A 72089-nucleotide genomic window follows, 5' to 3' on the forward strand; every position below is an offset into this window, starting at 1 on the left:
CTGTAAAATGGGAATAATAACACCTGTAGTACATACCTCACAAGGATTTTATGAAGCTAAAATGTAGTAATATGTAGATAATTGGTCATTTTTTCACAGTAGAATTAGAAATCACAAGATCAAGTCAGGGTGAAGAGAGCCTATTAACCTATCCCAAATTCTGTCTTCAAGTTTTGGGTACCTCTTTGTCTATCCTACCTTTCCCCCAAACCAGATAAACACAAAAGCCAATCTAGAACTTTAAGACTTCAACTCTTCCCATTCACCAAGTGTAGGTTACCTAGGATTTTCTAGGTAAACCATCATGTTGTCTGAATAATAGGGACCATTTTATCTACTCTTTCTTAATGTTTATGCTTTTAACTCAATTCTATTGTCTTTCTGTTATCATTAGCCTTTACAAAACTATGTAAAATAATAGTGGGGAGAATTCTAACCAACTGCCTTAGTCCATCCCATCCCAAACATCAGTCAAAAACATACTAACTTCTGAAGTCTTTATACTGTTCTATCCAATCTTACCTTACTTCAACTGTAAATTCCTTCAGGTAGACCAAGGGTCTTTTCTCAGGCATCTTCTATAGTGCTCAGTGCTCACCACCTTGAACAGCCTGTGTGCTCAATAATATCAATTAATGCTAATAGTGATTAATGCCACCCTCTCTTAATTTGTATTTTGATACCTGACCTAAAAGGTAAAAATTACATCTATGTCTATACATCAGACAGTAAGGCTGGGACAAACTCTATTCAGGTTTCCAAAAGGATTAAGAGGGAACAGACACAGTACCACTATACAAAGGCAGTCTGTTCTTTAAAGGGTTGGTCTAGCAGAATGCAACACATGGGAATCCTTTGTGCTTACTTGTGACTCTCTCCACTTTGAATCTTGGTCCTTAAAAGGTCCCATGGCAACTCCATAGTGATTTTACTCACCTGGCCAAATGGTTGATAAATGAAGGGAGAGGAAAAATGTTGAGACTTCCTTATATTACTACTATAGATAAATTTGTTTTGACATTTCTACAAAGGAAAGTGCTTTTGGAGTTAGAGGATGAGAATTCAAATTCCACTTCTGGTTCTCACCACTTGTATGATCTTGTGAAAATCATTTAAATGTCCTGGGCCTCAGTTTCCTCATTTAACAAAATCAGTGGGCTGGGCTATGATCCTATGAATCAAATGAACAGAATTTTTTAGGCTTGTTTTATAAAGGGAGAAGAGCAAGAGATAGATAAGCCATACAATTCTTTTCTAAGATATATTATGATAATTTTAAGTAAGGTACCTGCCAATCATGAGAGGTCAGGTACATAGGCAAGAGCAGATAAAAGAATTATGATAAAGAAAATTAAGACTGGCATTCTGGGAAGATGGTGGAGGAGGTTAGAAATTTTCAGGCTCTCCAAATTTCCTCCACAAACAGACAGAAAACAGACACAAAATGAATGTAGAGCAGCAAAAATAAAGGGTAAAGCAGTTGCCTTCCTGACATATCTTGAGAGGTCCTCAGAGAAAACTACAGGGGCTGAGGTTTGGCCTGAGTGAAGTGTAGACACCTCCTGGCCACTCCACTGATTTAATAAACAATAGTCCTTCAGAGAAGCAGACTAGGACTCATGATATTTCACCTAAGGAATTTGTACCTCAGGAACTTTTAGCTCATGAACTTTCATCTAGAGAACAGCAGATGGGTGGGAGAGGATTGAGGTATCTCCTGTTGCTTCTGGAAGTTGGGCCTGGCAGAACTGTGCAGATGATCTCAGGCTGTGGCTGTGGTTATGGGTGGGAGAGAAGCAGGCATGTCCCTGGTAGGTGTGGTGCTGCAGGAAGCAAGACCATTTTCTGGACAGATAGATGGAGCACTGGTTTAAGGGAGGAGGAGAGGAGTCTCTGAGGTTGAGCCCTGGGACAGAATTCAGAAAAATACAGTAAATAGGATCTGAAGCCTAGGGCAACATTATCCACAATTAGAGATTAAAACATGATTATAGTAGTAATAATAATTAGCTGCTAATAATAATAAAAAAAAACAAAATCAAAACCAAAATGAAGAAGCAAAGGAAAAGGAACCCAATCTTGGATAGCTACTTTGGTGTTAAAGCAGATCTTGGTTCATATTCAAAGGAAGATAGTGAGGTTTAAAATGCCACTTCTACCCCAAAGAGTAACATCAGTGGTTACAAGCCCAAAAAGAACTATTAGAAGAACTTCTAAAAAATTAAAAATTCAAATAAAATAAATCTAATCACATTATGGCAGGAAAGCTAACCAATCGGAAAAAGAGATACAAAATATTCTACCTTAAAAAGTAGAATTAGGCAAGTGAAATCAAATGATGTTATAAGACACCATGAAATAATAAAACTAGAAAAAAGAGAAAAGAACCTGAAACATCTCATTAGGAAAACAACTAATATGGAAAACAGATCAAGGAGAGACAATGAAAGAATTGTTGAACCACCTGAAAGTTATGCTAAAAAAAGAATCATGATGCAATATTACAAGGAAATATTAAGGAAAATTGCCCTGAAGTTCTAGAACAAGAGCATAAAGTAGTAATAGAAAAAAATCTGCTGTTCACCACCTGAAAGGGAGCCAAGGAAGAAACCCCAAAGGAATATCATAGCCAAATTTCAAAATTCCCAGTTAAAGAGAAAATATTACAAGCAACAAGGAAAAAAAACACAGCAATTTAAATACTGCAGGAAAACAGTATTTCACAAGACCTAGCAGCTTCTACACAAAAAATACAGTAGGTCTTGGAACATCATACTTTGAAAAGCAAAGGAGCTGGAGTTGCATCCAAGAATATTTCACAGAAAAGTTGAATATAATCCTGAATGGAAAAAATAAAAAGGACATTAGGTGAACTGAAGGATTTTCAAGTATTTGTAACTAAAAGATCAGAGCTCAATGGAAAATTTAATATAAGACATCCAGAAGAAATATAAAGAAATCATTAAAGACTAATTATAAGGTACTGATAAAGATCAAACTGTTTACTTATGGCATGTGAAAATGTTATCAGTATTTTTTAAACTTATGATTACTAAGGTAGTTTGAAAGAAAGGGTGGTGTTGAGTTATGTATGATAGTGATTCTAAAAGAGATAATTGGGTAGGAAAAGGTTAAAAGGAACAATTATCTCAAAAAATGGGACATGAAAGGAAGAACTAATACAGAAGATGCAGGTGGGAGTGGAGGGCTAGTAATGTTAGACCCTTACTCTCATCTAGGTTGAAAAGGAAACAAAATGTACATCTAGGGAGGTTTAGAAGTCTTCTGAACTTAGAGGTGAGAAAACTGGTGTGGGAGAGGGACTTTTAGGAGTGTGTGTAAATTGAAATTAGGAGGATTGGGGAGAAGATAAAGAAGGGACTTTTAGAAGTGTGGGTAAAATAAGGAATAAGAGGAGAAGAAGATAAGGTAACAGGGATAGGGTAAAAAGAGAGGCTGGGTAGGAAAATAGTGAGTAAAAATAAGATGGTGGGAAATTCACTTTAAATGTGAATGGAATTAATTTACCCATAAAATGGAAACAACAGAATGGATTAAAAGTTAGAATCCTACAATACATTATTTAAAAGAAATATGTTTAAGAATGAGAGGTACATGCTGAGTTAAATCACATGGTTGGAGGAGAATTTGTTATGTAACAACTGATGCAAAAAAAAGGCAAAGGTAGCAATTATGATCTCAGACCAAGTTATGGCTAAAATAGGTTTAATTAAAAGAAATAAATAGGGTAAGTTCATCTTGATAAAAGGCACCATAGACAATGAAACAATATCAATACTGAACCCATATGCACTAAATACTACAGCATCTAAATTTTTAAAAGAAAAGTTACAGGAATTACAGGTGGAGATAGATAGTATTATTATAATAGTGGGAGAATTTAATCTTCCCCTCTCAGAATTAGACAAATTTAACAAAAAAAAAATAAAAGGAAATAAGAAATAAGTTAAAGAAGTGAATAGAATTTTAGTTAAACTTGATGTGATAGAAATTTGGAGAGAACTGAATGGAAATAGAAAGGAATACACCTTTTCCCCAGTGGTTCATGATATCTTTACAAAGATTGAACATGTGTTAGTTCAAAAAAATTTATAGTTAGAAGTAGAAAAGCAGAAATACTAAAAATATCCTTTTTAGATAATAATGCAATAAAAATCATATTTAACAAGGGACCAAGGAAACATAGATTGAAAGTGAATTGGAGATTAAACAACCTAATCTTAAAGAATGAGTAGGTTAAAGAACAAATCACAGAAAAAAAATTAATAATTTCATTGAAGAGAATGACAATAATGAAACAGCACATCAAAACCTATTGGATACAGCAAAAGCAGTGATTAGAGGAAAATTTATATCTCTAAATGCTTACATCAATAAAATAGGGAAAGAGCAGACTAATGAATTGGGCATACAATTAAAAAAACTAAGAAAAAATAAATTTAAAATCCCCAATTAAACACTAAATTGGAAATCCTAAAAATTAAAGATGAGATTAAAAAAATTGAGAGTAAAAATAACCATTGAATTAATAAATAAATTGAGAGTAAAAATAACCATTGAATTAATAAATAAGACTTTTTTAAAATGATTAATTTGATTTCAAAGAGAGAGAAGAAAAAACCAAATCACTAGTATACAAACTGAAAAGGGTGACTATATCACCAATAAAGATGAAATTAAAGCAATTATAAGAAGTTATTGGCTCAGATTCTTAAAATCCATCCATGGGCTCAGATTCTTAAAATCTTGCCCACTTGCATCAGCGATATGAATGCTTAGATTCCTTAAGAGTTTTCCCAATATGACAATATTCTAATAAACCTTGTCTTTGACTGAAAAAAAAAAGAAGTTATTTTACTTGTGTGTGCCAACAAATTTAACAATTTAAGTGAAATGGAAGAATATTTTAAAAATTATAAGTAGCTTAGATTAGCAGAAAAAGAAATCGTGTATCTAAGCAGATTTTAGAAAAAGAAATTAAACAGGCCACAAAGGAGCTTCTGAAAAGAAAAGCACACTTACAAGAAGGCTTCACAAGTGAATTCTCTCAAATATTTAAAGATCAGCTAATTCTGACATTAAATAAAATATTTGGAATGAAAGGTGAAGAAAGGATTCTACCAAATTCCTTCTGTGAAAAAATATGATGCTAATACCTAAGCCAGGAAGAGTAAAAACAGGAAATGAACATTATAGACCAATTTCATTAATGAATACAGATGCAAAGTTCATAAATCAAATACTAGCTAAAAGATTACAACAATAGTTGTAACAAAGTTACAGATTATCTTCAAGTCAGATTTATGCCAATAATGAAGGGATGGTTTAACATAAAAAAAACTTCACATAATTGATCACATCAACAATAAAAGCTTTAAAAATCATATGATTATATCAGTAGATGCAGAAAAATCTTTTGAGAAAGTTCAACATTCATTTTAGTTTAAAACACTTGGAAGTATGTGTATAAATGAATTTTCCTTTAAATTGATAAAAAACATTTATCTAAAACTATCAGCAAGCATTATTTTTTTTTGTAGATGCTCTGAAACTTTTTATTTTATTTTTTTAAAAAGACAACAATAATTTATAGCATTAAATCAGATAGCTGAACAACCTTCTTCCCAAACCCCAATGCTGAGCATAAGTACTGGCCACAGAAGATGGTCCATGGCTCCACACTGCTCCTCTTGCCTGGATCTGTGGGATGCTACAGACCCCGAGATCCCGTCCTTCGGTGAGGCTGCCCCCAAGCCTCTGTCTGAGGAGTGAATTCCAGTCATCTCTTTGGAAAGGAGATAAAAAAGGCCCTTCTGGTCTAGTTTTCTCCTAAGCCTGGGAGCAACTCTGCTGTTTCCACTGTGTAAAGATCCATCTGGATCCCGGAACCCGACACCCCAGCAGCATCACTGCTTGCACAAGGGCCTGGGAGTCTCTTATTGGCAAAAGGTAAACAGACACAAGGAAAACCTTAAAAATATAGAAATAATCTAATGAACGTGGCCACCTCAAAAATCACATGAGCACGAGTGGAAAAATTCCTCTTAATTCCAGTTTGGGTTCTGGCTTCCCCAGGCTCCGTATCACCCCCCTATGCTGATCCTATAACTAGGTTTGTTTTTGATTTTTTAAAATATAATTTTTTTAAATGTTCCATAAAAATACTATTGTTCCTAGTCAAACACAGATATTGCAATATGAAGAAGAGTAACTGCTTTTTTCTCGCTCTATAAAATGTGAAAAGGTTATCACACTGGTTAATATAGAAAAATGCCAGAATCTCTAAGTATCACAAAAGCTGGTACTAAATGAGCAAGGTGGAAACTTTACTGAATGCCAGATGTTAGATCGGGCTCTCGTTCAGGTCTTCAGCTAAGTTTCTCTTCCAGTCTCTCCCACCTCTCCACTCCCCTCAGGTCTAACCTGTCTGGATCAGCAGTAACAGTATTCTTAAGCATAAAAGCCAAACCATTGCTTAGAAAATAAAAGACAACTCAGTGCTCCAATGTAGCAGAGCCAGACATCCCTCCCTCTAGGGACCATCTGGGTCTCCAAACACCAAACAAACCAGCTTTACTTTACCCAGAAGAGAGGTGAAAGTCCTCACTTAGACCAAACCTTTGAACTGCTAAAAGGTGCAATCTTTTCCTACCCTCGGGAGGGCACGGAGGATTGGCCCCTGGGGTTGGCCTGCTCTCCTTGTGCAAGGAATAAAGATTCCACCTTATTAAAAAAGGTGCAATTCAAATAAAGGTGACGGGGAGGCCTAACTGCTAGGGAATGCTGAAGAATGTGCAAGCCTCCTGTCCCTCCATGTGGAAAAGGTGACTTCTGACCCCAGATTTGGGTTCAGGCCCAGCCAGGGCTGCCTTCAGTTCTCAGAGAGGGACAGTGCCAGGGCGGCCTGAAATGCAGCTTCTTCGTCAATGTTGTAGTCCACAAAGGTGTCATAGGAGAATTTGTGTCCATGGAGGAGGTGCTGCAGGAAGTTGGCGCTTTTGTAGCTGGAGTCACCCCAGGGCATGGCTGAACAGATGGGGCAGACCACGCGGTTGGGGTCGTTGCAGTGATTCTCCATACTGTGCTTCACCAGCTCCTGCTGGTCCAGGTTGCGGGCTCCACAGTATAGACACACAAAGGTGGATCTGTTTGGGACATTGCTGGGAATGGGCTGGGATGTTGGCACTACTGGGACAAACGGGACAGTTGGCCATCTGTTCTTGGACCTTCATGCAGGAAGAAATATGTGACCTCATCTTTGCAAGAGTCACCTTCTTGCTGCAGCCCCGGCAAGGAGCCTTGTAGGATGACAGCTGCTTTTCCACATTGGAGGCTTTGTCCACTTTCTTTGGGTCAAAGGGCATTCGGCAGAGTGGGCAGAGTGGAGATGGCATCTGGAGACATGGCTGCAAACACTCCCCACAGAATGTGTGTCCGCAGCTGCCGATGGCCACGGGCCGGTGGTAGACCTCCAGGCAGATGGGGCAGCTGTACTGGGCCTCCAAGCCGCTCTCGCCGCCGGCGCCGGGCCGGCCGGGGGCTGCGGGGCGCTGGCGGGGGCTCCGGCCGGGGGATGCTGCCGCTGCTGCGCCGACGCCACCAGGCTGCGGAACATGGGCATAGCGGGGCCCGGCCCGCCCCTGCCCGCCGCTGCCCGCTGGCCCCGGCATGCTGGCCCCGCTCGCTCCCCGTCCGCCGCTCGGGCTCGGGCTCCAGCAAGCATTATTTTTAATCAGGATAAACCAGAAGTATTCCCAGTAAGAAAAGGTGTGAAATAAGGAAGCCCACTGTCAGCAATATCATTCAGTATTGTATTGAAAATCCTAGATAGTAATGCAAGAAGAAAAAGAAATAGAAGTAATCAGAATAGGGAATGAGATAATAAAACTATCTCTTTTTGCAGATGTCATGATGGTATGCTTTAAAAATCCCATAAAATCAACTAAAAAGATAGTTGAAATAATTAATAATTTTAGCAGAGTAGCAGGATATAAAGTAAATCCACATAAATCATCAGCATTCCTATATGTCACAAACAAAACTCTTCTAGAAAAGATAGAAAGAGATACCCTATTTAAATAACTCTAGGCAGTATAAAATGCCTGGGAGTACAGCTGCCAAAACAACCCAGGAACTATATAAACTAAATTATTAAAATATATATATATATATACATATATATATATATATATATACAAATAAAATCAGATTTAAATAATTCAAGAAATATTAATTGTTCACGGGTAGACAGGGCTAATAGAATAAAAATGACAATTTTACCTAAACTAATTTATATATTCAATAACATCCCAATTTCCATTATTTTTTACTGAATTAGAAAAATAGTAATAAATTTCATTTTGAAAAACAAAAAATCCAGAAAATCAAAGAAAATAATGGGAAAAAATGTAAAGGAAAGAGGTTTAGCAGATCTCAAACTGTATTATAAGGCAAAATTATTAAAACTATCTGGTACTGGCTAAGAAACAGAAAGACAGATCAATGGAATAGAAGGAACATATAATTTACAACAGCAAATAAACATAAAAGCCTTGTATTTGACAAGTGTAAAGACATGAGATTTTGGGATAGGAATTCATTATCTGGTTAAAAAAAATTGGGAAAGGAACAGTTAGGTGGTGCAGTGGATAGAGCACCAGCCCGGAAGTCAGGAAGGCCTGAGTTCAAACCCGGCCTCAGACACAACACTTGACACGTACTAGCTGTGTGACCTTGGGCAAGTCACTTAAGCCCAATCGCCTAAAAAAAAAAAATGGGAAAACTGGAAAGCAATATGGCAAAATCTAGACCAATATCATATACTATGCATCAAGATAAGGTCAAAATGGATACATGACCTACATTTAAAGAGAGATTTTACAAGAAAATTAGAAGAATATGGAATATATTACTTATCAGACATGAATAAACTAAGAATTTATGAATAAACAGAGAGAAAGAGAGAGAGCAAAGTTTGGTGCAAAATGGATAATTATGATTACTTTAAATTAAAAAGGTTTTGTACAAATAAAGCAAATGTAGCTAAAATCAGAAGGAAAACAGAAAGTTAGGCAAAGATTATAGACAGTTTCTCAGATAAAGGTCTCCTATCTCAAATATATAAAGAAATTTGTCAAATCTATAAGAATATGAGTCATTCCCCAAATGATAAGTGGCCAAAGGATATGAACAGGCAGTTTTCCAGTGAAAAAATCAAAACAATTTATAAACATATAAAATGCTCTAAATCATTATTGATTAGGGAAATGCAAATTAAAACAACCTTGAGTTATCATTTTACACCTATCAGACTGGCTAACATGATAGGTGGAGAAAGTGACAAGTGTTAGAGGGGATATGAAAAAAATTGGCGCACTAATTAGTCATTGGTGAAATTGTGAACTGATCCAATCATTCTAAAGAAAATCTGGAATTATGCTCGGAGTTATTAAGCTACCCTTTGACCTACTTCTTAGTCTATTTTCAAAGATGATTAGGGGAAAAGGAAAAGAACCTAAATTGTTTATAGCAGCTCTCTTTGTGGTGGCAATAAACAGGAAATTGCAGAAATGTTCATCAATTGGGAAATGACTGAACAAGTTGTGGCATATGATAGTGATAGAATATCACTGTGCTATAAGAAATGATGATCCCAGTGATGAGCTCAGAAAAACATAGAAAGACTTGCATAAAACAATGAAGAGCAAAATGAGCAGAACCAAAGGAACATTGTATACAGAAATAGTAACATTGTTTTAAGAACCACTTTGAAAGAATAAAGGACATATGATAGAGATGCTATCTGCAGCCAGAGGAAAACTGATAAACAGAGGTATGTAAAGAATAATTTTACATGCAGAAATACTTATATATTTGTACATATATACCTATACACCTAGTTGTTTCTAATGGTAGTCATCTTTAGGTTGGGGTTGGGAAAGGTAGAAAAAAGAAGAAAAAAATATAAATGACAATTTTGTTATATATTTGGAAAGAATAGCAAATTGCTCTTAGTAGATTTGCAGTTTCATGTGCAACATCTTTTTTATTGTACTGTGCTATGGAAATGATTGTTTTATTCCATGAATATGTATTAGTGTAAAAAAAAACTAGTCCTAAATTTAGTATTTTACTCCAGTTTTCATTCTCCACTGGCCCTGATTTCAAAACCATGCCTTCTCTACTGCTGGCTTATCCTAAACTTCCCAAGGAGCTTAATGCCTTCTTACCCTGGAAGAATCTACCCCCTCTGCAGCCCATACACAGCAGTATATTCCTCCACTAGCCTCATTTCCCCTTCTCCCATAAGTGAATTCTTTCTAGAGCCTCAATTTTTGTGAATGATCCCAGACCAGGCTGCCTTTATTCACTCAGGCTTTTCCTTGCCCCTATACTGGGTACATTCCTTCTCCCTCACTTCCACTTTTCAGCTCTCTTGGTGTGTTGGCTTCGCCTAATAGAATGTAATCTCACTGAAAGCAAGACTGTCTTTCTTTTTGCTTATATTTGTCTACCCAGTGCTTAGCAAGGGCCTTGTACATGGTAAATTCTTAGCCAATGCTTGCTGCTGTTGTTGGAAAGATCTGAATTCAAATTTGCCCTTAGACACTTACTAGCTATGTGACCCTGAAGAAGTATAACCTTGCTTGCCTCAGTTTCCTCATGTGTAAAATGAGCTGGAGAAGGAAATGGCAAACTAATTAAGTGTCTTTGCCAAGAAAATCTCAGATGAGGTCACAAAGAGTCAGACACAACGGAAAAACAATTAAACAGCACTAAACATATCTATCTAATTATTCATCAACAAAACACAAACTAGTATTTCCCCATCTGCTGTTCCACCCTGCATGATGTGCCAAGAACTGTGCTAAATGCTTGACAAATACTATCTCATTTAATCCTCACAACAACCCTAGTAAACAGTTGTCATTATTATGTCCATTTTACAGTTGAGGAAACTGAAGGAAACAGATTGACATGCCTAGGATCACACAGCTAGCTTCTGAGGAAGGATTTGAACTTGGGTCCCCTTGACTCCAGGTCTGGTGTTCCATCCACTGACCCACCTAGCTACCTCAACTGTATGATCCTATATACTTGAAGCCATAAGTGTAAGTGAGGCCATTATAAGTATGTATTGAGAAGACAAGAGGGCAAAACTTTTGGGGATACTCAAAAAGATGAGAAACCACTGGAGACAGGAAACTCATTTAGAAATGTAGGAAATTATTTTGTATTTCCTTGCATATTGATTGTTTCTGTCCAGGAAAATGTAAGTTTCTTGAGGGCAGGGAAATTTGCTTATTATAATGGGTCTTTTTCTCTCCCAGTTCCTAGCAGAGTGCCTGGTACAAGTGCTTGGTATTTTTTTTTTAGTTGGATTGAGAAAGAAAAGATGTGGATAGTGTAATGAAAGTGTAATGATGAAAGCCAAGGCATCTGAGTTTCAAGGAAGGGGTGGCCAATAGTGTCAAATGCTGCTGAAAGATCAAAAGGAATAAGGGATTTTAAAAAAAGACCATTTAGTCAGCGAGGTCAACCTTGGTCTTGGAGAGAGGAGTTTGAGTTAAGGCAGCTTACGTAATGAGAAAAAAAGCACAAATCAGAGAATCAGATAACAGGGATTCTCATTCTGCTTTTGACATCATTGAGTTTGGATTTGACGGATAGGTTTGTTGGCATGGGCAGGATATCAGGAAGAGAGTAAATAAGCAGATTGGCAATAAGAGAGGGGTGAGAGAGAGTGTGGTGGTTCAGAGGGTCAGCAGCAGTAAAAGGAATTTGTTTTAGGCTATCACGGACTTGAGCATATTTAGATAATGTACGTAAAGTGCTTTGCAGGCTTTAAAAGGGCAATATAAATGTCTAGTTTTATTGACAGTAGTAGGATTATGAAGCTAGTGGAGACAGAGGGATTGAAGATGCAAGAAACAGAGGGAGTAACTAATGCAGGGGTCCTCAACCTTTTTTATGTGTTATGGTTCCTTTTGGCAAAATGGTGAATATTTCTCAAAATGTTGCTTTTAAATGCATAATTAAAATACATAGGCTCCTAAGGTAAAACAGTTATATGGAAATATTGTTATCAAAACATCTTACCGAATCAAGTTCACAGATTAAGAACTCCTAAACTAGTGGAATGTGGTTCTTAAGGAGACCTGAAACCATAGGTTTATAGATCCAAAGCTAGGAGGGACCTCCTAGGTCATCTAATCTAACCCCTTATCCCTACCTTAGGTCAGAGGACTGGAGATCAATCTTTCTTCCAATATTTTCTACCTGCGTGATCCTAGTCAAATCACTTAACCTTCCTATGCCTCAGTTTCCTCACTGCTAAAATGAAGGGGTTGGTCTAGATGGCCTCTGAGGTGTTTTCCAACTCTAGTCCTTTCATCCTAGGATCACTCATTTACACTTGAGGAAACTAGAGTGCAGGGAATTTAAGTGATTTGTCATGGTCATACAAGTAGTAAGTATCAAAAATAAGATTTGAACCCAGATCCTTTGGCTCCAGAGCCAGAGAAGTTTCCACTGGAACATGCTGTCTACTTAATGAGATCAAGACCTTTGATTTTGTTTTGGTTTTATTTTTGGTGATGGTGGTGGAGAACTCAGTACCGGCGAGAAGGTGGAAAGGAAGCTAAGTGGCTCAGCGGATTGAGCACCAGGACTGGAGTCAGGAAGACCAGAGTTCAAATCCGACCTTAGTCACTTACTAGCTATGTAACTCTGGGCAAGTTACTTGAACCCTGTTTGCCTATTTGCCTCATCTGTAAAATGTGCTGGAGAAGTAAATGGCAATCTACCCCCACGTGTTTGCCAAGAAAACCCTAAAAGGGTTCATGGAAAGTCAGACACAACTGAAAAAATGACTGAACAACAGTAAGAACAATGGAGCTCAAGACATCTTAATCTGAGAAATGGAAGAAGAAAAAAAGATGAGTGAAGGAAACGTTAAAATTAATCATCTGAAATAAAAAGAAAATGGAGCACAAAGTTACCAAGCCACCTGTGATTTAATCTGCAAGGCTGTCATTTGCACATCAAACCAGGTCACCTAGCTGATTTTTGCAACAAAAAAGAGTAATAAGAAATACAGAAACAAAATTCAATTGGACAGGGCAGATCACCTGACTGGTTAGCTTCTCCCAGGCTTCCTAAATTCTACCCCAAAGTCATTTCCTCACAGGTGGTGCTTTTTGTAACAACAAAGCATATTGGGAAAGAGGAACTTGTGCTCCATAGTTAGGAGTCACCCTCCATCTTCCTTGGAAAACTCTATTACTCAAATTAGACTCTAGCTCAAGAAAAAATGGGATCTGATCTACTAAGACAGGGAAGAGGAACTGAACCTCTGACTGACCTTTCTTCAGCTTCCAGAGAGAGGAACTTAGCCTTTGGTCAACCTCGTTTTCTGCTAGGAAGAGAAACTTGGCCTTTCAAAAAGCATTATAATCTTATGATTACTTTCTTCTTCCAAATTGTCTGCTACTAAATGATAACATCTTTTCAATCTATTCACTAAATCTCTAGGTAACCTAGACTGAAGAGACTATCTATTTTAGTCTGGCTTAGTGGTTAGGGCTGTCTTTTACTAAAGAAGTGTGTGGGACAGAGACCACCTACCCAAATTAAAAACCAGAGTCTTGACAAAAAGTTTGCAAAAAGGAGAAATCTCTTAGCTGCCTAAGCTGCCCCAAGAGTGAGGGTGCTCTTTGTTTAAGGCAAGATTATTTAGACCCTAACACAACAGCCCACCCTAACCCCCTTCCCATCAGCTCATTGGCTGAGCCTCACGTGTACAATCTATTAATGTAAAAACTATCCCAGTAACAGAGAGAATGAAGAGGTATAGAAATTACGTTAGCATGTTCCCCTTTTCAGGGCCTCACAGTTTCAGCAGCCTTTTACCCCAGGTCATATAACTAGCTAGAGGATGAGATAGACAGGATGCTCTTATTGCTCAGGAATTTCTGCTGACACTATCTAAGAGTAGGGGAAGGAGAAGGCTTGGGGAGGGGGTCTTGTATTCTGAGGGGTCTTCACTTAGTGTTGGTACACATGTACCACTCAAAAGCAACAATACCAGAACCATTAACAGGAACTAATGACTTTTTGAGGAGGCTTCACTTCTGAGAGATCATCTCTCACAGAAGAGAGCTTCATCATATAATCAAACTAAAAATAAATCAAAGCAATCAACAATAGTTGATTTCCTTGTCAATTTCCTCCTTTGCTCTAAAGGAAATAATTTCTTTATGGGTCACTTGAGTAGAGAATTGAACTCCTTCAGGTAGTCCAGGTTTTTAGCAATCAGTCTCCTTCAAAGGTCAAAATGTGACTGCCAAATCAGGGCTATTAGCCTTATTTCTGCTAATGAAGCTTTACAAGTCTCCACAACAGTGGTAACAGGGAGCAGTAGCTTTTACCTCCAGTGAAAGGGATTCTTTAATCAATGGATCAATTGGTGGTCCTTTTCTGATCCTTTTGCTACATCCATTCCTGCTATGAGACATTTGTTTTCCATAGGCTACATGAGGAGCAATTTCTCCCGTTATCTTTGACTATAACACATTTATCATTATTATTTTTTAATTAATATTGAAATTTAATTAACAAAACTTGACTTTTCTCTCTTTTTGGAGCATTGGTTGTATTTATTTAGTATTTTGTTTCTCCCCCAGTTACATAAAAACAATTTTTAACATTAGTTTTGAAAACTTTGAGTTCCAAATTCTCTCCCTTCCTCCCTTGCCACCCCCACCCCAACTGAGAAGGCAAGCAATTCAATATAGGTTATACATGTGTAGTCATGCAAAACATTTCCATAATCGGTCATGATGTGAAAGAAAACAGAGACAAAAAACTCAAGAAAAATAAAGTTAAAAAAAAGTGTGCTTCAATCTGTATTCAGATACCATCAGTTCTTTCTCTGAGGATGGACAACATTATTCATCATAAGTCCTTCAGAGTTGTCTTAGGTCTTTATATTACTGAGAATAGCTATGTGATTCACAGCTGATCATCTTACAATATTGTTATGAATTTGTACACAGTACATTTCACTTTGCATCAGCTCATGTGAGTCTGTCCAGGTTTTTCTGAGAGCATCCTGATCATCCTTTCATACAGTGCAATAGCATTCCATCATAATCACACAGCACAATTTATTCAACCATTCCCCAATTGATGGGTAATCCCTTAATTTCTAATTCTTGCCACAAAAAATGAGCTGCTATAAATTTTTTGTACGTATTGGTAGTTGCCCTTTTTTTTTCTCTCTCTCTTTTTGGATACAGACCTAGTAGTAGCACTGCAAGGTCAAAGAGTATGCATGGTTTTATAGCCCTTTGGGCATAGCTCCAAATTGCTCTACAGAATGATTGAATCATTTCACAACTGCAACAGCGCATTCATGTCTCATTTTTCCCACAACCCCTCCAAAACTTGCCATTTTCCTTTTCTGTCCTATAAACAAATCTAATAAGTATGAGGTAGTACCTAAGAATTGTTTTAATTTGCATTTCTCCAATCAATAGTGAGTTAGAGTATCTTCATATGGGTATAGATAGCTTTGATTACTTCATCTGAAGTCTGTTCATATCTTTTGATCATTTATCAATTGGGAAATGGCTCTTATTTTTATAAATTTGACTCAGTTCTCTATATTTGTGAAAAACAAGGCCTTCATCTGAGAAATTTGCTTCATTTTTTTCACAGTTGCTATTGCTAACTGTATTTCCCTTCATCCTATCCCCTCCCTCTACTCTGTTCTCTCTCTCCTTTCACCTTTTCCCTCCTCAAAATGTTTTGCTTCTGACTACACCCTTTCCCAAACTGTCCTTCCTTCTATCATCCCTCCCTTCTCTTATTCCTTTCCTCTTCTACTTTCCTGTAGGGTAAGGTTGATTTCTATACCAAATTGAGTGTTTATGTTATTCCCTCTTTGAGACAATTCTAATGAAAGTAAGGTTCACTGACTCCCCCTGACTTCCTTTCCCCTCCATAGTAAAAGCTTTTCTCGCCTCTTTTATGTGAGGTAATGTATACCATTCTATCTCTCCCTTTCTTGTTCTCCCAGTACATTGCTTTTTCACCCCTTGATTTTATTTATTAGACATCATCCCTTCATATTCAACTCATACCTTTGCCTTCTGTCCATATATACTCCTTCTAATGAGAAACATCTTAAAAAGTTACAAATATCATCTTCCCACACAGGAAGGTAAACAGTTTAACCTTAATAAGTCCCTTATGATTTCCCTTTCCTTTTTATGCTTCTCTTGAGTCCTGTGTTTGGAAGTAAATTTTCTATTCAGCTCTGGTCTTTCCATCAAGAATGCTTGAAAGTCCTCTATCTCATTAATATTCATTTTTTTTCCCCTGAAAGATTATACTCAGTTTTGCTGGGTACCTGATTCTTGGTTGTAATCCTAGCTCCTTTGCCCTCTGGAATATCATATTCTAAGCCTTGTGATCCTTTAAGATAGAAGCTGCTAAATCTTGTGTTATCCTTACTGTGGTTCCACCAAGCTTGATTTTTTTTCTTTCTTGCTCCTTGCAATATTTACTCTATGACCTGTGGACCTCTGGAATTTGGCCAATATTCCTGGCAGTTTTAATTTTGGGATCTAGTTTGCAGCCAGACCTGTACTCAGGGATTTTTCTAGCTTAGTAGGCAATTTGACAGCACTTGAATATTGCTAGTACAGTCTTCAAGAGCCTAGGGTGACCTCCACATAATGGTGAAGATTAATTGAATTATTATCATTACAGTATGGAGACATTGTGGTACAGTGGAAAGAGAACTGGCTGTGAAGTCAGAGAATTTGGTTTCCACTCCTGCCTTTGATGCATACTACTGGTTTGACTTCAGGCAAGTCAGTTAATATCTCTTTGCCTGAATTTCTTCATTCATAAAAACCTAGGGTTATTAGATTAGACGGCCTTTTTCTGAGGTTCCTTTTAGCTCTAGACTTATGATTATAAAATGTGTACTGAGACTGGGTTGGTGGGAGGAAGGGGAGGGAAAGACTAGTGTTGGTGACTATTTTGTCATCTAGCTCCAAGAGTATTGACCATTTCAAAGGCAGATATTGTGATTTGTTGACTTAAGAAGTTATCTTTCTGTGCATATCTCTGAAATAAACTTTATTTTTTTCTGTCTTGATGCTCTGAATAGGCTTTATGATGGTAGCCTGCCTATCTTAGCCATTCTGGATCCAGCCTTCATCAAACTAGTCCTACTGGAAGAGTTTTACACACTCTTCACCAATCATTGGGTAAGTCACTGACGGACAGAGGTGCATCTGGATGCTTCTTGGCTTGAAGCCTTTCAAACATTCTAATCTAAGCTTTCAAATTCTGTAGGAAAGCTTGGGAACTTTGCTTCAAAATCTTCTTTTCTTACTGTTGGCTGCATTCCCTAAAGAATAAAGACTGATCACGATCTTGGATGATTGAAGGGATCATTTATCAAATAACACATACAAAGCATTTTCTAGACAATTATATCTCACTCTAGTGGCTTGATCCATCATGAACATGGCCAGATACTTCAAAAAGAAGCCAGAATTAGAGTTTGTGCAGCAGCACTTGGGAACTGGCAGTGCTTTTCAGAAAGCAAAGCGTGACCTTACACCTGTATTACAAAACAATATTCAGGTATGGAAGTCAGGATTTTGGTGACAATAATAATTTCTATTGACTAGAGCAGGTTACATGATGAAGGTAACACAATTGAGGCAAATCAATGTGAAGGTTGCATGGCCAAAGAGTTATCATTTTTTAAAAGATAAAATTGACCCTTAACAAAATACTTGTACCACAGCACAAAGGTTGATAAATGTTTCCACCCATAATACCCATCATGACATAGTACCCATGTATCATAGTCTGCTTAGTACCAGAAAGGTTACCTTCTCCCCATTCCAGAAAATCATTCCCCCTGCCTCTTAACTCAGTGTCTAAAATTCTACCATTTATGATTTATGAATATTTCCATCTGGTCTTGAAGGCTTTTCCATTTTCAGAGGGTCTATATTAAGACACACTAACTGCTATTGGAAGAAGGAAATATGTGAAGCTATATCAGTTACTACCTTATTAGGGACTGATGGGCAGCTACTTAAAATTGAGACCCAGTAAAAATTGAACATAGGATCAGTGCCTGAGGGAAAGAAGGATACTGAGTTGAGAATGAAGAAGGTACTACAGAGAAAACTTTCCTTACTTTGTAATTTTGCCCTGGGCCAGCCCTACATGTGACATAAACATTAAACAGACTTTGAAACATTTTGAATGCCGAATTATTTTCTAGAGTTTAACCTATGCAAAATTTATCAGTTTTCTGTTCAGCTGTCTTCCTCGTGGTCTAGTGAAAAGTATATTGGGGTGGGAGTCAGGAAACCTGGGTTTCTGACCATGCTCTGTGAGACCTTTGGCCACTTACACAATCTCTCTCTGTCTCAGTTTTGTCCAGTGGGGATAGTTATACTAAGCCTACATTCTAATGGCGGAAAGAAAATCTAGTAAAATTGAAAATTCTAATAAAAATCTAAATTGTTCTACAAAATTAAAGATATATGTTAAAGCTAATGAGATAATTAATGCTTCTAAAAACTCAGATTTTTAAACTTCATCAAGAGGCATTAATTGAACATTTACTACTTCCTGGCTGCCAAGGATACGTAGACAAAAATTAACAATTTCTTGGCCTCAAGGAGCATTCATTATATTGGGAAAAATGACATATATACATTTAAATGCATACAAAGTAAATGCATAGTAATTGGCAGGGGTTGGGAGACAGAGAGTCACTATTAGCAAAGGAGATCAGAAAAAGTCAGTCTAGACTCATTCTAATTGGATGTTAGTCAGTCAGTCAATAAACATTTTTAAATTTCCTTCTATGTATTAGCCTCCTTGCTAACCACTGGGGATGCAAGGAAAGGCAAAAGACAGTCCCTGTTCTCAAAGAACTCAAATCTTATTCATATTTTTGAAAGGCTGTGTGGTATAGTGGAAAGACCATCAGACCTGCAGCCAAGAAAGAGCCAGTTTGAAGTCCCACCCATGACTCTAATAGTGTGATTGTAGGCATCACTTTTCTTTGAGTCTCTGTTTCCTCATCTGTTGTTCAGTCTTTTCAGTTGTGTCCAATTCTCCATTACCCCATTTGGGGTTTTCTTGCAAAAGAGTGGTTTGCCCTTTCCTTTTCTAGTTCATTTTACACATGAGGAACTGAGGCAAACATGCTTAAGTGACTTGCCCAGGGTCACACATCTAGTAAGTGTCTGAGACTGGAGTGTACCACCTAGCTGCCCTTTCTCATCTGTAAAATTGGGGTTGCATACAGTGTTAAAAATCTATATCCAAGGATGATCCTTAAAACCCAAGGTTTTGGTGAGAGTTTCAAATAAGATCAGGAATGTAATGTGTTTCATCATCATCATCATTACTAACAGCTTCAAGTGTCTTTCTTGGCAATAGTTCAACTCTCCTATCTCCTAGGCCCTTTAGTATTGAGAATTGGGCCTTTCTCTGAGGGCAGCTCTTTCTAAAATTCTTTTTTAATTGAATTCTTTTTTTTTTTCACCAACTTCATTTCCAGATCTATCTCCTTCCTCCCAACCTCCTTCTCTCTCCAATGTGACTATGAGGGATAAGCCCAGACTTAAGACTAGCTTCTTAACCTGGGGTCCATAGGTCCGCGGACAGGTTTCAGGAGATTCATGGACTTGAATGGGATTTTTTAAAAAATTTCAACGTAATTGGTTTCCTTTATAATCCCATGTATTCTAGAAAGTGGTCCATAGATTTCACTAAATTGCCTGATGGATCTATGACACACATACAAAGATTAAAAACTCCTGTCCTAAAGTATTATATTCAAGTCCAAAATACCAAAGCCTAGAATTATTGCCTACCACAATCTTATTACCCAGCCTCCTCCTGTATCTGTAAAGATTCTTCTGAGAGAAAGAACATAGCTTATTACCAGGGTCAACGTAACTTAATCCTTACTCGGAAAAAAACTCAGAACAATTTCCTCTAACTCAGTTGGGTCCTGGTTCTATTTACTTAGAATTTTGATATAAATCTTGTGGAATCTCCCATCTCCAATGCTACAGGAAAGAAATAGAAGTGTGTCTGGGCCATTACTTTCCTTACATTTATTTACCCGTGAGAAACCCAAGGAGGTAAGTATGGCTCAGTCTGTTGCCAAAGAAGGGGAAGAGAAGGGAGGGAGGGGAAAGGAGGGAAAGGAAATGAAAGGAGGGTTGTTTTGAAAGTTCATTTATGGATTGTTCACTTTTCCCCTAAAATTGGGTTATTTAAATTTTCTACTTTGTGTTCTGTTAATCTGGGAATTTTGTGTTGTTGTAAATATTCATTCATTTTATTTAACTTTTTGGCTTTATGGAATATAGTTGGGGAAAATAATTTCTAGTAATTTTCATTATGAAAACTTTTTTACTTTTACTACTCTTATGTAATTTTACTTTTTTTAAAAAATCAAATTCGCTAATGATTTATTTCATTGTTTTTTCCACAAAAAAATTAGCTCCTCTTACTATTAATTAATTGTTGTCATAGTCATTTGCTTGTTATTCTTTTACTTCACTTTCAGAATTTCTATTTTGGTATTTACTGGAGTTTTAAAATTTGTTGATTTTCTATTCTTTTGTTGATAAAAGAATTTAGAGACATGCATTTTCCCCTAAATACTTCTTTTGCTTCATTCTCCCAATTTTTGTTATCTCATCATTTTCATTATCTTTGATGAAATTAGCTATTATGTCTATAATTTGTTCTTTGAACCACCAGTTCTTTAGGATTATGTTATTTTGTCTCCAATTAACTTCTCTATCTTCAGTGGCCTTATATTGAATATAATTTTTGTTGCATTGGGTTCAGTAAATGATGTATTTATTACTTCTGCTTTTCTACATTTGTTCATGAATGGCCTCCACTCCAATATCCAGTTAATTTTTGTAATGGTACCATGAAATATTGAGGATTTGTATATCCTTTTCCTTATCCATTCACCAATCACCACAATTTATCATATCTAACTTTTCTAAAGTTTCTTTGAGGTCTTTAACTTCTTTATTGTCTATTTTTTGTTAGACTTATTTGGTTTTGAAAGGAGTACATTTAGGTTCCCATTATTATAGTTTTACTTCCTATTTTTCCCAATAACTAGTTTCATTTCACCATTCAGTGTGTGTGTGTGTGTGTGTGTGTGTGTGTGTGTGTGTATGATCTAGGTGGCACAATAAACAGAGTGTTGGGCCTGCAGTCAGGAAGAGTCACTTTCCTGAGTTCAAATCTAGCCTCAAACACTTACTGGCTATGTGACCATTGGGGTCACTTAATTGTTTGCTTCAGTTTCCTCATCTGAAAAATAAACTGGAGAAGGAAATGACAAACTACTCTAGTATCTCTGCCAAGAAAATCCAAGTGGATCATTAAGAGTCAGACATGATTGGAAAACAGCTGAAATATTTGTGTGTGTGTGTGTTTGTGTGTGTACTGATGTTAACTTTCTATGGTACCTGTAAACATAATATTTTCTCTGCTGTCTCTTTTAATCAAGTCTATTTTTATTGCTGCTTCATCTGAGTCCATGTTACCACCACAGCTTTTTTTTTAGTTCATCTGAAGCAAAATAGATTTTGCTCCATCTCCTTATTTTAACTAGGAGTGAATCTTTATTTTTCTAGTGTGTTACTGTAAACAACATATTGTTCAGTTCTACTATTGAATCCATTCTGCTCTCTTCTTTTGTGTGGTGGGTGAGTTCATCTAACTGGTATTCACAGTGACAATCATGAATTGTGTATTTCCTTCCATTCTATTTTCTTATACTTTTCCCTCTCTTTGCCTTCACCCTCCCTCATAAAAACAAACAAACAAAAAAAAAGATGGGGAAAAAAAGATGTATACTCAGTACAAGTTGTATGTGCTTAATGAAGTTTGCTTACCCTCCCCTGACCTTTTTCTTATCTCTTCATCTAGATCCCATTCACAAGGGTCATAAAGAGATGCCCAATATATGGTAAAGAAGTCAAACTTATTCTTTGAGTTAGTACGCTGTATACTTCAAGAAGGAATACTATGGTTCTGATGTATATTTTTTTGGACCTGATTCTTTTTTCTCTGGGCATTGAGCATTCAGTTCTTCAAGTATTTCAGGGTCAGTTCAGGTGAGAGAGCCACAAACTTTTAGCAGGTCCTAAATAGTCTTAACTAGGAAAGGAGCCTCTGATCTAGAATTAACCATAATTTTCTAAATCTGTTTTACTCTAAGAAACACAACTATGAGCTTGCTCATGGTTTTAGCTCCAGTAGACAGTTTTGGTCTCAGCAGGAATGTAGACTTAGACATCTTGTGGAGATTTGTAAGGATAAGGGCTGAAACAAAGGTGGCCTTCTGGGTAAATCTGAAAGCCAATTAATGAAAACATCTTCCTCATTCTATTAAGAATAACTTTCCTTCTAGGAAAGAATTTTTACAACTAGTGTCTCTGATAAGGGCCTCATTTCTAAAATATATGTAGAACTAAGTCAAATTTATAAGAATATAAGTCATTCCTCAATTGATAAATGGTCAAAGGATATTAACAGGTAGTTTTCAGATGAAAAAATTAAAGCTATCTACAGTCATATGAAAAAATGCTCTAAATCACTATTGTTTAGAGAAACATAAATCAAAACAACTTTCAGGTACTACATCACACCTATCAGATTGGTTAACATGACAAAACAGGAAAATGATAAATGTTGGAGAAGATGTGGGAAAATTGGAATATTCATGCATTGTTGGTGGAGTTGTGAACTGATCCAACCATTCTGGAGAGCAATTTGGAACTATACCAAATGGCTATAAAAGTGTTCATACCCTTTGACCCAGCAATAGCACTTCTTGGGCTGTATCTCAAAGAGATCATAAAAATGGGGAAGGGACCCACATATACAAAAATATTTATAGCAGCTCTTTTTGTGATGGGAAAGAATTGGAAATTGAGGGGATGCCCATCAATTAAGGAATGGCTGAACAAGTTCTAGTATATGAATGTAATGGAATACTATTGTGCTCTAAGAAATGATGAACAGGGGAACTCCAGAAAAACCTGGAAAGACTTGTATGGACTGATGCTGAGTGAAATGAGCAGAACCAAGAGAACATTGTACACAGTACCAGCCAAGTTGTATGATGACTTTGATAGACCTAGCCCTTCTCAACAATGCATGGATCTAAGACATCTCCAAAGGTCTCATGATGGAAAATGCTATCCACATTCAGAAGAAGAACTATGGAGTTTGAATGCAGATCAAAGCATACTATTTGCTCTTTTTTCTTCTGCTTTGTTTTGGTTTTTTTGTTCTTGTGTCTCCTCCTATTGGTTCTAATTTTTCCTTTACAACATGACTGATGTGAAAATATGTTTAATAGGAATATGTATGTAGAGCCTATATCAGATTGCATGCCATCTTGGGAAGGGAGACAGGGAGGGAGGGGGAGAAAATTTAAGACTCAAAAGCTTATAGAAGTGAATGTCGAAAACTAAAAATAAATTAATGAATTTTTTAAAAAGAGGAAATGTAAAAAAAAAAAGGATAACTTCTCTTTTCTTCAATATGGGGAATTAAGATTCAATGCTAGAAAAATCCAAATGCCTAGCATCACTAGAGCTTTGTGCCCTATTGGACACTCTAATAATTGTGGACTGATTAACTTTGGGCTGTGTTTCAGATGTTTCCTATTATCAAACACCATGGAGATGTTCTGGTGCAAAACATCGAGAAGGGAATGACCAAAGATGAATCTCTGTATGTGAAGGAGTAAGAATGGTCATCCAGGGTTTGCAAAAACAAAAAACAAAACAAAACAAAAAACCCAAACAATTGTTTTTGCAAGATTGGAGCAGGCTGGATCAAGGGATTCAGGTTGAAGACCCTTCTCATTGAATAAAATAGAGTTTAAGCTAAGGCCTGGGCCTAGAGTGTCAGCCTCAGAGTCCTGAAGACAAGGGTTCAAGTCTTGCCTCTGATGCCTAATGACTATATGCCCTTAGACAATTCACTTAACCTCACATATCTCAAGATAGCTAATTGAAGATTTGTTATCAGTAGAATTTCCTCATTTGAATTCCCTCTACCAATGAAGTCTTAAGTCCAGTCAAGAAAGAGAGAGAGAGAAGACAGAGACAGAAACAGAATCAGAGAATGATAGACACACAGAGAGGGAGACAGACATTTGTCTTTCCTTAGACGTGTATATAAACCCAAACCTATAGGCTTGGAGTGGATTTAAAAAAAATATATCAGGAAGAATTGTACTGTAAGGAGATAATGGGATCATTGTCCTCAACTACAAAGAAGGCTGTATGGCATGAAGAACGTAAGCTGGCTGCAGTGCCAAGAAGAATAGGTTCAAGTCTTGCACCCCACATATATTTCCTCTGTGACATTGGGCACCTTAATTAATCTCCCAATGTTCCAGGCAAATTTTAGAAGAGTTGCTATTTTGCATCGGAAGAAAAAATTTACTTAGCCACAAAAGATCTTTACCAAAAAATTTTAATAAAACTTCAGTTGTAAGGGAAGTGTTTATTTAGTTAGCAGGAATCTCTTCTACAGAATCCCTGATGACTTCCCCAGTATCCCACATCCTGATCTGTACCAAGTGTGGTAAGGCTTGGCAGCTGGGCTTCCTTATGAATCATATCTTTCAGTCGTGTTAGCAAATTTCCTCTTTAATATCCTCCAGTATCCCCCTGCCCCCAATAATCCTAAAATTGGGCTTATTGACTTAAATTCTACTTAAAGCTCCTCATTCTTATATCTTAAGGCTTTGACCCATATTAGAATGAAATCTGCCTGGAAGAGGCAACTAACTTATGAACAGTCATTTCTCAGAGTAGTTCCCAGAGTAAATTTTGTTTTGAAGAAAAGAGGCTCTGAGTGACTGAGAAGTTAGGAAAAGCTGAGAGTGATGTAGAACTGAGAATAAGGGTGCTGTGGTACAGAGGAATGAGTGCTGAATTTGAAGTGCAAAGACCTGAGTTCAAATCCAGGTTTGGTGTTAACTATATGTGTGTGTGTGTGTATGTGTGTGTGCAAGTATATATATGTGTGTGTATCTATATCTATATCTATATATCTATATCTATATCTATATCTATATCTATATCTATATCTATATATATCTATATCTATATCTATATCTATATCTATATCTATATCTATACCTATACCTATATCTATATCTATATCTATATCTATATCTATATCTATATATACAGATATAGATATATATACATATGTATGTATATATTTCAGGCTCAAATACTGGCTCTGCCCACTTACTAATTCTGTGATCTTGACAACCCCTCTTTGGACCTCAGTTTCTTTTTTCCTAAAATGAAGTCGTTAGAGTAGGTCAAGAATTCTTAATCTGGTATACACGAACCCTTAAGAGGACTGGAGCTGAATTTCAAGGGGTCCATGGCTGTGGCTATAAAATGATTATATTTTTATTATCAGTAAAGTCCTACAGAAATTTGGCATTATGAAAATTAGCATTATGAATGAAGGCAACAAGCATTATTTTAAATTGGGATCCACAGGTTTTACCAGACTGTCAAAAGTGTTCATCACACACAAAAGGGTAAGAACCCCTGGTCTAGGTGACCCCTAAAGTCCTTCCAACTCTATCTAAATCTCTGATCCTGTGAAATGGCCAACTTCATCATTAGATCCACCAGTAGAAAGAGCATTAGGCTGATCAGGAGTTAGGACAACAAGGTTTTTCATTCTGACTTGACCAGTTATATTTAGGTGTTTGACTCTGGGCAAGTCATTCCATTGATCAAAGTTCTCATTTCCTCATCTCTAAAATGATAATAATGCTTTACTTCACAGAATTCTTGTGAAAATCCTCTTGAACTTTCCTTGTAAACTTCCAGCTGCTATATAATTATTGGCTACTCTTATGATGTGTGAAAACATTTTCGTAATGGTAAAACACCAGGCAAACATAAGTTGGTGACGTTATTGGCATGATAATTTGTAGATTAGTAAATGAGTTGTAGAGAGTTACAATGGACAGACAAATAAGGATCAAGTAACTTGCCCAGAATTACAAAGTGTCTGAGGAAGGATTTGAACCTAGTTTTTTGGTTTCCAAGCCCAGTATCATATCTAGGGAAATAGGGTTATCTCTGACTTTAAAATGAGTAGCAGAAAAAAAAAAAACATATCCTTGCATAGACTTTTTCAGTCTTCAGGGTATGGAGCAAAGTTGCTGGTTTGTTTTCTCTTAGGAATGGACATAGTAGTCAGATGATTAAAGATATATAGGGCAACCCTTTCTGTGGTTTTTCCCAGCTTTATGACTGAAAACCTTGTCATCTGTGAGCATGCTTGGAGGGTCTCAGGACAGGGTAGTTGTCTTAGAAATCAAGTGATTCTACACAATTACAATCACAAAAACATGTCTCCCTCAATGGAGCTTTGTAGCAGGGACATGTTTTGGTATATTTCAGAGCATTTTTCTTATGGCCCAGTTCAGATGACTATCTCAGTCTGTCTGGAGTTGCAGCAGAAAGAGCACTGGGCTTGCAGTCAAGCTAAATGTAATTTAAGTTTCAGTCCTTTATCTGACAATTACTAGTTGTATGACCCTAGACCAGTCACCTAACCTCTCTAAGCCACACTTTCCCCATCTATAAACTAGGCACAATAATATCTGTAGTATCTAACTTTCATGGTGGTTATATGGGTCAAATAAGATAAATCTGAGTATGTTCTTTGCAGACCTTAAATCAATATAAAATTTGCATCTGTGCTTATTATCACTCCAAAATGCTGTGAATCCATATGCTCTGATTCAATTTGTTTTAATTTAAGAAACATTTACTAAGCATAACATTCTTTTTTCAAGGGCAGGAGACAAGAGGAAGAGACCAAATATGTCTTTTTTGACAAAACTGAAGTAACTCTTCTCCAAGGAGAGTAATTGGTTGTTACAACAGTTTTAATATTTTATTTCAACTTACTTTCTACTATTAGGCCACTGGTAGTTGGGGGATTTCTATGTTGTTAGATCATTAAGATACTGCAAAATAATTGTAGCTCCTACTTTTCTTCCACACATATATAGTGCCTTGTATAACATATTACAAAATCATAAAATCCTACAATGTCAGACCTGGATTAAACTCTATACAACGCAATATCATAGAGTTAAAATGAGAAGGGAACTTTAGGACTGTTGAGTCTATGCTTCTCATTTTCTATATTAAGAAACTGAGATTCAGAAAGGAGAAGTGGCTTATTTAATGCCACTCAACTAAACAGTGACAGAGCTAGAACTAGAACCCAAGCCTCTTGACTACTAGTTCCCTTGGATCAATATACATTTTGTGATAAAGCCATAAATAGTTATACTTGTTCATATCTCCCATAGTTCTTATCTCAGAACTGGGTACAGAGTGAATGCTTAAGAAAAGCTTGAGAGATCATCTAAGAATCTTGAATTCCTGCCAACTTTTGTTTTTTAAATCAAAGTTCTTTTTCTCTCTGTAGTATCTCTGGGGCTACAGCCTGAATGTCATCATCAGCATTTTTTTTGACCCATACATCAACTCCATTAAGAATCCCCAATGACCCCTTCCTTTTTCACATGAAGAAGCTACTGTGTCTTTCAACTCTTTGAGCCCTCTGCATGTGTATGGGATCTATCCCTCATCAAACCACTTGTATCAGTGCTCACTCCCAACCTCAGGCCTTTCACAGTTCCACAATAGCAACTCAATTCCTCAAGAGTGGGAAAGAACTGTATTTCATGCCCCAATATTCAAGTAAAACTAAAGAGATTTGAGGGCACTGTTTCAGGCACAAAGGATAGGATGCATTTCTCACATCAGGGAAGAATCCTCAACTTCCTGAGCCAACTGGGTGGGTCAGTGACTATAGTGCTGAACGTGGAGTTAAGAAGAACTGATTTCAAATCCTGACACAGATGAGCTGGGCAAGTTAGCCTAAGTTTCCTTTTCTGTAAAATGGTTATAATAATATCCCCTACTTCATAGGACTTTTGTGAGAATCAAATGAGATAACGTATGCAAAGTACTTTGCAAACCTTAAAATACTATATACATGCTAGCTATTATTTTTATTACTAAAGAGTTGTATTTTGGCAGAACATTTGGACTGACAAGTTGGGAAATCAATCCAAAATAACAGGCATTTATTAAAGGTCTATTGTGCAAGGAACTATGGGAGGTATTGTGGATATAAGTACAAAACCAAACCAAACAAGAAAGTCTCTACTTTCAAGGAGCTTACACTCTACAAGGGATTGTTGTTATTTTTTCAGTCATGTCTGACTCTCCGTAATACCATTTGGAGTTTTCTTGGCAAAGATACGGGAGTGGTTTGCCATTTCCTTCTTCAATTCATTTTACAGATGAGGAAACTGTCCTGTATATTGCAGGCCCTTAATAGCTTGTTGAATGAATCAATATGCATGATGAGAGGCAAAGAAGACCACTCACACACATGGCAGTGTGATCAGAAGAGACTTTCCGAAGATGATGGAAGAGGAACTGAGCCTTGGAGGAAGTTAAGAATTTTCAGAAATTGAAATGAGGAAGTGAATTCTGGGAACCCAGGGACATAGAGGCATGAAGGTAGGAGATGGAGGGCCAAATTCAGAGAATAAATTGAAATTTAGGATAGCTTGACTAGAACTTTGGACCCATAAACCAAACTATGGTTTTTGCAACCATCATTCCCTTTTAGAAGAGGTATAACCACATAGAGAAAGAAAGAATTCTGGAGTGGGAGATGGGCTCATTAGAAAAATCATCTACTGGATCCTTAGATCACTTTAGAAATGAGGAAATGGGTCCAAGGACTGGAAATGAATTATCTAAGGACACAGAGGAATAAAAGTCAGGATTGTCTGATTCCAAATTCAGTGCTTACTACATTTATTCACTGACCTTTAGAACTTGATAGACTCATTCTCCAAGCTTATAGAATATTTCACTCCTGGCCCTTCTCTAGCTTGACTCTCCAAGGACTCTTTCCCTTTTCTCAATAGGATCGTTATCTCCTGTACTAAAAACTTGAGACCCCCCATGCATGCTTCTATCATTTTTCTTTGCTAAACTCCAAGTCGACATTCACTTTCTCATACACTTGCTTATCAGCACATTGCAAAGAACCTTCACTGGGATTCTTCCCAATCAGTATCTCCCTTTGAATTCTTGAGCACTTTGCACTTCTCACAGACATTACTGTACTTTCCTCAGAGTTATAGTGATTTCTGTAAACCTGAAAGCTCCCCTACACCCTTTAAAATTCTTCAATGCATTTCAATTTATATATTAAGCACCTATAGTGTAAGGCTTTCTCCTAAACTCTGAGGGACATTTGAAATGTCTGAGTTACTGGTCCTCCCTTTATGTAACTTACCATCTAATTGGGACATAAGATACACATACAGTATAACACAACTAGCACTTTAACAAGATACAAAATAAAGTAGTGTGCATGGTCTGAGGGGGACAATTCTTATTGCCTGGAAGCAAAAGGAAAGACTTTCTGAAGGAAGTAACATTTGAGTTGGACTTTAAAGAATGAATAGGAATTTAACTAGGGAAGGAAAAAGGAGGGATGCTACAGGCAGAGCCAGGGCATCATGGCAAATCACATAAAGGAGGAATAGCACATGGTATGTTTAGGGGATAGAAAACAGTCCAGTTTGGCTAGTAAATTGAGTTTTTAGAGAGAAATCACATAACAGATAACTGTATAGGTTCCAGATTATGGAGGGCATTGGATATTAGGTAGAGGAGTTGGAATACTACTCTGTATGCAGTGGGGAGCCACTACTGAGGTTTAAGCTGAGAAGTGAGCAGAAATACAAGGAAAATTGCCTTTGTAGCAGTGAGAAGGATGAATTAGGAGGTGAGACAAATGAGTGAAGGTGGGAATATTTGTTAGGAGACTATTGCAGACCAGATGTCATTCTTATTCTTCTTTGTACTCCTATAGACTAGAGATTCTTAATATGGGGTCCATGAACTTTGTTGTTGTTGAGGTTCATTTGATCAGTTATGTCTGATTCTTTATGACCCCATGATTTTCTTGTCAAAGATATTGGAGTGGTTTGCTGTTTCTCAGTGGATTCAGTGGATCCTTTTTTTTTTTTCAGACAATTAGAGGTTTAAGTGACTTGCCCAGAGTCAGATGTCTGGTTGTGTCTGAGGCTAGATTTGAATTCATGTTTTTGGCATTCCAGGCCCAGTGCTCTATCCACTGAGTCAACAACTGTATCATGAATTTAGTTTAAAAAATTGATAACTACATTTCAATATAATTTATTTCCCTTATTTTTATTGTATACATTAAAAACATCTTTTTGAAAAATGTCTATAGGTTTCACCAGATTGTCCAAGGTGTACATGGCACAAACAAGGTTAAGAACTCCTGCTCTAGATGCCTAATAGGGTTTGGCATAATAAATGCCTTTTCCATTGAATTGTATCTCATTCGAAGTCAGTCTAACAATTTACCAAACTTCATGGAATTAGAAGTTGTTCTTAATAGCCATACAGACCGATGACTGACATAAGTCAGAGGATTCTAGGGTCATGGATTTGGAGCTGGAAGGGACCTCAAAGGTCATCTAGTCCAATCTTTTTATTTTACAGATGAAGAACCTGAAGGAAATGACTTGTCCAAGGTCACACAGGTAGTAAGCATCAGAGGCAAGATTAGAACCCAGGCCCAGAACCACTGTTCTTCTTCTATACTATGCTCCAATAGTATTAAATGACTTGGACTGGGACCAGGACTGATCTCAGAATAATGATCTCCCTAGGGTTTTCTCCCACTTTTCCTACTCAGCCTTATGTCTCATCATTGTCACTAGAAAGGATCTCTGAAGAAACCAATTGGTTTCTTTTGTCATTTTCTCTAGTGGTGTTTCCCTCTCTTGTGCCCATATTGGGAAAAAATGAATGTGAGTCTCTTCTCCAAAAAACATTCGAACTTTCTTGTGAGTGCAGTACGGTATATTGTAGTAGACCAGCAAAAGAGCAACACGAGGGGGGATTTACCCCTAGAGTATATGGAGCCAGCTTTGCTGAAATTTGGACCTAAGAAAATATCCTGGTCAAAAAGTAAATTTTGTTTGTTTTTTCATAGGATCCTAATTTTAGTGCTAGAAGGAAACTAAACCAATTTTTTTATTTTATAGCCGAGGAAAGAGAAACACCAAGAATTTAAGTGGTTTGCCTGTGTCATAGTGCTGGAGCCATTCAGTAAATGCATTTTAGATTTGGCATTCATGGCAGCATCCACATACCTGTTTAGTTATGGAGTTTAAAAGAACTGAGGTTCCATATTCAGTTTGGGCAGTATAATGATGTAAAAGACAGTGCAGCATGCAGGTATGCCTGGGAGTCAAGAGACCTGGGTTCTGCTCTGCATTCTGTCAATAACTAACTACCTATGTGACCTTGGGCAAATTACTTACCTTCTCTGGAGCCTGGTTTTCTCATCTGGAAAATGGAGGGTGGGGGTGGGGTTGAAAGAAATTATCCCAAAGTTTCTTTCTAATTCTAACATCTTATTATTGTGTGTGTGTGTGTGTGTGTGTGTGTGTGTGTGTGTGTGAGAGAGAGAGAGAGAGAGAGAGAGAGAGAGAGAGAGAGAGAGAGAGAGAGAGAGAATCCTCTGCTGTCAAACAAACCTAAAGCTCTCATACTTTACTAATCAGCAGTATTAGCCTGAGGACATAAGGGATGCAGAAAGTCCTTTAAATTATTTATCCTAAAAGTCCTTTGTCATTTCTTCCAGGACTGCTACCAGTCTCAGTCATGTCTTTTTCATAACCAGAGTCTTGAATACCTGGGGTTCTCTACACATCTCAAGGTTTTACAGAACTTGAAGATGGAGAAGATTCTCTTAGGAAAGCTATGCCATGCTGGGGAATGACTTATGAGGAGAAAAAGGAAGGATACCTCTCTCAGATCCTGTTATTGCCATCCAAAATCATGCCTTTAGAGATTCATTCTTAAGCTAGTAGTTTTTTCCTATTAAAACTTAAAAATAATTTTTGTTAATTAATAAGCAATTAAATTTTACCTTCTTCTTCCTCTCCACTGGAACAAAAAAAGAAAATTCTTGTGACAAAAATTCACAGTCAAGAAAAGAAATTTTGATATTGGCTGTGTCCAAAACCACATCTCTTTCTGTGCATTGAATTATAGTTGATCATTGTATTGATCAGAGTTTTTAAGCCTTTGAAAGTTGTTCATTTTTACAGTGTTGCTGTTATAGAAGAAACACTAATATATAGTAGAAATTCTTCTGGTTTTCTTCACTTCATTCTACATTGTCAAACTGCAACCATTCAAGGACTAGTGTGAAATATTTGTAAAAATATATTTGTAAAGCTTTTAGCACAGTGCCTTGGCACATAATAGGCACTTAATAAATCTTTGTTCTCCTACACTTTCTCCCCATTTCCCTTCTGTATGTGAACAACAGAGCTACCAAGAGTCCTGCCTGTTGGCTGTATTTTTCTTACTTTTAAATTGTTTTCTCCTGAAAATCAGGGTTGAAATGGAGATTTCTGCCCAGGCTATTACTTTGATTTTACTGCCTACAAAATTACAAGCATGATCTTCAACTTTATCTTTTGTAACTGGACTACCCATTGCTTGGAAGAATAATCAGTTGCTAGTACTTCAACATGAATTAGTTATTTGACCTTTTCCAGCATGAAAGTAAGTTGAGTCTATTTTGAAAAAGATTTATATGAGAATGTGAGGGCATGTGGTGGGCTTGAAGAGGATGGGAGTTAAAAAATAAGCCTTATCTACACTATGGGTTTGCCTAGAGCCAGCTCAGTGTGGTCAGTGCTATATGGGTATGAATGGACAGAGGATCAAACCAGGGAAAATCTAGATGTGTTGGGGATGGGGGAAGGGGCAAGGAGAGCACCTTCTCCCTGTCAAGTTTTAGTAAATTCTCAGATTTACCACATATTGGAAATTTCTAAGAAATATTGGCCCCCTTTTCTACCAGTCTTCTCAATATGAAAGGTTTATGATTAGGTCACAGAAAAAGATGGAGTTTATAGAGAGAATGATGAAGCTTATGTGACTTTAGTCATTTCCACCTGCTTTTCACCTTTCTGAATATGGCTCTGTTCCCAGGATTGGATGGATTTCCTACAATTAATGATTGATTCCTGGGCTACCAGTGACCCTGGATATAAGGAAAGAAGTAACTTTCTAAAAGTCAATGACATGATGAGAGTTGCTGAATATCTCCAGAAGTATAAACTCAACAATTCCAACGATGGTCCATCATAGTCAAATCATTATTCCAAATTAAGTATTATTGATGTAAAATCAGGGGTCAAATACATTTTCTCAAAGAATATGGACTCTAGAGTTTAGAGACTTGTTTCCTAGTCCTGGATCTATAAGTAGCTGTGTGACCTTGGACAGCTTACTTACCTATTCTAACCTTTAATTTCTTCCTCTATAAATGAGGATATTGGTCCCATTCAGCTTCAAAATTCTATGATACTATGATTTTTGTTTTGCTACTGTCCTCCCATTAAAAAAAGTGCTTACCAGGCCATTATTGTAATGTGGTACTCAGCCTTACTCAGATATTTTAAAGTCTCCATCTGTACCAAATAGGACTTAGCTTCCAATTAATTTCATCTGTGTCAGATGGACATTTCATAAGGACTAGGGGAAAACAACAAATTCAACATGATATTTTGCTTTGATTAGTCAATGACCAAAGCTGCTCTCAGCCAAGACCAGAGTGAAATATTTTCTTTTGGCTATGAATTTGGTACTATCCAGGGTCCTGACCGTTGACTACCTTTCTTTCACATTTATAACTTGGTTCTTTCCCTAAAGCTCTGACTGAAATAGAGATTGTTTCTCAGGTGGCTTTCTTTCTTCTGGCTGGCTATGGTTCTACAAGCTCAACCCCCTCACCTTCATCAATTATAACTTGGCCACCTATTTTGAAATCCAGAAGAAACTCCATGAAGAGATAGATAGTACTCTACCAAATAAGGTAAAAAAGGGCAAGTAATGCTTATTTGCTCAATTTAATCAATTAACTCAATCCAATGAACATTTAGTAACCAACAAGTGTTTATTTTTGTTCATTTACCCAGAATAAAACTCTCTCTCTCTCTCTCTCTCTCTCTCTCTCTCTCTCTCTCTCTCTCTCTCTCTCTCTCTCTTTGACAATGGCAAGATAAGGTCAGTAGCATAGAAATGGGAAGGCACTTCTTCTCAGCCCACCCTCATGCCTTCAAGGACAGTAGTACTGACGAATTCCCCCAAAGGTTAATATTTTTATTAAGTCTCAAAATTGAACTCAGTCTAAGCAAGGGAAGGATAAGAAGTGAACGTGTCATTTCAATGATGCGCTACTAGTGAACAGAGATACTAGGGAAGATGTAGGTCCATGTAGGTTGCTACTATCACTACAAATCATAGTCATAGAGAGCTGCCTAAAGCTCTGAGAGGTTAAATAAATTGTCCAGGATTCCACAACCAGTGTGTGTCAGGGTGGATACTTGAACTCAGGTCTTTATACCTTCAAAATCTATTTAACAGCAAATTCTTCATGATGCCTCTAAAGCCTGTGTATGCTGTATAACACAGGGTTCCAAGGTTGGAAATAGGTGAAATGTGTTTACTCTATCAGCAGACAAAAGGAATCAATTAACAGCATCCAATAAACATTTAGTAACCAGGGAGTGTTTATTGAAGGCTACTATGGATCAGAAATGGTGAGAGAAACAAGTAAGAATAAAACTATTGCTAAGCAGAGACTGAGTGGCATTACATAGACCACAAGAGATATGAACCCACAAAGGGTGGAGTATGATCTAGTATATGCTGGAAATAAAGCAAACTCATTCCTGGAAAAAACAAATTTCCCAGAAATTGCTACAAGAGAGACAGAAGAATCAGTCAAAAGTTCTCTTGTGCTCCAAATGAGAACCACCCAATGCAACACTATCTGCCATAGTAAATGTATAGTACCAATATTGTCTATTTAGCCCAAAGCAGTCAAGCCTTACTAATTCAGACCAAGGGGTGCGAAATCAATCTGACTGCTAATTTTCCAAGAAGTATTAGTTTTATTCTTTTGCAATGTATGTAGCAGCTGCTAATAAGTTAGCAGGGTTGTCCAGTGAAGGTCCTAGAAGGGAATGTTTAATGACCAAATAATGATTCATAACTAGCACAGCAATTGTAAGTAAATGAGGGCTTCTAAATTACTTGGAAACTGTATTCTTTCCTGCCATTTCAAACATTTTCCTTTTACACCATTCATTTGCATAGCAACTCCTCCCTTTATAGACATTGCACAGATAAGCTGTGTCCCTGTTCTTTGTCCAAAGGATCACACACTCCAAATTAATTGCATCTGAACTGATGACATTTCAAAGTACAATTGCTTGAAATTTGCAACATTTTGCAAAAACAGTCCCTCAAAGCCAATGGAATGGATGATTTCAGAATTTCATCATCTCTCCAATCACATAACTACTTAATATTTTTCTTTTTATTGAAGGACAAGAATGGTTGGATGACTAATAAATCAATAAAAGAACTATAAATGGATGAATGAATGAATGTCTTACTGCATGCAGCTGCCATATTCATGACGTGCTATTATACTTGTACTGAGGTTGGAAGAAAATATCTATTCTAACATTAATTTTATTAATGATCATATATTCATATATCCTAAACCTCAGCCCATGGCATGTTCTTGCTTTTCAAACAGATAGCTGTCATACATATAGCGTTTTAAGTTTTGCAAAATGCCTTACAAATAGTATAGAATTTTGTCCTGCTCACAATGTGAGAGGTTGGTGCTATTTTTATCTTAATTTTTCAGGTGATGAAACTGGGGCATGTAGAGGTTAAGTGCCTTGCTAGTAGTTGTCTGAGGCTGGATTTGAAATCAGATCTTCCTGACTCCAGGTCTAAGACCTCACTGTCAAATGAGTCATTGTTCATTAAAATAATTAGTCTGGATTATTTCTTTGAGTTCCCATCATTGCTCCTAGGGCACTGCCTTACATGTAGTAAGCATTTGATAGACATTTGCTGATGAATTTCATTTCTGAAAATATTGACTTCTCTCCTTAGGCAGCCCCCACCTATGACACCATCATTCAGATGGAGTATCTGGACATTGTGATAAATGAGACAGTCAGGCTCTTCCCCTCAATAGACATCTTGAGCGAGTCTTCCAGAAAACCAGAAAGATCAGTGGGATAAGGGTACAGCAGTAATGATCCCTGTTTATGCTCTGCATCATGACCTAGAATACTGGGAAGAACCTGAAGAGTTCCATCCTGAAAGGTACATGAAGGGAAGGCCATGGGTTGGTTAACTTTAGAGGGCCACTTGTTGAGACTTTGAGGAAAAGGTAATCAGGATGCTTCCGTGAGATGTGGATCATAGACAGTTAGCCCTAGCATCTCCAGCCAGGGAGCCTTTATGATGTGGGGTCATATGCTGTGCATAGAATTTAATTAACTGCATTGAAGAAAATGACAATGAGACTAGCTTTGAGCAGCTGTAACACAGAGGGGTTTATAGCCAGATATTAAAACCAGAGCCATGGGAATACTGGCCTAGGGCCAGACAAATCAGCAACAAGGAGGGTAAAGTTATGTTGAAAATAAAATTTAACTTCCCAGCTGAAGCAACTCTTATTCTGGCATCACTGTGGGGTCAAAACCTGACAAATGAGGCAGGAAACAGTGATGGCATTAGAGACCCTGGAGCAGGGAGCTGAGCAAGATTTAAAAGTCTCAGGTGTGGGTGTAGCAGTATTAAGTGTAGCTCCAGTCAGGGATAGGCCCTCAAGGTTGGGCAAAGGTCAGTATCTTCTCTGTACAAATCCATATTAACAATAATGATAATGATGATGATGGTGGTGGTGGTGGTAAGGATGGGGACTGGACTTACGGTTTCATTGGTATAAGGCACTGCCTCCACTAATGCAGGTAGCAATCCTCTCTGAAATTTAATGTCTTAGAATGCCTAGAGCTTCAAGATGTTAAAAGACTTGCTCAGTCATACGGAGAGTGTGCAAGAGGAGCAACTAACACCTGGGTCTCCTGGTTTTGAGGCCAGCTCTCTATCTACTATGCTGTATTAATAATAACAATGATGATGATGATGATGTTTTCGCTATTATTATTATTATTATTATTATTAATCAGTGAAAGGAAGAACTGAGATTTGAACCTAGGTGGGCTGATTACAAATCCAGAGCTACTTTTAAACTTGCTTTACAAATCTGCCTGTTTCCCATAAACAGAAGTTTTCACCCAATACATTCATAGGGGATAAGTAAACAGCACAGCCTATGTGCACAGCAAATTCTAAAAGGAATTCTGGCCTCTCCTGAGACGGCTGCATCATGACCCAGCTGTCTCTGCTTAACAGCCAACTCTATACCTAGAACTAACCCAGGTTGTATTATGACTGGTGGTAATGGCATTGAGAGCCTTCCCTAGGGTATGTCACTAGGGGAATTGTCCTGAATTTTATACTGCTGAAAAGGGAGACCAGGCAGCTGGAAGTACAGGGAGACAACAAGATTTAGAGAAGGAGGTAGTGCCACCAGCTGGTGCTACGAAAGACCTCATGTACTTTTACATATGGGCAGTCTCATTTAAAAGGGTGGGGGCAGGAGTCTGCTTTCTAGCCTGGAAGCAATAACTCCATCTGTATTTATACACCTTGCATGCCTTCTCCTTCCCCTCAAACTGCACGTGGTACCAATGCCTTCTCTCTTTCAAGATTGCTCTGAAGTTCATTTTAACCCAATTTTCATCTATTTTTTTTTTAAAGTTACACCAAGGCCATTCCTGTCTACAATTAAAGAGACTGCCTGTTCTGGAGGGAGAGCTGGGTATTTCCTGCTCTCCTCATCAATAACAATCCAGGGAACTTCATGCTTATGTGACCGCAAGAACCTCTTCTGAATACAATTCATAGTAAAATGGAAAGAATGCTGGGTTTGGAGTCAGAAGATCTGGGTTTCAATTCAGGCTCTGTCATTTACTAGGTAGATGACTTTGGACAAGTCATTTAACTCTGAGGCAGGGCTATAAAATGAGATGAGTTGGAATAGATGATCTGTTCGGTCCCTTCTAGCTCTGACATCCTATGATCTATGCATCTAAAACTATTAAGTATATGGTGTCTTGATTAAGACTACTGGGAATTAAGATTTGGCATATGCAGACTGAGAGACCCTTTTATTCATTTTCCTTGGAATGAGAATGCTGAAACACAGCTTATCCATAATGAACTCTGCATTTTTCATACCAGTGGCCCAATCTGAACTTTCTAACTCCATACACAGGCCCTGAAGCCCCCTAAGCTCAGGGTCCAGTCTGCCTATAAATGAATCACCACCTCAGCTAGTTCTACACTTGCTGCCTTGGGTGAGCATCATTTGAAGATTGGGTTCTCAGTAAGCTTCCTTCTGCCAGAACATGGGTCTAGGAATAGTTGATGAATCCTTTAAATGTAGAGGGGAACAGAAGAAAGAAAATTGGAATGATAAGGGAAAAGTCCATCGTATGTGGATCCAATTTGAAGACCAAGTAGGTTTTTACCTCCTGTTGTTCTTTCTCTTCAACTTATTCTTTGGGACCAGGTTTCATTAGGGATGATAATTCATTGACTCAGATGTATTCCTTCTGGTTGGAGCTGGTCCTTGAAACCACGTTGGAATGAGGTTTGCTATGCTGGCCATGGAGATTTCCCTGGTCATGCTCTTACAAAATTTCCCCTTGGAACCCTGAAAAGAGAACCCAGTGAGAATAAACTTGATCTCTCTTTGCAAATAGATTTTTAAGGAGTTTTAACTTAGGATCTCTGGACTTAGTATTTAATAGGCTAAGCCAGTATAGCAAGTGATGCATGTTCTTCTAAGGACGTTTATTTCTCCCATTATTTTAGTATGTATTCAATTTCCCCTCAATTATTGATGCCTTTTGTTTAATATTGGATTCATCTCCAAATACACCACCTCTCCCATCCAATGAACGTCCCTTTGTTTTTATAATTATTTATTTATTTTTAGTTTTCAACATTCACTTCCATAAGATTTTGAGTTTTAAATTTTCTCCCTTTCTCTCTCCTCCCCCCTCCCCAAGATGGCATGTAATCTGATATAGGCTCTACTTATACATTCATATTAAGCAAATTTTCACATTAGTCATGATGTGTAGAAGAATTAGAACTAATGGGAGGAACCATGAGAAAGAAGAAATAAAGCAAAACGACAAAAGAAAAGGAGAGAAAATAGCATACTTCCACCTGCATTCAGACTCCATGGTTCTTTTTCTGGATGTAGATAGCATTTTCCATCATGAATCTTTTGGAGTTGTCTTAGATCCTTGTACTTCTGAGAAGAGCTAAGTCTATCAAAGTCAGTCATCGCACAACATAACTGTTACTGTGTACAACATTCACCTGGTTCTGCTCAATTCACTGATCATCAGTCCATATAAGTATTTCCAGATTTTTCTGAAATCAGCTTACTCATCATTTCTTATACCACAAAATTATTCCATTATATTCATATTCTTCATTGTTCAGCCATTGCCTAGTTAATGGTCATCCCCTCAATTTCTAATTCTTTGCCATCACAAAAAGAGCTGCCATAAACATTTTTGTACATGTGGGTCCTTTTCCTATTTTTGTGATCTCTTTGGGATACAGATTTAGAAGTGGCATTGCTAGATCAAAGGGTATACACAATTTTATAACCCTTTGGGCACAGTTCAAATTGCTCTCTAGATCAGTTCACAACTCCACCAACAATGCGTTAGTGTTCCAATTTCTCCATATCTTCTCCAACATTTATCATTCTCCTGTTTTGTCATGTTAGCCAATCTGATCAGTGTAATGTGGTACCTCAGAGTTGTTTTGATTTGCACTTCTCTAATCAATAGTGATTTAGATCATTTTTTATACGGCTATAGATAGCTTTAATTTCTTCCTCTGAAAACTGCCTGTTCATATCCTTTGACCATTGATCAATTGGAGAATGAACTGTATCTTATAAATTTGAGTCAGTTCTTTATATATTTTAGAAATGAGGCCTTTATCAGAGACATTGGCTATAAAAATTGTTTCCCAGCTTTCTGCTTCCCTTCTAATCTTGGTTGCATTGGCTTTCTTTTGAACATTCCTTTGTAGCAAAGATTGAAGGTAGGAGCAAAAACAGTTCAGCAATAGCACTGATACATCAATCACATCTGACCATGTATGAAACATTCCATACCTATAATCCCCCACCTTTCCACTGGAAAAAGGAAAGTGCTTTTCTCCTGATCATTATAATTCCTCACCATTCAATTGTCTCATTGTTCGTTGGAAGGGAAATCTATATATTATTTCTCTTATTTTATATTCTGAATTGTAGAATGTGTTAAGGCTATTGTTAAATGGTTAGTAGCAAATCCACACCTTGAAAAACTTTGATGGTTCCCCTCAGCCTACTGAACTGAGTCTACATTCCCCATCTGACTTTCAAGGCCCTCAATATGACATCACTCTATCTTTCCAGACCTTTCTTTCACTATTCCTCTATGCTCTAATCAAATATGACTAATTGACATTCCTGAACCCACCTCCTGTGTTTTCCCACTCTGTTTCTTTGCTTATGCCATCCTTTTTACTTGGAATTCCCCTCTTCTGGCCCCCTGACCCAGGTCTCCATATTTGGAAATGGCACAAATATTTCAAGGCTTCTTAATCAGTTACCTCCTTTATGAAGCCTTCCCTGATAACCACACCCTACCTCACCCACATAAACATACACACGTGCACACCTATACACACTAATAATTTTGTATGTCTTTGTCCCATGGCACTTATCCCATACTGTCTTGGTAATGTTTTTATACTTGTCTTATCCTGTACACTAGATGGTAAGTTCTTGGTGAAGAAGGAACAGTCATCATCTTTTGGTTCCCCATAAGTGCCTAGCACTGTGCCATATGCATAGTAAGCACTCAACTAAATATTTTTCAGATTGAATTGAATAGAAATTTAGAACTACAGGGGACCTTTAGAACCATAGTCATAGATTATTCCCAGAAATCCTTTTCTTATTCTTTCTTTAGAGCCCCCAAGCTGGGCTCTATTGGCTGGGGAGAGCAGTGTTTAAGTCATGGAGGGCATTGGCATCAACACATGCAACCTTCAATGCTCCCTCTGAATACCAGATTAGAATGTACTTGAGAGATATTTAACAAAATAAATAAAATGTGTATAAACTTCAGACTAAAATGCACTTGGAAACTATTTAACTCTGTGTGTGTGTGTGTGTGTGTGTGTGTGTGTGTGTGTGCATGTGTGTGTATGTGTATCCCAGATTAAAATGTAATTGGGAAATATTTAACATATATATATATATATATATATATATATATATATATATATATACATATATATGTATATATCTGTATATGCGTGTGTGTGTGTGTGTACACACACACACAGATACAGACACAGACATACACATAAATGCCCTGGACTAAAATGAACCTGGGAAATATCTAGCAAAATAAATAAAAATGCAATAAAGTATAGATCATATTATAGCTATGGTTTAGTGGTCCCCGGTTTCTCTTTTAATTTGGCCACACTGGTTTAGAGATAGAGGGAACCTTAGGCATGGGTGTCATGAGATTCAAATGAAAGGATGACTGTAAAGTATTTTGCAAACCTTAAAATGTTATGTAAATGCCAGTTGTAATTATCATTATTATATATGCAATGTATGATATGTAACAACATATGAATGTCACAATAATTATTATTATTGTTATCAGCTTATAGTTACCAGGCCGTTCCCTGAGCTCTCTACTGCACGCTGCTTACTCAAGCCCCATCTGTAGTAATAGAGGGGCATGCTGGGAAATGTTTGGTAACTGGGTGAGCATGGGAGGCAGAATGTATGCACAGACATGCTCATGTTTATCTGAATTATTAATACTTTCATAAATCTCTGGACAATCACTAAAACAATAAATCAAGTCCTGATTGGTAGCAATTACTGATTTCTGAGGCGTTGATTCTCACACTGAAAATTTCACAGTCATCAGAACTAGTGACAGCTGGCTCCACACACCCTTACTCAGGCCTATCACACACATGCTATTTCCAATACCTGGGACGCACAACTTCTTGGACTCTACCTCTTGGAATCCCTAGGTTCTTTCCAGGTTTATCTCAAATGCTTTTCCTACTTGAGGGCATTCCCAATCCCCCTCCTCATATTGTTCGTGTTCTTCTCACCATTGAAATTGGTTTACATTTTCTTACTGTGTGTCCACGCACATGTACATTTGTATTTACTTATTTGTGTACATGTTTCCCTTCAATAGTGTGTAAACTCCTTGAGGGACTGTTAGGTTTTGGTCTTTGCATTCCCCAGCTCCTCGCATATCCTAGCATCCCTAGTGCCTTGCATTTAGTTGGTAAGCACTTAATAAATCCTTGTTGAATGAATCAAATAATTCAGTACTTTCCCTTTGTTTTCCTCTACTGATTTTCTTGGAATTAGACACAGGGGATTTTGCGAAGCCCAAGAAGCCCATCATTCTGAAGCTTGTGCCTAGAAACTAGATCAAGACTTGACACTGAGGGAAAAAACATAGCACTTGGTGGCATAGGAAGATTTCCCTCGCCCTCTCATCACTCTCCCAATCTCATTAGAAAAAAGGGTAAGAACTATATGTTTTCTATGAAAATGCATATAAAATATATTCCATTTGAGAGGGCATGTGACAGTGTATAGAATGTTGTCTTCAAATCCTGCCTCTCACATTTACTAGATATGTGATCACATGCAACTCACAATTTCCCCAAGACTTAGATTTTCTCATTGTAAAATGAGAATAATATTACCTGTAGTATTATTCTGTAGTATACACCTGTAGTATACACCTCTCAAAGCTTTTGTGAAATTCAAATGAGCCAATGTATAGATAATTTTTTCCACAGTACTAGTAGAGTCAGATGATCAAGTCAGGGTGAAGAGAGCCTATTATCCTACCCCAAATTCTATCTTCAGTCTTTGGGCACCTTTCTTTCCATACTCCCTTTCCCAAACGATATAGACACAAAAGCCAATCCAGAACTTTAAGACTTTAATTCTTTCCACTGGCCAACTGCAGAATATCTAGGGTTTTCTAAAAAGCTATCATATTATCTGCAAAATAGGGACCATTTTATCTCCTCTTTGTCAATGTTTATGCTTTTAGCTCAATTCTATCATCCTACGGCTATCATTAGCCTTTCCAGAACTATGTAAAATAATGCTAGGGAGAATTCTAACCAACTGCCTTAGCCCATCCCATCCCAAAGATCAGTTTAAAACATGCTAACTTCTAAGGTCTTTGTGTGTTTCTATCCACTCTTACCTTACTTAATCTGCAAATTCCTTCAAGCAGACCAAGAGTCCTGTCAAGCCTCTTGCACAGTGCTCAGTGCTCAGCGCCTTGAACGGTTTGTGTGCTCAATAATGTTAGCTAATGTTAATAGTGATTAATTCCACCGTCTCTTAATTTGTATTTTAATACCTGACCTGGAAGAAAGATAAAAAGTGTGCGTGCATGTGCGTGTGTGTGAGCATGTGTATGTGCACCCACACACCAGACAGTAAGGCTGGGACAAATTCTGTGAAGGATTCCAAAAGGATTAAAAGAAACCAGACAGAGTAACACTATACAAAGGCATTCTGTTCTTTAAAGGCTCAGTCCTGGCAGAATGCAACACATGGGAATCCTTTGTGCTTACTCGTGACTCCCTCCACTATGAATCTTGATCCTTGAAAAACTCCAGGCAAGTCCATAGTGATTTTACTCACCTGGCCAAATGGTTGATAAGTGACCCAGATAAATGAAGGGAGAGGAGAAATGGTGAGGCTTCCTTACACTAGTACTATAGATGTCTTTCTTTTGACATTTCCATAGAGTGCTTGTGGAGCTAGAGGACCTGAGTTCAAATTCCACCTCTGGTCATGTTTATACAAATCATTTAAACTTCCAGGGTCTCAGTCTCTTCATTTACAAAATGAGGGATGGGCATGATCCTATGACTTACTTCTCAAATGGCTAGATTTGTTCTAAAGCCTTGTTCTAAAGGGGGAGAATAGCAAGAGATAGGAAGCCCAAAAGATTCTTATCCAAGATATTTTAGGATGATTTTAAATGAGGGAACTACCAATCATAAGAGGTCAGGTACATAGGTAGGAGCAGACAGAAGAGCTAGATAAAGAAAATTAATACTAAAATACCCCTTCCTTTCTGGAGTAGTATTTCTATGATTCAATATCTAAGGAAGTAACCCTAGAGGCCATTTTGTCCAACTTCATTTAACATAAGGAAACTGAAACCAAAAGGGGTGAAACGATGTGCCTGAGGTCATACCCATAACTAGTAGCAGAAGCAGAATTTCAACACAGATCCTCCAAATCCATATCCAGTGTGATTTTCAACATACCATGCTGAGCTAAAGCATCAGAAAGGTCATGTAGGTGGGTCATGGCCATTTAATATCTACTCACTCAGGGATGCAGAAATGAGCAATTGAATGGCTGATCTTGAGCAACTAATAAAAATGTTACACACTGGTGTTTGAATTGATTGTACTCTCCACATTCCTCTACTACTCTGACTATATCACTCTCCTCTGTAGAATCTTTCTGTGGTTTCCCATTGCCCATCCAATAAAGGGCACATTCCTCATTTTGACAATTTGGCTCCAGCCTGATTCCTTGTTTTAGCTAAAACAACCTGCTCAACATTCCCCATTTTCATCCTGTCACCTCCTGGTCTCCATGTTTTTGCTCATGTTGTCTCCCATGACTGGAATAGGATCCTCCCTTGCCCTCACTATTATCCTCATTATTGTTATTTGGTATATGATTTCTTCCTTTTTCCTAGCAGCTTATAACATTTTCCCCTTATCATTGTAGATGATGTTCAACTATAACGTGTCTAGGTGTATTCAGTCCTGGATGTTTCCTCATGGGTGTTGTATGGAATCTTTTTTGAAAGCTAGCATGGTGCAATGGGGAATAAAAATGCTGGACCTGGAATCAGATAAAACTTGGTTTTGAGTGCAGCTGTGTGGCCATGAACCAGTTTTAACTTCTCTGAGGCTCTGTTTCCTCATCATTAGAATAGGGATAAAAATAACTGTAATATTACCTCCTAGAGTTGTGAGAATCAAATGAGAAAATTTATAGACATTGTTCTGCAAACTTTGACTGTATAGACATATCAGTTTACTATCATTATTGTTTCTATGCGTTTATTTGCAGTTTTTACAAATTTGGGAGAAATTTCCTTCATTTTCTGAAATAAGGAGGATAGCTGCCCTCCCTTCATTTTAGTGCAGTTTCAAGCTACCAAAACTTATAAATGTACTAAGACTTTTGGAACACCCTGTAATATTCATTTTTTCTAAGTACTTTGGGACATCAGTAATCCCAAGATGGCTATGTGATAATTGCAATCCAGACAGCTCATTTGGGTTGGCATGTTCTCAAATAGTTTGGACAATTCAGTGCCAGAGTTTTAAACCTCCATTTCTAGACACTGTGCATTGTTTGCAATTCTGTTTTCTACCATAGAAAGTGTGTTTGGTTCTTTCTTTTAAGTGGTTATCCCCCTCTATTATTTCCTCTATTTCTTTTTTACATCTTTTAGTTATAACTAAATTTGTAAATTCAAGCTCTCATTTCATCCTCTGATTTTCTTAGCATTACTAATTCTTGCTTAATTTCTTTGAATTAGTCATTTATGCTCTTGAGAATATCTTTTGGAATATGTTACATGACTTTTTTTGTGTAGTCTTTGACTTGGAATACAGAAGAATACTTTGATCTATGTTTTAATTCTGATTCTGGCACTTAAAGTCACTTTACTTTTCTCTGAGCCTTAGGTCTCTCAACTAGACAATGAAAATAATAATAATCATTCTTGTACTCCCTACTGCACAGGATTCTTGTAGTGACAGTTCTCTCAGAGTGGCTAATTGTAAAATTTCAGCACTTGTTAATTTCCCTCTCCTTGAGTAGGGTGATATGGGGGTGGGCAAATAGTGTCAGAAAGTCTAGCCTCCAGAACTAAGATTTATTCAGGGTCAAGTATCCAATGATGCAGAAAGCCTATGGGCAGACTCCACTAGGTTCATTCCTGGAGGGAGGAGAATAACTGCTAATAGCCAAATTATTTCTCAGTAAGTGGTTGAACCTGTCTTCACCCTTTGGGAGCCATTCACCATATGGGTAATTATATATCCCAAGAGATATGCCAGCAATACAACCTCTTAATTTAAAACATTTTCAATGCTCTTTCCCCATTCATTATCTCAGTTGATTCTTATGACACTCCTGTGGAATAAGTGATGCAGCTTCTCATTTTATAGATGAGGTAGATGGGTTTCAAAAAGGTTAAGTGACTTTTCCAAGCTCCCACAGCCAGTAAGTGGTGGTGTAAGAAGTAGAGCTCAGAACTCCTGACTCTAATTCTGCTGTACCATAATGCTTCTCTAACTTTTTATGTGCAGTGAGATTTTTTAGACCTTATGCCCCTATTCTGAGCAAAAGGACCACCTCACCCTTTCCTACTTAAAAAAAAAAGGTGGTAGAGAGAGGGAGAGAATTCTGTTTCTCACTGATTCATTATCATTGTTCACTGAGGTGATATTTGAGATATTTTAATTGTGATTGCCCGTATCTGGCTTTCTTTTTTAAAGAAACAAAGCAAGATTTGGTAATACCTAAAATAAACTTCAATTAGTCTTAAATTTAATATTTTACTCCAGTTTCAATTCTCCTCCTCTCTTTGTCTGACTTTAAAACCATGCCTCTCTCCTGCTGACTCATCCATTTTATTGTTGTTTGTCCGTCATTCTGGAAGAGGACCAATGGCATCATATATGTGATTTCTTGACTTGTATATGAATTGGATTTAAGTGAGGCAGGCCTGTGCAAAACCATCAGACTCTCTCCCACACCAGAGTCATGGGAGTCCAGTGCTAAGAAAAGATACTAGAGATAACCCAGGATATGATGGGTGACCTTGGCCTTTCTAAATTAAGGTCCTTCCCAGGTCTCAGTTTGTCTGAGGCCACATCTGTTCAATGATTAAGAGCAGGTAAGAATTGAGACTGTTGTTGTTGCCATCTGTCCTTCATTCTCAAAAAGAACCAATAACATCAGGAAGGTGATAACTTGGAAGTGAATTGGACTTAAGTGAGGCATGGGTGTGCAAAGTCACCAGCCTCAGTCTCTCAGTCTGTCCTCCTGAGCCATCTGGGTCCAGTGGCAAGATATATATCAGGATGACTGGAGATGGCCCCAGATATAGTGGGAGACCTTGGCCTTTAAAAACTAAGGTCTTTCCCAGGTCTCAGTCTGTCTGAGGCAACACCTATTCAGTGACTATGGCTAGGTAAGAAATGAGGCAAAGAACGGTCTTTTTTATTTAGTAAAAAAAAAAATCAGTCTGAGAAGGAGAGACCTCCAGGGTTTCTGGCTGAAACAGAAACAATTGCTATTTATACTGGCTCTGAGCCATTAGAACCTGAATAATGACCAAGTGAGGCTTGGGCTGGGACCAGTTGTTGGCCAGTCGAGGAGAGCCAGAGTGATTTGGGTTTAAGGCATGGCCCTTCCTTCCTTCCTTCCTTCCTTCCTTCCTTCCTTCCTTCCTTCCAAGAACTGAGATAAAGATGGCCCAATTTACCGCACCAAAGACATCAATCTGGGAGGGAAAGACCCTCAGAGTTACTGGGCAGGACAGAAAACAACTGCTATTTACACTCATTCTAAACCATCAGATCTAAACAATGAACCACAGAGGCTTGGGCTGAGCATATTATTGGCTACTCAATGAGAGCCAGAATGATTTGGATTTAAAGCTATAGTCAAGTAGCTCCATTTAAAACAGAATGGGCTTTTGTAATGCCTGTTTCTTCAGAGCTATATTTCAAGAAATCAAAAATTAAAACTGTGCAAGACAAAAGTAAATTTCCTAACTTTTTTGGGAAAAGTTAAGAAAAAGAACAAGGAGAGCAAGAAGAATAGCAGCATTTCCCAACTTCTGTTCAAATTGCCAAGTTGAGTCCCCAGAGGGCAGCTACTACTACTCTCAGATAACATGGTAAAGACAGTTTAAAAATAAAACCTTCTCCTAAGAACCTGGGTCACTTCTGCCCTCAAATACATACAGCATCCATGGGAGGAATAGGCTTAAACTTAGACCATAATGGTAGTGAGGCACACAAGTAAGACATATGTGTGACAAGGTTAAAAGCACATCAACTGTTCTGGAAGTCCTTCTCTCTATGTAGAGACCTCACGCAGAACCCTTGTTATGGTTGTTGTTCTTCCTTCTCAAAGAGGACTAATGACATCATGAATGCAATATCTTGATTTGCATGTGAATTGGATTTGAGTGAGGCAGAGCTGAAAAGTCATTAGCTTCACTCTGTCCAGACTCATGGGAGTTCAGTGGTAAGAAAAAGGTCAAGACACTGAGGATAACCCAGGATGCAGTGGGTGATCTTGGCTTTTCTAAATTAAGGTCTTTCCCAGATCTCAGCTCATCCAAAATTTGCCAAGGAACTTAATGCCTTCTCACCCTGGAAGAGTCTACCAACTCTGCAGAATATACACCCTAGTATATTCCTCCACAAGCCCCATTCTCCCCTTTCCCATTGGTGAGTTCCTTCTAGAGACTCTATTTTTATGGAAGATCTCAGACCAGGCTGCCTTTATTCTCCCAGCCTTGTCCTTTCTTTTACCCTGGGTACATTCCTTTTCTCTCACTCCCACTTTTCAGTTCCCTTTGGTGTGTTGCCTTCCCCTCTTAGAACATAATCTCCCTGAAGGCAAGACTGTCTTTCTTTTTGCTCATTTCTGTCTACCCAGGGCTCAGCACAACGTCTGGCACATGGTGAATGCTTAACCAAGGCTTGTTACTGTTTGTTTTTCATGGTTTGCCTCTTAGTTTGAAGTCACTGATTCTAACTTGAATGTAAAATGAACAATGTGATACAACAACTAAGGAAAAAAAATTAATGCAAATGTAACATTATGCTACAAAGCACCAGTCCAGTTCACAGGCAGTCACACTATTCTTGGAGTTAGTGTTCAGTTCTAGACAACGCATTTTAGGAAGAACAATAACAATAACAAACTACAGGATATCTTGAGGATAATCATTATGGTGCAGAGTCTCTGGTTACATAAAGAATAGTTGGAGGAGTCATAGGTATTTAACCTGGAAAAAGAGAAGGAGAAAATATGCCAGGTTTCTTCAAATATTTCTGAATGACTGTCATGCAGAAGAGAAAGGAGACTTGCTCTCTCTGCTCAGGAAAGCATAGGACCATCAAGTTAGAGTTGGAAAGGATCCTTTAACGTTGCAAATCCAACTTCCTCATTACAGAGGAGGAAACTGAGGCTCAGAGAGGTTAAATGACTTGTTCAGGGTCACACACATAGTAAATAGTTGTAGCAGGATGAAACTAATTCTTCCTATCTCCTAGTAGATCAATCTTGCCGTTGTACAACCTAGAATTGAGGTTAAGCGAAAGTTGAATGAGCACTTGCAGCTGTTGTAGAATAAATTCCTACAGATGTATGCATTCGACTATATGGCTCCTAAGGTCTAGTACAACTTGGAGATTTTGGAAATTGGAATTAATGGATGATAATTATGGAGGCAGAAGCAAAGACCTGCCGCAATCCCTTTCACATACTTAGTGATTGAATTGAATGGAATTTTGGCTAAATAAAGGGCTGAACTTTTTAGCAAGTAATTTGGATTACTTCATGAAGAAATTAAACTCCCTCCACCCCAGGCATTCAAACAGAGGCTTGACTAAGCATCTTTCCAGGAAACTGGAAAAAGATCTCTGTAGCCTCTAGTCCATTTCCCTCATTTTACAGATGAGGAAACTGAGTCCCAGGAAGGTCAAATGAATTATCTGATAACACAAAGGTAACAACAGAGGTGAGATTTGAACCCGAGTCCTCAAGAGCTAGTAGTCTTTCTACTGGAAGGAACAGTATATATTTACCTTGAAGAAGAGGCAATATAGGGAAATGATATTTGCCTTCAAGAATTTTGATTTGTAAACCAACACCTATTAAGCCCCTATTATGTGCCTTGCACTGCGCTAACTGCTGGGACATGAAGAAAGGGGGAAAAATAGCCTCTACTCTCAAGGAACTCATAATCTAATTGGGTGAACAATATGCAAACAACTATGTAGAAGCAAGCTACATAGGTGAAAAATTGGAGATGATCTCAGAGAAGGGGAAGACCTTAGCATTAAAGGGGAATGGGAGAGGCTTCTTATAGAAGGTGGGATGTTAGCTGGAACTTGAAAGGTAGTCATGTGGAAAGGTGTTTAATCTTGTTCTGCTTATTTTTAGAGGGCAGAGCAGTGAAGAAAACTGGATTTGAACACATATCATCTGACTTCAGAGTCAACACTATTTCCACTCTACCATGCTGCATTGGGAGGTTGGATTTGATAACACACAAGGATCCTATTTGTCTTGAATCTTGATTCAAACCCCAAAAGGGACCGCTACCTTATTTTGGACTCTTGTGGCACCTGTCTGTGCTTTTCGCTTACTCTGCTCTTTACTTTCTACCTTATATTCTAGTTAAGGATATTGTGTCATCTCCCTTTTTCTGTGATAGTCTCCTTGAGTGCAAGGCACATGTTTCACTCATTTTGGTGCATACTGCTGTGCCTAGCACAGTGTGGAATAGGAATAATTCTGAATCCACAAATGCTGAATGACTCGATTAAGAAGTGTTTTGGTGATGGATCTAAGTATATGATCACTCACCACCTGGCCTCCATAATATCATTGCATTCATTCTTGCTAGCCATTATTTCCTAGACCCGACTCTCCCAGAGCTCTCAAACTTGGTAAGATCAAAATGCTCTGTTACTACATGGCTGAACATAGTCCAAATCTCAGCAGGTGATAACTAATGCAGTCAGGACCTAGCTACCATCTATAGCCTGGCTGGTGTTAACACTATTTGGGGGGGGCAGCTAGGTGGCACAGTGAATAGAGCTCTGCCTTGGAGTCATGAGGACCTGAGTTCAAATCCAGCCTTAGACACTTAACACTTACTAACTGTATGACCCTGGGCAAGTAATATGTAAATATGTTATACTATTTGGCCAAGTAGGAAAAGCCTGAAGATAAAATCACAGAATGTTGATTTTGGAAGAATAAATCACATTTTACAGTGAGGAGAAACTGATCCCCAAAGAGGGGAAATTACTTGCCCAAGTCATACACCTAGTTATTGGTCTCTCTGAAGCAGAGCACAGGCCTGTTTCTCCCAGTTCACTAATCTTCTCACTTAACCTAGGCTTTCTCTGTTCTTATCAGTTCAGAAGCCATTAATTTTCAGGATTTTCCATTGGAATGGATGTATTTTTAATGTATTAGTCTGCTATTAATAATGTATTTTTATATCCTATCATTTCATTCTGTCTACTGAGGAGTTTTAAATCAGAGTTCCTGATATTTTTTGAGGCACAGCACTTCGAAAGGTTATATATGCAAAAAGCCAAATTTGCTGAGCATATCATGCTGATGTAATACTTGTTCCATAATATATTTGTTTTAAATCTTCCTAATAACCACTCATTAATAATAATAAATAATAGCTCACATTTATATAAAGCTTTATGGTTTTAGAGTGCTTTATATATATTACTTCATTTTATCTTCTCATTGACCTTATGGTATATGTAGTCCATATATCATTATCATCATCATTATTATCATCACAATTTGGTAGCTGAGAAAACTCAGGCTCAGAAAGGTTTAAGTGACTTGTCCTAAGGTTCATCTGCTGTCAAGTGACTGGGCTAATGCTTGACCTCAATGCACTCCCATCCTACCATACTCTATCATTAATAAAATATATTTGAAAGAGTTCTAGACCTTCCATCATTAGGTATATCCACGAGCAAATCTAATATTCAGCCAGAACATAGCTGAATTCTTTACTATGTTTGAGAAATAGTTCTGATTTCAGATATTACAAATTGAGGCATATTGTTCTTTAGTTTTTGGAACATAAAAAGCTCTTTTTTTATATTTGAGGAAACTGTTTTGTCTTGACACCATTAGGGAAGGGAATAAGTATTTATTAAGCACCTACTATATGCCATGTATAGTGCTAAGCATTTTTTACAAATATTACCTTATTTGATCCTTACATCAATCCTATGAGGTAGGTACAATCATTATTCCCATTCTACAGTTGAGGCAATTGAGGCAGACAGAGGTTAAGTAACTTGCCTAGGGTCATATAGCTAGGAAATGTCTTAGGTCATATTTGAACTCAGGCTCTGTTCTCTAGGCACTGTGCCACCTAGCTGCCCCTCATCATTGAGTTACTGCCTGACAAAGCCTTTGAAAATTATTGATATATTTGGTTTTTACATCACCTCCATTTCCAAATACATTTCTCCTTCTTCTCTTTCCCAGAGAGTCATACTTTGTAACAAATTATTAAAGAGTTACAGATGAGGAAACTGAGACACAGAGGAGGTAAGTGACCTTCCCAAAGCCATTCACCTTATCAATATCTGAGAAAAGATTCAAACTCAGTCTTCCTTACTCCAAGTCCAACACTCTTAACTGTCAACCAAACTCAATATCACAGCTGTCCAATAGTGGAATGAGTAGCCTCAACAAAACAATATGCCATATTACTCACCCCTAGTCCCCTCCTCTGCCAAATAAAAAGAGGGAATTGTATTTGGAGAAGAGTTTTTTGGTTCTTTACTTAAACCTCAGGGAAAACAGAAAACAATGTCAATGATTCAATGAGTTTCCAATTGCGGGTCAATCTTTGCTTATTTCCAAAAGAGACCAGTCTAGAAGACTATTTTTCATCAATTAAAAGTCTCCTGAGGTTCTTCCTCAAAAATTAAAGTGCTCCTGTACTGGTGAAATCCCCAGTGGGTAATAGCTGCTTTGTTGTTCATGAAATAACAGTTGAATTTGGGAGGTTGTTTTTTGCAGCTACCGGGGTTGTTCTTGTTTACTTCCTCCAAAGGAGGGTCAATGTAATGAAATTGGCTTTTATTCTTGTTGTTGATTTGTTCTTCACCTTTAAAAGGAGCACAGGAACTGGAAGGCTAGATTATGAAGAAAACTCTTATCCTCCTCCATTAGAGTAACTTTGAGTGAGTCATTGCTGAGGGAAAGGAAGCAAAATTGGTGGGGAGCTCCATAGTTCCTTTCTACCCTTTTTCCCCTTGAATAGAATAAAAATGAAAAATGATGGTAAGAGATTCTTTAATTAGCTCTTGTCAAACATTCTTAATCCACAGTTTGCAACCCTTTCAAAAGAAGGTAGAACCTTTTGGAATTTCAATGACCTGTGATTTAATTACTGTGCTTATATTCTCCAACGGTGCAGATCATTGACCCTCCAAGCTTTTGTAGTTGATTTCATGAGCTCCTGTTCTTGAAGGAATTTGTCACTGGGTACTCTAAGTGCTGGCAGCCAGTGAACAGAGTATTGAGCCTGGAATCAGGAAGACCAAGGGTTCATATCCAGCCTCAGACACTTGCTAGATCTGTCACCCTAAGCAAGTAACTTAACCTTGTTTACCTCAGTTTACTCATCTGTAAAATGAGCTGGAGAAGGAAATGGCAAACCACTCCAGTATCTTTGCCAAGAAAACCCCAATTGGGCCATGAAATGTCACACACCAAAATGACTGAATAACGACGATAATAACACTCTACTGCTGGTCTCAAATTTCTGTGTACTTAGTAGGCTAGTCTTTGGCTGAACAAAACATAGTCCTTCATTAGATCTCTACTCAGACAGATAGTAAACATGTATTTATTAAGCATTTATTATGTTCCTTCAAGTTTTTCCATCATGGCAGGGCTTTCTGGGGCTTGTGCCCCATTAGCATAGTTTTCAAAAACTCCAAGGTCACCCACATACCATGATGAGGCAAAAGAGGAAGAATGAGTGAGGGGGCAAAAACATCACTGTCTTCAGCACTGCCTATGTGGACAGCTCAATGAGGGAGTTGAGCTGGATTTGGAAGATCTGGTTTCAAATCTCACCTTTAATGCTTAACTACCCATGGAACCTTCAATGAATCACAACCTCCCTGGGATTCAGTTTCCTTATCTTTAAAATGAGAAGATTGAACTAAATATCCTCTGAGGTCCCTTCCAGTTCCAGATCTATGATTCTATGATATAGCTTCCCCCCCCCCAGGTTATATCTTGTTGGGAAGGTGCCCACTTCAGTGATACTTGCTATCATAGAATCTCCAAATTAGGAGGGCCTTAAGAAGGACCCCTACTCTAACCCATGCCTAAGGCACAAATCCCCTTTACACATGCCAGTCAATCATCCATCCACTGCTTGAAAACCTCTAGGGACAGAAAATCTTACTACTTTTTGAGGCAACTCATTCCGTTATTGGACAGCTGTGATATTGAATTTGGTTCACAGTTAAGAGTGTTGGACTTGGAGTAAGGAAGACTGAGTTTGAATCTTTTCTCAGATATTGATTAGGTGAATGGCTTTGGGAAGGTCACTTACCTCCTCTGTGTCTCAGTTTCCTCATCTGCAAAATGGGTATAATAATAGCATTTACCTCACAGGGTTGTCGTGAGGATCAAATGGGGGAGATGGGTGTTGATGTGCTGGTTAAATTTGTTGCATTGTTTTTTGTTTGTTCTTTTTTGTTTGTTTGTTTACCAGGAGTCACAGGGGAGTGGAGGGGGGGGCGGATTATATACAGAAATGATGATAATGGAAAAGCAAAATATATGAATAAAAATTAAAATTACAGAAACAACAGTCGATGGGAGGGGGTTTTGTACTCTATGAGGCTGGGAAGGAGGGAAGCAATAGGGTGGGGTAGACAGCAGCACTTCAGCCCCCCAGAGATCTCCCCTGTGTCAGGATCTAGATGCAGCCCCAGACAACCCCAGACAGCTGAACTGTCTCCGGAGCTAGGGAAGCATATTATAAACCTTCAAGTACTCTACGAATGATGGCTATTACTATTATTTTTATTATATAATCATCAGTTAGGCACTGTGTCAAAAGCATTGTATAATGGGTAGAAGACCAGCCTTGGAGCCAGGAAGACCTCGGTTCAAGTCCCACTTCAGTGTGACCCTAGACAAATCACTTAATATCTCATTGGCCCTGGAAAGCTCTCTGAGATAAGTGGCAGAATAGGTGATCTGTATCAGGGGAGAGCATTTCCTCACTGGGAATTCATAGATCTGGTCCACAAAGATCCCAAATGTACAGAACGCTATGCTAGGTGTTACTCCTGTTTGTCTTTGCCCAAGGTCAGTCAAGAATTAAGTAGAAGAGCCAACATTTAAACCCAGGTGGTCCAACCCCAAACCTAGCACCCTTTCCATTATATTACACTTCCTTTCATTGACTTCTTTTTTAAAATTTCTATTTATTTAACTTTTAACTTATGGAATAAAACAAGCATGTTCATAACAGTATAATAAAGATGTACAACTTGCTATTCTTTTAAAATGTATAATAAAGTTATCATGTAAATTTCTTTTTTTCCCTTTTTTCTTCCCTCTCCTCCTCTAGACACCATTAGATACAAACATGTTTCCATATATAAAATCATTCTACACATATATCTATTTATCAGTTCTTCTCTGGATGCAGATAGCATCTTCCTTCATATGTCTTTTGTAGTTAATTTGAGTATTTATAATAGTCAAAATGACTTATTCATTCAAAGTTGCACTCAGAACAATGTTGCTCTTACTGTATACAATGTTCTCTTGGTTCACTTCTTTCATTCATTTCTATCCATTGGTCTACTCACTCTTTGTCATGACAGACCTTCAAATAATGATAGTTATCATATCACTCTTCTCCAAACTAAATAGCTCTTGTTCCGTGAATTGTGCCTTGTCATGACAGAGCTTTGAAGCACAGAATCAGCAGAATGCTGATAAATATTTAACAACCAGCTGTCAGGGTAGAGGGGGAAAGGACATACGACACACTTTAAAATTTAATCTGCATTAGTAAAGTTTTCACCATCTATTTCTTAAGTCTAGACAATCAGCAAAACAATAAATCAAGCCCTGATTTGTAGGTTTGTTGATATTCTAGGAATAAATGCTCACATTGAACATTTAGTGATTGGCTCTAAAGAACCAGTGTGAGCTGGCTCCATCACATCTCTGCATAGCGTCAGAGATTTTGATCTCAAAAGAATATCAGAAGCCTTCTACCTTTACCCCTTCATATTACAGATGAGGAAATTGAAATTCAGAGAGGGCAAGCAACTTGCCCAGAGTCACACAGCTGGAGGACATCAGGGGCAGGAACTGAATCCGGTTGTCTTCACTTCAAATTCATCATTCTTAATACTTCCCCATTCTGTCATTCCCAAGTGCAGAGATTGGGATTTCTTTAGGGTAGATATAGACATGGAAGATTATAAACCTAAAGTGTTTTCATGAAAAGAGCCAGACACTCCTATTCCATCCATAACAGTAGCTATAATGTTCCTGGAGAGCAGCTGAGAAAACTAAATTAAAACGCTGGATTGCTTGTGAGCCAAGTTAAATAGCCTGACTCATTTCAACCAGCTGCATAACGAACTGGAGTAGGGATGCCTGATTTCTCCTAACATCCACTTTAGAAGACTCCTCCCCCACCCCTTCCTTCCAAATGTCAAGAGATCCATGGCTTCATCAGCATGAGTATTCCCTTCCCAAATGTACATTGCAAACCCTTTATGCCTTAGTAGACAGTTTCCTTAGTCGCTGTAGCCAGAATAAATTCATCACCTGCCAGCCAACATGTGTGGTGATGAGGCTTTCCAAAATTAGCAAGGCTAGTCTTTAGGTGAAAAGCTTGTGATCTGTCACCAGGCCCATGCTCAGAGCCCATCTAGCTTGATAAGACGTGCCAGAGCTTATGTTCTGCTGGCATAGCTTTTGAGAACTTAAAATCACCATCAGAGGAGGACTTTAACTGGGGTTATTTTCTACTCATATTACATTGATAGCCCCCAAATTTTGAGTTAATTATCTTAGCTCCCGGGGAAATGTAAAATATTCTAACCACTTTATAGGACTGATTCCACAGTTTTTTAGAATAAATTGAATAGAGACAAGTCAGTGCGGTGGAAAGAATACTGAATTTGAGGACAGAGGACTTGGATTGGAAAGCTGTTCTATCTCTTAGTGGCTATCCAACCTTGAGTGGGTCGCTTAATTTCCTGGTCCTCAGCTTCCTCCTAGGCAAAGTGAAGGGGTTGGGAGGAAGTCTAGGCCATCGGAAGGACTACTAGATTTAAAGACAAAGTCATGAATTCAAATCCCATCTATGTCACTTACATTGGGCAAATCACTTGATGTTTTAGACCTCAGTTTCTTCATTTGTAAAGTAGCAGTAGGGGTTGGACTATATGGCCTATTATATCTCTTTGAGTTCTACATTTGCAATCCTAAGATGCAACACATGAGGGCAATTATTAGAACTGAGCTTTGCCCATCCTCCTTACTCCTACCCTCTTTTATCCCATCAAGGTGACTGCAATGAGGCGCAGGCTTCTAAGGTACTATTTCTATCAACATATAACTCTCCTCTTCCGCTCCACACACCCCCTACTCTTCTCCAGGCCTTTTAGTGATAATACCACCCTGAAACATTCCTATCGGCTTTAATTGCTCATATTTGTGATCTAAGTTTCAGTGATTATATCTGCCTTGAATTCCCTTTAATTTGACTTGTATGAAAATGCTAAGTGATAGGGAGAAAGACCTTTTTTTTTTCGGTGCAGTTCTTTGATTTCAACAATGAAGGGAATTCCTGATAAAGAAACTCCCTCTATCTGAACAAATGCAGTTAGATCTCTTTCCCTGAAATTTATAGTATTAGAAAGTTGCCTGAGGCACTTAGAGTTAGGTGACTTGCCCGGGGTCACACAGCCATTATGTATCAGAATCCAGGCTCAAACCCAAGTCTTTCTGGCTATAAGGCCAACTCTCTATTTATTAATGTCAAGTTACTTCTGCATAAAATATTTAGATGATAATATATGTGGCCACTGACCAGTGGAGATGCATGCTGAAAACAAACATTGAAGTCACTTTGTGTTCAGTACTATTTTGCAGAAAAAGATGAAGCTCATTTGTGCAGGGCCCCCCTTTGAAATCTAAGCTTGGTAGCCATCTGAGCAGGGAAGAGTGAATCAGTGAGATGCTTTAGTAGCTGAAAAATAACAGATTCTAAGAGCTGGAAGGAAACTCAATTTCCATCTAGTCAAACCCATACAGGAAAAGAATTCCCATTACCACATAATTGACAAATGATTGTCCAGCCTCTGCTTATAAACCTTTAAGGAGGAGGGACACATCACCTTTCAAGGCAGCCCATTCCACTTTTAGACAGCTTGAAATTGTTAGGAAGTTTTTCCTGACATCAAGTGGAAATTGGTCTCTACAAGTTTTACCCAGGGCTCTTTGGTTCTACACTCTGGGGTCAGACAGAATAATTCCAGTCCCTCATTGAGATGATGGCCCACTTAAATCCTTGAAGACAGCTCACATAGTCCCCTGAGTTTTCTCTTCTCCAGGCTAAATATGTCCAGTTTTTCAACTGATCCTCATATAACATGGATTAAAGATGTATTTATTCTTCTTCCTATTACCTCCTTGCATCTGTTAGCCTGGAATGACCCCAGGGGCTGCAGGCAGAATATAAGATATCATCCTTTTCTTGTGGCCATTGAGCACAAACAAGGCTGACTGTACAAGCCCATGCCCTTTGTCATTAAGGGGATGGGACAAAAAATGTGGGATGGAGCAAGCTCAACAACGACCACTGCTAATAGCTTCCATGTTGAAATTTTCAACGAGTTCCCTTCCCAACCAATCTGCAAGGATCATAAGATCATGGACTTAGACCTGGAAGGGACCTCAGTGATCATCTAGTCCTACCCCTTCATTTTACAGGTAGGGAAACTGAGGCCCTCAGTCTATCAGTCACAGGTGGTAGGTGGCATAACTAGCATTTGAATGTCATTCTTCCCGATGCAGATCTAGCATTCTTCCCCTGTACCATCAAGTTAATAGCATAAGTACTATTCTCTCCACTTGATATGGAAATAGAAGTTTCAACTTCAAACTCACAGAAGTGAAGAGATTTGCCCAGGGTCACACAGTAAGTGTCTGAAGCTGGAGTCAAATCCAGGTTACTTGACTTTTTAATTGTCAGTTCCCTCCAACTGCTAGAGGCTTCTCTCTCTCTAAAATTAGCTTATATTTAACTCTTTTGTGAGTGTGAAGGTACTAATTAACTTTATATTGATGCTTCTATGGACAGAGTGTCCCCAGTGCCTAGCACAGTGCCTGACATGTGGTCAGCGCTTGAGAAATGCTTATTGATTAATCAGTTGCCTCATCCGTAAAGTGAAGGGGTTGGATTCTATGAGCTCTTGAAGCCCTTTCAGCTCTAAATATATGATCCCTCAGAGAGGCTGTGACTAGCATCATTACAGACCGATTCTGTGCTAAGAGTAGAAATGAAACAGTCCTTACTCCCAAGGAGCTTATATTCTAATGAGAGAGGCAACAAGCGTACATATAGAAGCGTGGACAGAATAAATATCATCCGAAAGGTGAGATCCGAAGCCTGCTCTTTTCACCCTTCAGTTCCAATCCTCATCCTTTCTGCCACATTTTCTCCCATAGGTCGGGGTGAGAGATCCTCAAACATGGCCACTGGGGAGAGTCTCCTTCCTTTCTATTTTTTGTCAAAGGCTGGGCTGTGTAGCCTCCTTGGATCAAGGCAGTTTCCAGGAGGATGGGAGGCCCATGTTTTCCACCTAGACGGTGGTGGTGGTGGTGGCAGGGAAGAGAGAATTTGTGAATAGGGCCAGTCATTTGGCCAAGCTGCATCCACTCGTCGGGGACCTGGCTTTACTCCTGTCCTCTCATCTGTCTTAGCTGGGGACCCTGGACACCTCTTCTGGGACCCTTACCCCTAAGATGTCAGCATCCTGGGACAAAGCCCCGTTTAGAGAAGGTAAATGGGGCTTTGTCCCAGGGTGCTGACATCTTAGGGGTGAGGGTCACTTTGTCTTGCCTTGTGTTCTACTGACCTGAACCATCACATGGCCCAAGAATTACTATATCACCCAGTTTAGTGTCCCATCTTTTTGCCACTCCTCTCTTGGGACCTGCTTCTTCCTCAGCCTCCAACTTTGAAGAGGTCAAAATTTACACTTTCTGGGAGAAGAACCAGCCCTCTCACAATGGGACTGTATCCAAAGTGAGATAATCCTCTCTGCTCTTTCCCTATTGTCTCCCTCACCCCAGAAATGAATTTGCTTTAAAAAGAATTCCTATTGACAACTCTGAATTTCACAGCTTTTAGATAGAGGATTAGTGTGTTTTTCTCAGCATTATTGTGCCTTGGCAAATGGGAAAGCACATGGGGCTATTAACTCACTGAACTGAGCTTTGTTCTAATAACTAGTAAGAAAGTTCCCTTCATAGGATCATGGATTTAGAGTTGGAAGAAACCTAAGAAACCATTGAGCCCAACCCCTCTATTTTACATATGAGGAAACTGAGGCACAGAGGGGTTAAGTGACTTACTCTGGGTCACTCAGCTATTAAATGTCTGAAGTAGGATTAAGACCCGGGCCTTTCTGACTCTGAATCCAGCATCTTATTAGCCTATTTCACACTGCTTCTTCATTGCAATTCACTGAAAGAAAATAATGATTCACACTGATTTCCCACACATTCAACTCATATAGAGATACTCCCTGTTCATCTTTTCTTCTCACTTTGAGGAATCAGCTAAGGCAGGGAAAGATCAGGAATCCAAGTAGTCTGTTTTCCCCATGCTGAGGTTCCAGCTAGAAGCTCCCCTGCTTTATCCTGGAGACCTGATTATGTGGTTTTTCTACTCAACTACCTCCATTGTATCTAGGATCAATTAGAAATGTCTCTGTTTAGCCCTGCACAACTGGGCCTCAACCCTTCTTTCTAGCCTTATTGGAAATTATTGTGCTCCCAAACAAACTGGCCTCACTATTTCTCATTCTATCATCTGCGTGCCTTTGCACTGGCCATCCCTCATGCCTGGAATGAAATCCCTCATTGCCTCTGATTCATAGAGAACCTTTCTTCTTTTAAGTTAATAATAATAATAATAGCTAACATGTGTATGGTGCTTACCATATGCCAGGCACTGGCACTTTGCAATTATTTACACTTATGTTTTGCAATTATTTCATTAGATCTTCAAAACAGCCATGGGAGATATGCACTGTTATTATCCTCATTTTACAAAGGAGGACACTGAGGTAGAGATTAAATGATTTGCCTAGGGTCACACAGGTAGTGAGAGTCTAAGGTTAGATTTTGAACTCAGCCTTCCTGACTCCAGGTTTAGTGCTCTATCCACTACACCACCTAGCGGCCCAGGTCAGACTGTAGATTAAGCACTATCTTCCGCATGAAGCTTTCCCCTGCCCTGCCTCACCATACCTACTTGCCTGCTAGTACCCTTCTTCTCACAATGCCTTTTATTGAACTACTTTGTGTGTGCATACACACACGTGCACACACACACACACACACACACACATTTTATTATATTATATATTGTTAGAGTTACAAGGGCTTATGTTTCCACAGGTAGAATAATGCAGAGATTTAAAGAACGACAGCTCCAGGAAGTAGTACACTGTAGGTGGGCTCGGGCATAGACAATAAAAAGTAAGTAGATTGTTCCAAGAAGACCCCAAAATCAAGATTGGGGTTGAGCCAGCTCAGACCAGTTAGGGTCAACCTGAGGACACCTGAAAAATGTTAGTACGCCTGCTTAATGAACTTCATTGCTATTATCTGACACACCCCGCATAAAATTAGAGCCTCATTAACGACTCATGGAACGTATGACCAAGGGAGGAGGAACATACTTGAGCATATCAAGGGGAAACACGTAAGGAAAGGTGTAACTTGGGAAGGGTTGGACCAATCCCGGCCTGGGAGGTTTGGCTCGGAATTCAACTGCATAAAAGCACACTTTCCCTTGCACTCAGGGCCCACCCCTCCTGAAGAGGGGGTGGAGCCCGCTTCTGGCCAGAAACATCTAAATCCTCTGGACTTTCTTTATAATAAATTTTCTTGATACTAACTTTTTGGTGTCAAGCTTATTTCTGACATACATAACATAATTTTATTATATATAATTTTATATATAATTATATCAAATATAATTACATATTTTTTATTTATGGAATAAAATGATCATTTCCCTAATAGTACAATAAAAATATGATATTTGTATTTTTATTTATTAACTTTGTATTTATGCTGTGTGTATGTGTGTATACATACATATACATAGACACATGTACTTATCTCCTGTATTATAATAAGAACTCCTTATGCATAAGGACTGTTCCATTCTTCACACTTGTATCCCTACCTCCTAGCATTATCCCTGGCACATAGTAGGCACTCAGTAAATGCTTACTGATTTATTGGTTGATTGAACTGGAATTTTAATGACTGCCACCACTACTCTTGACCTCTAGGTAGCCTACACTCCTGTGAGTATAATCAGTACCACAGCTATTATTGTTCCCATTTTACAGATGAGTGAATTGAGGCTTAGATCACCTGGATCTTTTGGCTGATATATGCCTATGCTCTCTTTTTTATCTTAGTTTATCCAAGGCAAGCCTGGGATTTGTGTGGGCTAGAGGTAGGGAATTGGATGACAGAAATGAAGACTAAGGAAGGGCGAGTCAGCAGTTGACTGGAATTGCTGATCCCTTCCAGTGAAAAGAGCAATGCAGCTGGTGTCAACAATAATGGGTTTGAGTCCCTTGCCACTTTCTGCGTGTCTTTGAACAACTCACTTAAACTCTCTGATCTCAGTTTCCTCGTTGTCTGTAAAAGGTGGATAAAAGTTCTTACACGAAATCTTGAAGATCTAGGTTCAAGTCCTACCTCAGACACTGGAGAGGGATTAACAGCTTTCACCTTAGTGGTGTGACCTTGGGCAGGTCATTTAATCTCTTGGTCAGAGAGCACAACTAGGCTTCAAAGAATTCAAGGATTTGGTTTCAAATCCTGGCTTTACCACTTACCACCAGTGTGACCTTTAAGGCTCTCAGCCTCAATTTCCTGGCCTGCAAAACAAGAGGGTTGAGCTTGTTAACCTCTACATTTCCTTCTACCTCTAAGTCTGTGAATGAAGTAAGGCATTCTGTCTGAGCTCAGGGCTTAGGCAACATCACAGAATTCATACAGGGGAGTAGATTGTAATGAAGATAAGGGGGATTTGAAAGGCAGGTCAACCCTGGCTTCCCATAATGGGATTAACACTGGACAGAAGACCCACTAATGCAATGAATTTAGGAAGCTCTTTGGCTAGAGCCGAAACCTCTCTCTACACCGAAGAATAGAAGGGAAGGGAAACCCAATGGATGTGCTGAAGCCATGAACTAGAAATATTTTGTTGCTGCTTAGTGGTTTTCAGTCGTGTCAAACTCTTCATGATCCCTTTTTGAGGTTTTCTTGGCACAGATACTGGAGTAGTTTGCCATTTCCTTTTCCAGCTCATTTTACAGATGAGGAAACTGAGGCAAACATGGTGAAGTGACTTGCCCAGGGTCACACAGCTAGTAAGGGTCTGAAGCCAGATTTGAACTCCGGAAAATAAGCTTTCCTGACTCTAGGCCTGTTACTCTATCCACTACACCACTTAGCTGCTGGGTGAAATGTCCTCTACAATCTTTCCAGTTCTAAATCTGTGATTCCTGATCCCTGGATCTCATTTGAGTATCACAACAGTCCTGTAAGTACAATCCATAGTAAGGCTGTTATTGTCCCCATTTGCCCACGAGTGAACTAGGGCTCAGACAAGATAAGTGAAGGGCACAAGTGAAATCTCAATCTTTTTCTAGTTGTCTCATGACTCTCAGTTAGGCTGACTTCATTTATTAAATGCTGCCACATGCAAGGCACCTTGTTGAGCAGAAGTGGGGCCAGGAGTGTGGAGTAGTCCAAACATTAACATGACATAGTGTTTGCCTACAAGGAGCTTGCGATCTAGTAAGTGAGATAGCCCATATGTATGCAAATAGCTAAGAAAGGAGGCTCGAACTCTATAGAGGATCAAGGATGAGGTCTGATAAAAGATCATTGGTTTTGGTGATTAGGAGGCTGTAGGTAAAAGAGGTGTGGGGGCAGGTAAGGGAACAATCTAGGCTGTAGACAGTTAAGGAGTATCTGAGAATTCAGAATTTAGAGGCGACAAATAAGTTTGGGAGTAAAAGGAAGAAGAACAACAGGTTAGTAATTTAAGAGGGTGGCATTGTTGAAGTTGGTTTTAGGATATGAGATATCTGAAAAAATTCCTAGGTAAAGGAGAATAGATAAGTAAAGTAGGAGAGACTGAAGACCCAAGAAGGCATAATTGATGCAGCAAAACCTCAAAGGAAATGAGAAAGGATGTGATCAAGAGCATAAATGGAGGGATAATGAGGTAGAGAAGGGAAAATTGACAAAAGTATTCAAAATAGGCTTTAAGATATAGAAGGGGGAGTTAAGGCAGCTGCCATTAGATGCTCTATCTTTTTAGGAAAGTAAAAAGTGAAGTCATCTACTGAAAGTGAATGAAAAGTTGGGATAGAATTGGGAACTCGAAGGGAAAGGGAAAAAATTTTGGAACAAAGAAATGATGAAGCACAGTATTACAGAGTGGCATTGAGGGTCTATCTGCCAAATATTACATAATACTATATAAAATTATGTTTCTATATTATATAAATATATTTTCTGTATTATATACAAATATATAGTATTAAAAAGCAGCAATGAGGGCTTATCTGCCCAATATACAACATAACAATTTAATAGACTATTATACAGAATCTTATGTTATATTATACATTGGGAGGAAAATCCCTTAATATTGTTATGTTATTTATTTGTCAGATAAGCCTTTATTGATGCTCTGTAATGCAATATAGCATAATGTATTGTATCTATTATACTATATTATTAGCAGTGTGGCCCTGGACAAGATCATATATATTAGATAGATAGACAAATAGAATACTGGATATGTATTTTTAATATATATGACAGCTAGGCCTTCATAACTGCCTTGTAATACTGTATATGTGTATTCATATTATATATTAAAAGTTAATTTCAATATATATACATATATACATGCAGAGAGAGAGATGTGCCTATGTCTGTGTGTGTTGAGTAAATACAAAGTTACAGAGTCGTTTTGTAGGTGAAGAAGGCATTGACACCTGACAATTGGAGAAAATTAGGAAAGACTTTGTATGGAAGGTAGAATTTGAACTTACCCTTTAAAGGAGATTCCAAGAGGCAAGAAGGAAGAGCATTCCAGGCCTGGTGGGACAGCCTGGACAGCATGGGGTATACTGTATGCAAAAGCCCAGAGGTTGGAGATAGAATATTGGGTCCAGGAAAAAACAACAACAACAACAACACTTGGGCCATTTTGGCTGGACCATAGTATTCTTGAGGGAGAGACATAGGAAATCAAGCTAGGAAATCTTCCCTTTGGGGGTCAGGAAGAGAGGGAAAAGCTGATCCATCTTAGGATCACCTAAAATGAAAGAGAAAAAACCTAAGGAGACTTTTGGAAGTATCAAAGGCTTTCAAACTAGGAAGCCTTATTCTTTGAACCAGGAGGCAACTTAGATTTTTGGTTATAAGTGTCTTTGGAGCGTTAGTGTCCCGCCAGTGGTGGCAGCTCCTAATTGGCCCCAGCTGAGGAATCGCTCATTGAGTTTCATTTCAGAAAGGATGAGCAGCATATGCAGTTATACTAATGGTTTCATTTTTTAAGACACTGAGCATTGTTTATGTGATGTTCAGATTTTATTGCAAATAGATTAACAATTGCTCATCCCAAGCACAGGGCCCATGGTTGGCGAGAATGCATTTCATTTACTGGATGCTATGAGTAGCCTTGATGAGTTTCCCTCTCCCCTGCTGGAGTCAATAACCAGCTTCTATGTGATTTCCGCTGAATCAGTTCTATGATGCTGTGTGTCTTTTCCTCCCTCCCCCGTTAATTATGTCTCCAAAGGAGTGCCAGGCTAAAATGTAGCTCTCGTTTCAATAAGAACAAAAATGAGTTTCTTCTTTTTTTTTTTTCCCTCGGGTTGACTCTGCTTCTCTGAGAGAAGGTCAGTTTGACCTTTCCCACCCTATGGAAAAGGTCTCATGTAGGCCCGGAATCAATAGTCGTGTGATTGTCAGGTGTCAGTGGGAGGGATGTATCTGAGGAAGAGGTTGAGAGGGATTTAAGTAAAGGAAGCTGGGGATGGGGAAGATGGGTCTGAAAGGAAGGCATAGGTTGGGTAGGTGTCTCAGGAGTTACAATTCTAGAGTTGAAGGGAATCTCAGAGGATGTGTAACCCTGTTCCCTCATTTTACAGATGAGGAAACTGAGGCACAGAGAGGTTAAGTGACTTGTCCAAAGTCACTCAGGTAGAAAGGGATAGGAAGGAGAAGGGACTAAGCAATTCAATTATTAGGCACCTACCATGTGTCAGGCACTGTGCTAAGTGTTTTATAATTATTATCCCAGTTGATCCTTATAACAACCCTAAGAAGTAGGTGCTATTATGAGCCCCATTTTACAGTTGAGAAAATTGAGGCCGACACAGGTTAAGTCACTTGGCCAAGGTCATATGAGGTCATATTTGAACTCGGATCTTATAGATTCCAGCTCCAGGGTGCTATCCACTGAGATATCTATATGCCTTGGAATTTAACAACTAGGTTCTTAACCTTGAATTGTATCTTAGCCCAGCTGTACCTGCCCCTAAGGCAAGCCTTGGGCATCTTCCACTGACAAGATAGGGAAGAGATTTTGAAGGCAGGGGATTTCCCCTGGTATCCCCCAAATAATAACTTCTTTAGCCAGCCCAAGGACCAGCCCTATTCCCTCCCCTGTTCACTACACTACTTTCATTTTCCCTGTCCATCTCCTGTATTGAGTATCTCTTCATTGTTAAAAGACTTAAACATCAATTACAACCAGGGACAGGCATTTCATCGGTATAAACATAGAGCAAAGATATTTAATTAACATGGTAGTAAGGCCTGGACTGAATATACAGAAATCTCATAGCTCTGGTCCTGAGAAAACCAATTAGCAAGGGGGAGGGGGGGAGGTGAGAGTGGGGTGGTGAGATGGAGAAGGAAATGGATCCTCCTGAGAAAAGTTTGTGGGCCCAAGTCATAATAGCGCTGAGCAAATTAAATAGAGCTGCACTCCCTACATCTTTATTGTGCTGGAGACACCATCTAGAGGCAAAATTTATGGCTCAAACAGCGCTTCTGTTGGGGCCTCACTTTGATTTCATTTACAGCCCACAGTTACCTTGCCCTATAGGGCCTTAGTGATACCCAAGGAAATCTCTTTCTGTATTTACCTAGAGGCTTTTACCCATTCATTTCCCCAGAAGTTCCCATTTTTCTTTTTTCCTTTCTTCCTTTCCTCCCCCTAAGGTTCATTACGCAGCTCTGAGGTGGGCCTATGCCAATTTCAGGACCAACAGACTGCAACCAGCATTGTGCCCAAGACACAATATTTTAGAGCTGTCGGAGATGGCAGGCAAGTACTCCACTTCACAGCTCCCTAACCTAGATGCATTTTCCTCTCTAAGTCTGACCTCGATTGTCTTTAATCAAGCTGAATTTGTGTCAGGGTTCTGAATTGGTATTTCCTCCAGTTTTTCCTCCCTAGGAGACCATCTGTTTCTGAGCCTCATCCCCAGAGATTGCGTGCTTGGTCATTTTAAAACCAGAATAAAGTGCCTTATTAACAGAGCCCACGTGCAAGAACTCTGCTTCAGCTGAAGAAGTCAGTTAACCCTCCTGTCTCAGAACACAGTCCCTAGCCCAAGATGGCCAATGAGGTTTTTTGGTGTGGGGATGCTTTCCCCCTGCCTTCTGCAAATTCTAGAGCTTCAAGTTTAAGTGGTATCATCAGGTATAATGAATGAAGAACACTGCTCTCCAGGGCCTGATCCCTCACTTGCAAATGTGTGTAGAGACTTGGTCACAGCCTACCACAGGCAGATAGAAGAATTTCAGTATTCTGAACATTGGAAATAGAGTACATATGGGTGATGTTGAGAAGAAAGCCACGTATGTGACCATAGGATCCTAAAATTAGAACTGGAAAGGACCTTCGAGGCCATCTGGTTTGACCTTCTGATTTTATATATGAGGAACTGAACTGCCCAGAGTCATGTGGCTAGTAAACATATGAGGCAGGATTTGAACCATTCATTCTTCCTGACACCAAGTCCAGCACTCTGTGCCCTAAGCTATATTGTGTCTCTAAGACCTTACCCACATCAGACAGAGATGGGGCTTGAATCTATGATCTTCACTTTATGAGACAGGTAAAGCTAGGTGGCACAGTGCATGGAGTACCAGGCCTGTAGTCTTGAAGACTCATCTTCCTAAGTTCAAATCCTGCCTCAGACATGGACTAGCTGTGTGACCCTGGGCAAGTCACTTGTTTGTCTCAGTTTCTTCATCTGGAAAATGAGCAGGAAATGAGCAGCAAACCATTTCCGTGTCTTTGCCATGAAAACCCCAAATGGTGTCGTAAAGAGTCAGACACAGCTGAAAACAACGGAACAACAAAAACTTTACTAGTTGGATATCACAGCCATCTACTACTGAGGAAGATTAAAGATGCAGGCCATGAGACTTGAGGCCCGAGAGGTTAAAAATGAACACACTAATGCAGCTGCCTACTTTCCCAGACTTAGCTGATTCTTTGAATTAATTAAACCCCTATTACCTGCAAGGCACTCTGCTAGGCACTAGGGACACTTAAAAACTTTGATTGGAAGCCTTTCGCAGTCCTCTTTGATTCTTGTATTTTCCCTTGGTTGATTTCCAATTTATTCTTGATGTAGCTTCATTGCATGTAGTTATTTGCATGTTGTCTCCCCCATGAAACCACGAGCTCCTTTAGAGCAGGGACTGAACTGTCTTTTGCCTTGCTTTGTATTCCCAGCCCTTAGCATAGTAGGTACTTCATAAATGCTTATTTCCCTTTCCCCCCTATAGCCTTTGAAAACTCAGTGCACCTGTATGTTGCAATGAGGCAGGTAGATAGTGCTGGATGGTGACTGACTAAGAGACCTGGAGTGAGGAAGACCTGAATTCATAATCCTATCTCAGGCACTTACTTGGCTAAACAGCTGAGCAAGTTGCTTCATCCCTGGGCAATTCACTTAACCTCTCTCAGCTCAGTTTCCTCATTTGTAAAATGAGGATAATCACAGTACCTAACCTCCCAGGGTTGTTGTGAGAATCAAATGTGATAACAAATGTAAAGTGGTTTATAAACCTTAAAGCAGCCATATATTAGATAGCTATTATTATGAGGCACCAGAGGAGGACTTTTGTGATGGGGCTTGGCTATAACAGTAAGATTTATGCACAGTAGTTGCTTGATAAATGTATGAAAGTAGAACCCAAGTCTTCAGACTTTATCAATACACTGCAAAACCATAATTACAGAATGGCATGGGGGTTGGTGTGAGTGACTGGAGCAATCTATACTGAGTGCCTGTCATTCAGGCCTCTCTCCATGTAACAGAAGAATAGGCATTCCCTTCTTTAACTATTACAGATGGGTCCCTGAGACAGATGGGTCCTCCCAGCTTTTTATCCTATAGACTGGAACCAGTCAGGCCAAGTTTTGTATAAATTACCTTGAAGGGTAGATCTGAGTAACATTCATGTTTCTAAAGGAGAAATCAAGCAAATGTGAACATTAAGACAAGTGATGGAAGGCAATAAGAAACTACAACATGTGTATAGCCAAAGCATGAGAGCAGAGAGGAGCATTTCCAATGGTTGGTCTCAGTGTTAGTGTGGCTACAGGAGTTATACAAATCTTAGGTCTTTTTGAACATCATTTGGAAGAGTCACATTGATTCTTTCCAGCTCTGACCACTTCTACCTGCTCCCCTCATCCCTACTGTATTCAGCTCACCTACCCCATTATCTATAGAAGTATAAGGCCCTTAGGACACTGTGCCCTACAGAACTCTAGCTCTCTGACTTCTTGCTTGTGCCAAGTTTGCTTTTGGGGCAGTACACTCCCAATTCTTTGATATATATACATATATATACATATACATCCATATCCATATCCATATCCATATATATATCAAAGGATTGGGAGTGTATTCTGTGTGTGTGTGTGTGTGTGTGTGTGTGTGTACACACACACACAAAAATAAATACCCATGTATATACATACATACATACACACACATGCACACATGTGTATGTATATGTGTGTATGTATATGTATATGTATGTATGTATGTATGTATGTATGTATGCATGCATGCATGCATGTATGAAAGCATTCTATTTCCAGAGTGTTAGCTCTAGGAAAGATCTTTAAGTTATCTAGTCTAACCTGCCCATGTTACAGATGAGAAAGCTGAGGCCCAGAGAGGTCAGTAGGAGGAGAATAGTTATATAAGTAGCAGAGTTGGAACTACAGACTGAACTAGCACCCCAAATCCTGATTGAAAGACTGCATGAAAAATGGTATCAAATTTAGGTATTTTAACCTGTTAAGAATCTTGATCCTAATACTTTTCAACAGTGTGGTGACTGTGGCCAAAGTCAACTATTCTGGGTCTCAGTTTCCAATTCTTAAATTGAATTGATAACACCTGTACTACCTACCTTCCAAGGCTGTGGAGAGGAACAAATGAGATCATGTATAAAAAGTACATGAGAACCTTCCAGCATTATGTAAATGATTGCAATTTCCATTTTAATGGCCTTTGTGTAGGAAGCTGAAAGTATTCCTTTATTACACATGAAAGAGAAAGTAGACTAAGAGAAAGTCACACCTGGGCCCTGGTATGACTCACCAGGAAAGGAATCTCCCTAAATTTAATTCAAGAAGTGGTCTCATGTTTTTTGAATTGGCACTATTTGAAGTTACAATTATATATAATGTGGTAACTGGTTCCAATGGAAATATGCAATGAGAAATGAAATAAGGGGACCGCTTCCAGGGATTCGTTGTTCGCATTAATTAGGAACTAGCTGTACTTACCCAGTACCTAAATAGGGAAATGGGATACATTATGGAGTCTTATTTCCTAGCTTATTCTCTTCTCTTAACCTGTTAGATATCACAGGGCTTTACTCTAGCTGTGTTACTCCCTTCTCCTTTCTGTATAGCTCAAGGACCTGGTGCTGGGGAGAATGAGGGTGTCAAAATGGCAGAGCAGAGTGTATGGAGAAGGAAGAATGAAGAGGAGAAGGGTGAGCCATTTAATCTCCTTTGGCCTCAATGCCTTCTTCAATAAAATGAGGGAATTGGGCTGGATGGCTTCTGAGGTCCTTTCCAGCTCTAGGGCTCTAATTCTATAAGAAAACATCAGCCTTCTAAGTTTCTAGGTTTTAAGAAAACTTTTAGTGGCAAAGTTTTGCAGGCCAGTAACAATGTTCTTCAGAGAGGTACTTGGACCTGAGGTTGGGAAATAGAATAGAGCATTCCAGAATTATTAACCCTCAGCAGAAGATATATGACATTTCAACTGTGAAACTGATATTCCTAAATTATAGGTGTGACCATGTCACTCGTCTACTCAAGAATTATCACTAGCTCTCCATTGTTTTTAGGATAAAATACAGACTCCTCTATTTGACATTTGGCTTTTACATTCTAACTTTAGTCTATCCCTTCAGGATTCCTCATTATTCCTCTCATGAACCTTCCAAACCATCCAACTGGTCTGCTT

General features: G+C 38.5%; 2 pseudogenes; one reads left to right on the plus strand and one right to left on the minus strand.

The window, feature by feature from the left end:
- Window positions 1-6552: 6552 nt before the first annotated feature.
- LOC110201903 (E3 ubiquitin-protein ligase RNF166 pseudogene) lies at window positions 6553-7642 on the minus strand (annotated as a pseudogene).
- Window positions 7643-17559: 9917 nt separating this feature from the next.
- Window positions 17560-36504, plus strand: LOC110201902 (cytochrome P450 3A8-like; annotated as a pseudogene).
- The last annotated feature ends 35585 nt before the right edge of the window (window positions 36505-72089 follow it).

Source organism: Phascolarctos cinereus, unplaced genomic scaffold, assembly GCF_003287225.1.
Source record: "Phascolarctos cinereus isolate Bilbo 61053 unplaced genomic scaffold, phaCin_HiC Scaffold_4;HRSCAF=312, whole genome shotgun sequence".
Lineage (NCBI taxonomy): Eukaryota > Metazoa > Chordata > Mammalia > Diprotodontia > Phascolarctidae > Phascolarctos > Phascolarctos cinereus.